Here is a 71,467-nt window from a genome sequence, read left to right as displayed (position 1 = left end):
CACAGCAGAGTGAAGATATTTCACCTCTGAGAGGCAATTCCTATGCTCTTTGGAGCAGAGCTCCTTCACTTTCCAAAGAAAATAAGTACAAGAATTCAATTTAAAGTCCTATTAAAAGCACAGTTTGATGAGAATTTTCACACTGCAATGTTTCCCTCTCTCTGGTCATACCAGTGATAAAATCAAACTGAACAATCACAGAGCAAATAAACCCCAAAAAACTCACAAACCATTAGTTAACTTTGATTTGCAAAGTCAAAACCTCCAAAGTTCAATGACAGACTTTGGTTCAAGGGTTATTCAGATACTGGACATATTATATTATATATATATTTAAACACATAAAATGGTTTAGAGACAAAGTACAAACCCAAAGCTTTATGTATCTTTCTATAAAACTTAGTTTAGGACAGTTACTGTTGGGACTGACTTAGTTTTAAACAAGTACAGCCTGAAAAAATGATCAACAAATACATTCCTATAATTCTTTAGGGTGTAAACCAGCTACAGTCTCTGGAAAAAACAAAGGAAAGCAAAAAAAAATGCATAAAACCCCCATAAGCAGTATATTAATGCTACTGTAATATTTAGGGAATGTCATTAACTTCAGATAAAGTCCCTGTAGTTACCCTGTAGGATAAAAGTAAGTCCCTGTAAGTATCCTGTAGGATGAAAAAGTCCCAAATTTTTCTTCAGCTTTTGTTTTGGTTGTTTAGTTGGTTTTTAGAGTATCTGCTACAGGAGTCTCTCCTCAGGAATGGTGCCAGGGGCCACCATCACCAGCAGCAATGGCAGTGCCACCAGAAGCAGCAGCACAAAGTCTTTCCCATTCCAAAAGTGATTTATCACAATTCAGGAATTCCTGCTTGGAATCATTTGAGCCCTACTGCAAAATCTGATCACTGCAGAGAACCTCCCTCCCTGGCACTGTGCTCCAAGGACAAGCCAAATTGCTGTGCCACGTGCCATGGGCAGGACATTTCTCCACAGGCAGTGGCATTTATTGCAATTCCCAAGTACAGAGTGAGTCAGTCCTTGGCTAACCTGAAACATCCCTTCAGAATTCATAGAATATATAGGATATTCTTGAGAGATTTAGAAAATTCCAGTGGAAAAATAAAGGCATCAGAAAAAGTAAATGCACATTAAAGATTCAGGATAGGACATAGGACTTGGTCATGAATATTTTGTATTTGCTCTGCCCTCTCTTAGTATCTGCTCTTTTTAAGGCACCCAACAGCTGAGTGTTGCACGTCCACACCTCTAAATAATGCCTAAAAATAACCCCACACTTCAGATCAACACTCTTAACATTCAAAAATATCAGGACTGAGGCACCATCCACCCTATAGATATAGAGCATTCCTACAGCTCTGCTCTTTGAGCCTTTTCCTCTCATTTTCCCACAAAAATTATCCACCTGACACCATCCTGAAAAACACCATAATACTGACTCATTTAGCAGAGAAAATGCCACCACAGGGAAGTGTTTCCAAATGCTTCCACGGGGATCCAAAATAACCTACAAATGTCACCCCAGCAGCCTCCTGGGGAACTCTGTGTGCAGCAAAGTCAATGTTCTCATAGAAATCCCCCAAACTGCCCCAACAACCTGAACAAAAATGAGATAATGACAGAATTTTACAATTGGGAAACCACAAGGATCAAGGAAAAGACATTTTAAAGAAGTTGTAGAAAGCATAATTGTCAGTGACTGCCAATCATAGAAATACAGAATGCCCTGGGTTGGAAGGGACCTTCACATTCTTGATCTCAAAGAAAAATATAATACTAATAAAGTATTTCCAAATAATTTGTAATTTTACATGAATAATCTTCTTGGCACCAATTACATTAGAACTAAACTAATTTGTCTTTAAAATCAAAAGCCTTAAAGACTGGTCAGTTAACTTGTGAGTAAGGTCAATCAGAGAATTACTGAATTGATGGCAAACCCATTTTCTCTGTACCATTACTCATTTTATTCTGAAACAGTCCCATGGAGTACTTGTCTCAAAATACTTGAATCCACTTAATAGATGTAATTTTCTGAGATCAGATTTTGCTCTTCATTTAAGTCTGCTGACTAGAACTGAGCATAATGTGGTGTTTCAACATTGGCTTCCAAGGGAGCAGAACTGTGCCTCCATTCCATTCCCACTCCAGTGTTCCAAGCACATTCCAATTTTTCCACTGCTCAATCAAATCAGAAATATTTCAAGAACAGGGAAAAAAAAAAATAAATATGTATTTCCACTCACACCAGAATTAAAAAATAGGAATTTTTATACAAAGAGTTGTTGTGAGCTACATCCTGGATCAATCTGCATTTCTTCCATGGAGAAAAACTGTGTTGTACTGTGTACAACATAAATACATAATTGTGTACACATAAATACATACATACATAAATTCACTGAGAAACTCAGCTACAGACTGAAAACCAAGCCTTGGAAAAACTCAGAGAATAGGAATTTGCAGCACACCACAGCCTGATTTCCGAGTATCCATAAATCCACGTTGTAAAAGCAAGTGCCTTTGGAAGAAGGGCGATCCTGGAACAAGTTCACTCCGGAGTGGCTGGAGCACTGCCAGGAGTCACACCCGTGGCTGAATAATGTTCTGAGCAATGAACTCCCACACTTAAGGCCAAACTCTACTGGCTGTTCTTCACGTGAACACTCCTGTTAAAGCTAAACCCGAGCCATCACATCTTTTTCGCGTGAAGTGGGTACTTGAAGCAAGTGGAAGCAGCGCAGAGCTCATCAAGTGCTGCTGGCACACCCAAGCGCCTCAGAAGAACAGCCTCACATTTTGGAGAGACCTTCCCCTCCTGGTGCTCTCAAAGTTCTCAGGGAGAACACATGTTGGAAAAACCCACACATTTCGAGCTTAAAACCAAATCAGAATGTGCTGCCACACCCAAAGGTGGTTTTGTCTGGAAAGGTCTCTGACAAAATCTGGAGCTGCCACAGCTTAAATCAAGTTCACTGAATCTCCTAAGAAATTAGATTCTCACTCTCCAATAACACTCTAACCAGAGCAGTAGGCAACAGGCTTTTCAAAATTCAGATTATTACTCATACCATAACATTTAACATCTTTCTGTCACTGTTGATACACTCAAGAGATCAATGAAGCCATTTCCAAACAAATTTTGTAACCTAGGGTACAATGTGATGGTGACATCAATGACAACATCCAGAAAATACAGAAAGCACCAAAAATTGAGCACCAGGATCATCCTTTCCATTTCCCTGTGTGCAGTTGTTGGCTGTGACTGGGGCTTACCTGGCCTTGCTGTTCTTTTCCACCTGTAGGAAGAATTTCAATGGTCAGTGAGGGAATAAACCAAACACCTCCTGAAGGTTTTACTACCACAGGCTGGTGGCACCAGGTACTTGTACAACCATGAAATCAAGCTAAAAACATATTTATTTCACACAGCATCCCACCAAGCAGCTCTAATGCAACTGCAGATCATTTGACTTTGAGTCCTTTCCAGTAACATTAATGCTACCTACGCTACTGCTGATAAAGACAGAATTATCATTAATACTCCCTATTAATTAGGAGGAGCCTGGGCTGGAGCATGCAAAGTGCCACCCAGTACAGGTCAGAGATGATGGATCCACTTTCGGTTCCTGCAGTGGAAAGGAATGCTGCTACCCACTCAGCCTCAGCTCAACACAATGAAAAAGCAAAATGAAAGTCATCAAAACACCCTTTAGACGTCACACTTAAGACATTGTCAACACCTACAGAGCAAATCATCCCCAAATTATCTCAGTACACAAGGGAAAGGAAGTTTCCTATGCAAGGAAAGAAAAATAACTCAATGTAAGCCAAAAATTATCTCTTTTAATACAAAATTCCATTCTCATAGAACAAATTTATTTCCACTGAATAAATAGATCTGCTCACTGTCCACGGGCGAGATTACTGCCTATAGTAAGGATGAAATTCTCTTGCCTTTCTGCAGTTTGATTAAAATATAAACATTAATTGCAACCGGCTTTACTCTATTTGGATACAAGTATGAACACTTGGGGCTTTGAGGACATTGCCAAATGTATACAGCACCACTCTCACTGGGGGTTGTACTATAACCTGATTTATACAGCTCCACGCATCACTTGCATGTAGGCTTATCAATGTAATTATTACAATTATGATAAGAAGGATCTGCCCTTTGCACTTGCATGTTTAATACTCTTAGCACGTTCATGCTCTTCCACTATCTATTAAAAACCCAGCAAAACAAACAAATGAGCAAACCCCAACGGGTCAGAGCTGAAGGCAGCAGTGAGGAAACACAATCTCAACTCAAAAATGGGAATTCCAACGTGTCATGTTTTTACTGATGGCATGGAGGGCGATGCCAGATTTACAGAGGTTCGGAGCTGTCCCTCCATCTCCAGACACACGCAGCTGCCACCAAGGCTGGGGGAACGACCCTCCAAGAGAAAAAGCTCACCGATCCTGGCTGGAGCTGCAAATAGCGCCATTGTTGGGAGAACATTTATGGGTTTATCTCTGTTAAAACAGAGGGGTGAAGCCGAGCTGCTCCCCGAGGAAGGAGGGCAGGTGCTGGGGAGGGCGACCTTGGGAGTGCCAGCCTTTGCCAGGAGGTGACAGAGCCCGCTCCCCTCGGGACAGCAGCGCTCCGAGCAGCCCCTCTGGAGCTCCGCTGGGGGAATAACCTCAATTCACCTGCACAAAGCACCCTGACAAATGGACACATCGGGTATTTCTGGACCAGCCCCACCGTCTGAAGGAGCTCAGGGCAGCGCCGAGGGCACGCAGGGGCCCGGCTCTGAGGGCTGCCCTTGGCGGCCCCACCCCGGGTACACTCGGCGGGGCGGACGGGGGCACGGAGCGGCGCCGGGAGCGGCTGCAGGCCGGGATCGTACCCAGGATCGAGTCCAGGATCGGGTCCGGGATCGATCCCGAGATCAATCGGGATCAATCCCGGGATCAATCCCGGGATCGGGCCCGGGATCGGGATCGGGATCGGGCCCGGCCGCTCCGGCCCCGCCGCCGCCTCAGCGCTGGGGCTGTGGCGCCACCTGGCGGCCGCGCGGGGCCGCGCTCCGAGCCCGGCCTGGGAGCCGCGGGGACACAACAGCGGCGGGGACAGCGCGGGGACAGGGGGACAATGCGGGGACAGGGGGACACCGCCGGGACAACGGGACACCGCCGGCGACAAGACACCAACGCGGACAAGATACCAACCGGGACCCGCCCGGGCAGGGAAATCCCAGGGTCTTTGGTCTGGCTCCGGGCGCAGTGGGAGAAGGGCGGCGCGGCCGCGGGGATGCTTTGCTTTGCTTTCCCCGATCGCATCCCCCCATTCCAAACTGGAAATGCGGTTTAAATCCCCGCTCCGGAGCTCTCTGAGTGCTCACCCCGCTGCCAGCACCGGCAACATCCCCGCGATGCCTCCCAGTGCCTCCGGCAGGCCGGGAACCAGCGCTCCGGAGGGATGCGCTCCCAAATTTCCCGATATTTTGAACTGTCAGGACAGTGCGGCAGGGATGCAGATCGCAAATCGGATTTGTGACGGTCTCGGGTGGTATCTTGGCAAGAGACGCTGTACAGGGTTTGGTTTTTTTTTTTTCTCTGTTAACATCACAGTGCATCGAACTGTTATTAATAAAATAGCGTTCAAGGTTATGGGGGGAAGGAAATCTCTGTGGGGGAAGCTGAAGTTTCAGGTTCAAGCTTTGTATTCCTATATATATATATATATTTGGGGATGTATATATATATATATATATATCTATATCTGCATTTTTTTTCAAAACGTTTTATTAGGAAAGCTATACCAGACGCATCACTGTACAATGATTAAACATTACCTTTACAATTTATATTCACTTGAAATTACAGAATAAATATATGCACATTGTTGTACCTTTGTGTGTGTGTGCGTGTGTGCGTGTATGGGTGCATGAGAGAGAAAACATTAAAAGTGCTTCCTACAAAGCTGTTAGTGAGAGGTGCCCATTAGCTTTTGCTTTTTTTTTCCTTTTTTTTTTTTTTTTTTTTCTTTTTCTCTGTATATTTTTGCATGGCGCTTTTATTAGGAAAGTGCGGATGTCCTCCAAAAAACCATGGCGTCATGACGAAGTGTCACTGAGCATCCCCTAGGTGTGTGCGCCACGTGGTGACATCCTTTGGGCTGCTCGGCTCCGGGTGCCTCCCCCCGGCCCCCGGGATTCCCCCCGCGACCCCCGAGCCCCCCGGGAGGGGCTGGGCTGGCGGGGGGTGCGCGGAGGGTGAGGGTGAGGAGTGTGCGTGCGAGGGAGGGAGAGAGACAAGAGTGAGACATTCGAGCAAGACCCTCCCCTCCCTTCCCTCTTGCAGTTTCCAGGCATGCAGCAAACTGCGCTCGTTTGCTTCTTTGCATTATTTTTTTTTTTTTTTTTCTCTTTTAAATAAATGTACAGAATCTGTGCCATGATGGGCAAGAGGAAAGCAAGCCAGAAAATGCCATCTTCCCTCCCCCTCCCCTCCAAGGGAAAATATCAAGGAAGTTTACTGACAACGGAAAAAAAAAAACAACAGAAAAGAAAATAAAAAAAGAGGAAAAAAAGCAAAAAACAAAAACAGCCAACGAACAAAACAAACAACAAGAATAAAGAAAATAAAAGGGGAAAGAAAAAAGAGAGAAAGAGACACACATAGAATTTACTTAATCAGGATCAATACAAAGATCCCCCATAATAATAATAATAATATAATAATAATAATATAATAATATAATAATAATAATATACCTTTAGACATGGCACAGTCAAAGTCTCAGTTTCAGTATAAAAAATAATGATTGATTAACATCTGCTGGCAAAAGTCTGCGAAGGCACTTCGTCGATTACTGATCTGAGAAGGGCCCTGCCCCGCAGCGCGCACATCTGGCGGGGCAGAGCGCACAGCTGGATCCTCTGCTCGCGGGCGGCGGGGCCGGGCGGGCGGCGGGGCGGCGGTCAGAACCGGTACGTGGTCTTCTCCAGGACTTCGAGGTAATCCGGCTTGGTTTGGAGTTTGGCCCTTAACTCGAGGTATTCGCTTGTGGGGGTTTGGTGGTCCGGGAAGCCCTTGCCGGCCGCGAAGAGCAGGGTCTCCTTCAGCCTGGCGTCCTGCTGCAGGTCCGGGTATTGCATGCCGGGGGGGTGGACGTGCAGTTCCTTCAGCTTGGGCACGGTGCCGTACAGGCAGTCCACGAAGCCCACGGCGCAGGGCGGCGGGCGGTCGCGGTCCCGCGGGGCTCCCCCCGCCGCCGCCGCCGCCCCGAGCGCGCCCGCCGCCAGCCCTCCGCCCGCGGGGTGCTGGGGGTGCACGGCCACGATGGTGTTGAGCTGCGAGCTGGACACGGCCAGGCTCCACTCCTGCTCCTTCTCCAGCAAGGTGCGGTAGCTGCTGCCCGGCTCCGGGGCGGCGGCGGGGGCGGCGGGGTGAGCGAAGCCGCGCTCGCCGCCGCCCCGCAGCAGCTCGGCCGCCTCGCCGCCGCCGCCCGCCGCCTCCTCCTCCTCCCGCGGCTTGTAGATGGGGTTGTTGCACATCTGGGTCACCGGGTGCGGGATGTAGTCGTAGACGTGGCCCGCCGGGGGCGCCTTCTCCGGGGACCGCTCCCCGGGGCCCCCCCCGCCGCCGCCGCCCCCTCCGCCGCCGCCGCCGCCCTCGGGGAAGAGGCGCGGGCAGCGCAGCGGCACCGAGCCCAGGTCCGCCGCCTCCGCCCGCGGGCCGCGGAACGGCAGCTTCCGCCGCCGGCGGCGCAGCACGAAGGCGAAGAGCCCGGCGGCCACCAGCACGGCGGAGAAGAAGAGGACGAGGAGGCTGAGGATGAGCACGGAGAGCGGCACGGCCGCGGCCGCGGCGGCCGGGGGCAGCTCGTAGGCGGCCGCGCCGGTGGCGGCGGGCGGCGGCGGGGGGGCCCCGGGGGGCGAGGCGGCGGCGGCGGCGGCGGGGCGCAGGGCGGCGGGGCACAGCGCGGCCAGCTCCAGCGAGCGCAGGTCGCGGCGGGCCAGCGGCTCCGGGCTGGCGCACAGCACCTCGCCCACCACGCTGACGGAGCTGAGCGCCTCCAGCCACTGCTTCAGCGGCACCAGCTCGCAGGTGCAGTCCCAGGGGTTGAGCTTCAGGTCGATCTGCACGATGGCGTGCAGGTGCTCCAGCACCCCGGCCACCGGCAGCGCCAGGAAGTGGTTGTTGCGCAGGTTGAGGCGCGCCAGGGAGGTGCCGGCGAAGGCGTCGGTGGGCAGCGTGCGGAGCAGGTTGTCGTTGAGGAAGAGGAGCTTCAGGTTGGGCATGAGGCTGAAGGCCGCCGGCTGGATTTCCCTGATCAGGTTGTACTCGAAGTACAGGTAATGCAAACTCTGCAGGCCCCGGAACATGCCCGGGGTGAGCCGCTCGATGTCGTTCCCGTTCAGGTACAGGCTCTTGAGGTTCGGCAGGTTGATGAACGCCCCGTCCTGCACGTAGGAGATCCTGTTGTTCCCCAGGTGTAAGAGATCCAAGGAGGAAAAATTCCAGAAATCGGAGCGGTAGATCTTCTGGATCAAATTCCCGCTCAGGTACAGCTTCTTGGCGTTCAAGGGCCTGGGCAGGAGCTCGGAGATGTTGTGGAACCCCCGCTCCTTGCAGTTGACGGTCAGGCCCAGGTCGTTGATGTGCAAACTGCAAGAGCAGCCGGTGGGGCAGATGATGGGGATGGGGGGCCGGGTCTGGTAGGCAGCCACGGGCGGTTGGTTGGGCCCGGGGTACAGGCCACGGGGGGTCGGGGGAGGCCGGGGCGCCCGGGGCTGCTTGGTGGGCTTGGGCTGCTTGTTGGACGTTTTGTACTCAACAGAGGAAGCGGTGAAATGGAAGGAGGACAGCATGGAGGAAGGCTTCGTAGGCCACGCGTTCTCCTTGCTGGAGGACAGCTGAGGGATGCCCAGGCTGGCTTCCACCTCAGAGTCGGACAGCATGGGGCAGAGCTTGCTTCTTTTGATTTCCCGCAGGTCCTTCCCGTGGAAGTGGAAGGGCGTCTCGCAGGTGATGTCCCCCACCAGAGCAGTGTAGGGGATGCGCTCCAGCCAGCTCTTGAGCTGCACGATCTCGCACGTACAGTTCCACGGGTTCTCCTCCAGCTGGATCTCCATCAGGCTCCTGCCAATGTGGTCCAACATCCCGCGGTACGACAGGACTTTGAGGCGGTTCCCCCGCAAGTCCAAGTGGGTTAAGGACACGGACTTAAATAAATTGGTGGGAAGCATGGGGATAAGATTGTCATTTAGGATAAGGACCCTCAATTTACTTAGGTTTCGAAATGCCCCGCTTTCAATCCGTTTAATGACATTGTAATCTGCCTGCAGATATTCCAGACTTTCCAAACCCAGGAAAGTGTCGTTCCTGAAAATGTCCAATTTGTTTTCGTGCAAATACAACCTCTTCAGAACTCGGAGCCCGTTAAAAGCCCCCGTCTGAATGTCCTGCAGTGCATTGTTCCCAAGGTTAATAGATACAGCATTGTTCAAGTGAAGAAAACTGTTGGTGTACAATTTCCTCATGGAATTCCTCTGCAGATAAAGTTTAAAAGGTCTCGACCACGACTCTGTTATCTGACTAATATTTATAAATCCCTTGTTGTCACAATGTATATGGAAAAGGCTGTCCTTCACTTCACAGTAACATGGATCAAAGCAGGGCTCATCCAGTTCCTCCGAGTCCTCTATCAAGGGAATAGGTGTAGTCCATGCTAGAGCAATTGTGCTTAGAAGAATTATCCACAACATCCTTCCTTTATGAAGCGTCTCTGCCGTGGAAGGTTTCATCATTTGTTGATGTTTACAAAACTGCAACGGGAAGAGAAACACAGATTTCAGTATTTCTGCCCCGTCCCTCTCCTCTTCCTAAGCCCCTACCTGCTGGACTCATGTCGGGCTCCTGGAAAGTTCAGCAATTGTTGGGCAGACGTTCCCAACCAACTCCAGGGGTGTCGGCTGGGCGAGCCTTGCCCTGATTTATACTCGAGAGATGTTAGACGGCTCCATCACGCGATAGCAGCCTGCCTTGCTCCCCTCCCCGTGGTAAATGCCACCTATAAAGGGGACAGCACATGCAGCCCCACACAGCACCACGAGCACACCGAACGTGTTGCGTCTCTCCACGTTTCCCAGGCGTCGGAACCGCCCGGATCTCATCCCCGGCTGCGATTTCAGCCCAGGAGCCATCACAGCCTGCCTCCACTCCGGGGTGGGGGGGAAACACACCAAGTGTGGGCAGATTTCTCCGGTGTCGCACCACATCCTTCATCCATGCAAACTCCCAAAGTTATTGAACCTCCACCCTCGAATCTCCCTCCCTGCCGGCTCGATCCGTTCCACACGCGAGTTCCAGGGAATGTGCGGCGTTTGCTGATGTCCCTGGCAGAACGGTTCCCCTCAGAAATCCCCACAGTGTCTTTACCGGAGCAAATGGTTAACGACCCTGACTGGGAAGGAAATCTTCCCCTCGCAAATGCACCGGTGAATTAATGCAACTGGTATATTATCAGATAAATACACACCACATATTAGTCATTTTAGCTGATTAAAGCATTTAGAGATGATTAATCTTTCTAAAGCACATGCCCATGCGATCAGCAGATCTAAAGGGAAGTGACAGCTGAAGAGGCACCTAGGATTGAAACGCTCAGCCTGCCTTGGATTAGGGCATTTTGTGCCCCCTGGACCAAGCAGGAGACCCGGTTAAAAAGCTGAAAGTGGAAGAAAAAAAATACCTTGACACTTACCAGCCGATAAATTCTCTATCCTACTACACACGATTCCGAATGAAGACACCATTCTTCTCCAATCAGATGAAAATAATACTGCCCTAATGAGATGCAGCTCCTTCAACATATGGTTTCACCCTTCCTTTCACCAGATATTTTAAATGTATGGGCACAGGGAAACGCTAAGGATGGGAATAATAGCGGTGGTGATGCAGCCTTCCTTGAATCCCTGAAATGCCCATTAGAATGATTCGGAGCGATCATTGCTTTTAGTCTCAATCTCCCAATAAAAAGGTCCTTTTTGCCTTCCTCGTGTAAGAACTAGAAAAAATTGCCCCCCATCCGCAAACTTAAGAGCAGAAAGATGCATTTAGGGGAGAGAAATGCCGGAGGAACAGGAATCCTTAGGATCAACTTGCAAATGAAACCCTCCCCTGTGGGAAAGAGGAGATGGTTGAAAGCACGAAAAGAGAAATACCCTCTGCAATTAAAACCAGCATCTAATTGGGGAGAAGGGAGAGAGACGAGAGCTATATTGCAGTATCAATCTCTCTGTCTCTTTTGCAAAATATTAGCCACTTAAGTTCTTTCTCTTCTGCAAGGGCTGTAATAAAAATAAAAAAATAAATAAAGAGGATTATTATATCTTCTTTTTGGAAGAGGGGGGTGTCTTTGACCCTAGGCGGAAACAAAAGGATCCAGAAAGGTTGTACTTACCGGTTTGCAGGAGAGATTTTAGCACATCTTTAGCAAAAAAAAAAAAAAAAAAAAAAAAAATTATAAAAAAAAAGGCAAAAGAAAGGAAGGGGGTAAAAAAAAGAAGGCTCGAGTTTAAAGATTGCTGGTTTCTCTCTGCCTCTCCCTCTCTGTGGCTCTCTCTCCCTCTCTCTCTACTCCTGCTGAAGCTGAGGCAAAAGGAAAAAAAAAAAAAAAAAAAAAAGGAGGAAAAAAAAAAGAAAAAAAAAAAAAAAAAGAAGCAAGCCTGAAACGTGCTGAGAATGCAATGAGCCCCTCAATGATCTTCTTTAGGATGCAGAGCTGCTGTTTGGCACACTCAATGGAGGAGGGAGGAGAGGGGCTGCTGCAGGCTCCAGCGCCGCCGCCGCCTTCTCCGGGCAGCAGCGGCAGCGCGGAGCGGGCGCTGGGGCGCGGCGGGCGCGGGTGCGCGGCGTGCGCGGGGTGCGGGGCGGTGCGGGGCGGTGTGTGCGTGTGTGTGTGTGTGTGTGTGTGTGTGTGTGTGTGCACTGTGTGTGCACTGTGTGTGTCTGTGTGTGTCCGTGTGTGTGCGCGCTGCCGCTCCTGCCCTGGATCAGGCTCCTCCACGTCATGAAAATCAGCTTCAAGAAGGGGAACAAACGGAGGGGGCGCGCTCGGCTCCAGGTCGGGGGCGCGCATTTGGGAAGCCCTGACTACACATTTTTTTTTTTTTTTCCCTTTGCCTTTTTTTTTTTTTTTTCCTTCTTTTTTTTTTTTTTTTAAAGAGGGAAGGAGGGGGCTGGTTGGCGGAGAGGAAGGGAAGTGGGAAACGAGCAGATGGGGGAGGAAAAAACCTGAGAAGAATCAGAGAGGAAAAAAGCCGCCGGGATGGGGCAGAATTTGCACCCACCCCGCCCTCCCCTAAATAAAAAAAAAAAAAAAAAAAAAAAAGAAAGAAAGAAAAAAAGGAGGGAAAAAAAGGGAACAAAAAGCCCAAGTCTGGAGGAAATCAAAGCTGCTCTGACTGCGAGTGCCAGCCGAGGGCTGCGGCGAGGAGCAGCCCGGGGGTCCCGCACCCACCGCCTCCTCCGCTCGGTGTGCCCGCCCGTCCCGCGGCCGCTCCCGCCCCGAGCCTCGCCGGGATCCCGCAGCTTCCCGCAGAGCCCGACACCTCGGGGAGAACAGCCGGCACCTCCCGCATCCTCCCGGCGTGTGCGCGGAGGCGGAGGGGCCGCGGCCGCCGTGGCCCGGAGCCGCCGCAGGTAACGGGATCCGCGGAGGGGCCGCGGCGGGAGGGCTGCGGGGAAAGTTGCTGGGTGAGATGCGCCGGGGGGCTCCGGGGGCTGCGGGCTCTGCCTGCCCCGGGGCTCGGCCAGCCGGGAGGGAAGGGCTGCGGGCAGGGCAGGAGCGGAGCCCCGCGCCGCTTCGCGCATCCCCGCTGTCCGCACCCGCGCATCCCTGCGCGCATCTCCGCGGAACTCCCGGGGCGTCCCGCACCCCCCGCTCGGCGCCGAGCCCGGACCCCCCTCCCGCACCCTGCGGGGGCTCGGCCGGGCTTCACTTAACTGGAACCGCGGCTCGCTAGCAGAAAGTTGCGGGGCAGGGGCGCGGGCGGGAGGTGCCGGGGGCTCCGCGGGGTCCCGCCGCCCTGGGGCCGCTCTGCGCGGCCGGGGGCGCAGCCTCCGCGCCCGCGGACACGCACCATCTTCCCCCGGCTGCCGAGCTCTCCTCCGCCGGTGCAATATGGACGCACCGCTCCCTCCTAATTAAATTGCTGCATCATTCATTTTCTGACGCGGGAGCGACATGGGGTACGGCAGGCTCCGTGCACTGACACCCCCCGTTCGGAACGGGGGGGAGGCGGGGAAAAAGGGAGAAACGGGGGAATCACAACAGTTTGTTCTCGCAACAAGCTCGCACGGCGGCTTTGGCAGCGACTCGGGAAAGAGAGCTAAACCCCGCTGGGTTTGGGGGGCAGCCCCCCCGTCCCCACGGATGCCGCCCGTGGGGCAGGGTCGGGGTGCGCGGGGGGAGCCCTGACCTTGCAACTTTCCCAAATGCCCCCGAATATCGCTCGTTTTCCTTGCCGGGGCTCCTGCCGTCGGGTCGTGCAGGGGGAGGGAGGAGGGGATGCCCTGGAATGCGGAGCGGGAGCGCTGCGGGGATGGGCGGACATCCCGGCGGGTCCCCCCGCAGGCAGGGACACCCCTGTGCCCCCTGCCCCGCTGTGACACGGGACTGCCCCGCGGGATGCCCCGGGGGAGGAGGAGGAGGAGGAGGATGGCCCCGTACCTCCCTTTCCATCCTTAATGCCCCCGCGGTTTCCCAGAGGGCTGAGGAGACTCAGATGGACAGAGAGGCTGCTCTCCCGGGGTTTGGCCGGGTCGTGTCCCCTTGTCCCCTCAGCCAGGAGGCAGAAGTCACCGCGGGCCATCCCATCCCCTGCATCTCCCTCCAGCCCCAGCAGCTCCCGGCCCTTGTGTCCCTGCTCCGCACGCTGGGGACAGGAGCGCTGTGAGTGCGACTGGCAGCAGCTCCAGCGAAGGGTACGGCTGATGTAACCAAGATTAGGACGTCACTCGGTTATTAATGGTAATTATTATTATTGGCAAGCGAGCTATCTCCTTGCCGAAGCCCATCCCGGAGCTGTGGGGATGCTGTCAGCAGGGTGGGAGCTGGCAGGTTCCCTTCGGCTGCCTCTCGCCAGCCTCAGTTGTCATCACTGAAACGCACCTTTCCCCCCTGACAGCCTTGAGAGGATAAGGGAGGGAGAGCCAACTTAGAGGTGGATACTTGGGTAGTTATTGTACCTTGCAGAAATAACCTTACAAGGTTCTGTTTCCACCAGAGGAGAGCGTTCCCCCGCTGCAGGCGCTGCCCAGCAGGCACCGAGTGCTCCAGGCAGCCTGCAGTGGGAACCATCCCCTTCCCTGCCTTTCCCAGCACAAGTGGCAATGCTGGAGAGAAAAGAGGGGGTTTTCTCCTAAAACTCGCCCTGACTGTCCAGAAAGAAATACTCCAAGCTTTAACAGTCTCTCTGTCTCCAGCAATCCATGGCAAGGGCAGAAGCAATAAATAGTGTAAGGGCGAGGGAAACTCTGCTGTAATTATTCCAAATGGGAGCTGCTTCCCGGCTCGCTGTGCTCTGTTAAGGTCGGGAGCAGTTCGGAGGTGCTGGGTCCGGGTGTTGGGAGGGTTTGGACACAGCTCCAGCTGCATTTCTGCCCAAAAGCCCTGGGAATTCAGGGATGCCGGCTCTGGGGGCAGGAGAAGCTGTGGGAAGCCCAGGGTGGCAGGGGGAGCAGGGAGCCCCGGCGGGATGTGCTGCTCCTTGATCCCTGATGGGATCTCCTGGCCGGAGGAGCTGCCAGCCCTGTGCTCCAGGGAGAGATGCTCCAGGAGCAGGGCAAGCCCAGGGCTCAGAAGGAATATCCCGTGGCTCTCCCTGCCCTGGGAGCCTCCTCAGTGGAACCTGGAAATGCTGGGATTTCGGGAAGGCCAGGGCGCTGGGCTGTGCAGAACACAGAGCTGAACTCTGAGCACGCAGAGTGGCCCTGGGCAGAAACACTCCCAGCTGTCTGCTCATGCCATTAGTCTGGGCTCAAAGCTCAGCTTAACCTCCTTCCCTGCTCTGATCACCCCTCTCCTTGTCCCCATGAGATTTCTATATTCCGTGTCTTTGTATTCAATATCGAGCTTCCCCTCCCCCTTTTATTTTTAGGGAGACTTTCAAATCTTATTGGGATTCTACATTAGAAATTATTTAAGAAGAAGAAGAAGAAATGTCAGTGTTTTTGAAAATGTTGATAGAGGAAAATCAGAATTGAGAGTCTTCTCTGTGCAGCAGTTAGTGAAGCAGTTTATGAGGCTTCACTTCTCTTATTCCCTCTCTGTTCCCTAATTAATTTATCAAACACAGACAGAGAAACATAATAATCAGCTGGAATTTACCTCTAGCCCTTCTCTGGAAGAGACTATTTCTGTTAAACCTCTGCCACATTGTCCCAGTGGTGTTGTAGGGAGCTCTTACTGTTGTATCAACAGCTCAGCCTCTCTACAGAGGGTCCCACATTGGGTTCAGGGGCTTGTCCTGTCCCCCTCGAGCCACTGCCGAGGTTTCCCTGCCTGCTGGAGGGTCCTGTTTGTGCTGGGAGAGCTCAGCCCAAGGCTCAGGTGCTGCTGAGGTCCCTTCATCCCATTCTGGCTGCTCTGATGAAGGCTGGATCCTGTTTTCCATACACTGCTGGCATTTGCCACGCCATATATACAGTACAGGATTATTGGAGCTCCATGGGCACTGCTGAGAGCACACGGAATGGAGGAAGTGTAAGAATTTTAAACTGGGCTTTTCCAGCTGCAATCCTTCAGGCTGGAGAAGCTTATGCCAAGATGATGCTCCTGGCCACAATTTTTTCTTAGCCCCCTCATTATCAGTTATTTATTGAATTTTTTTTTTTAGGACAGTTGAGCTATTTTTGGATGAAGTTAAGAAACAAAAACACACCAAATTCTATTAACATGGATTATTTCTAATATAAAACTGTCCTCAGCTACTTGAAACTCAGTGGGACACTGGAGCAGCACAGAAAGCCCAGCCATGCCCTCAGTAGCAAGTTATTTGTAATTGGTTTACACTCATGGGATTTTTTTTTTTCCAGTAGAGAAATTTTGCCCAGCATTTGATGATATGTGTAAATATTAAAAGGAAAGGAGGGAAGAATTAATAGACAGCATTAAAACAGAACAGCAAATACCAGCAAATTGTGAGTGCAGCATTTTTAATGGATAGCTATTAAAAATAAAAGAGAAAAGTAGGCAAAATAAAAGGGAGGTTTTATTAGACAAAATTGACAGTTGTTACCCTCACTGATTCCTGACATTTCAAGATTAGTTTTTTATCTAATGTTTCAACAGCCTTGATTATTTCCTTCTAGTGAACCACACTCAGCTGTAGCTTTTTTTCTCCTTCTAAGCCCTCAATTTTTTTTTTTCTAAATATGCTGATATTTATTATAGCTAGTGTCAAAAAAAAAAAAAAACAAACCCAACTCCACACTCCACTTATATACAAGCTTCTCCTTGGCCTTTCCTGGGATGATTCACAGCCCTGGGTTGGCATGCACAGCTTCCTCTGGCAGCAGCTGGAATTTCATGCACGGATCCAAGGCAAAATAACGCCCTCAGGGTGATGTGTTCCCAGCCAAGCCGAGAGCTGTGAGCCACCCTCCAGCCCTGAGAGGGTTCCTCCAGCCCTGAGAGGGTTCCTCCAGCCCTGAGAGGGTTCCTCCAGCCCTGAGAGGGTTCCTCCAGCCCTGACAGGGTTCCTCCAGCCCTGAGAGGGTTCCTCCAGCCCTGACAGTGTTCCTCCAGCCCTGAGAGGTCTTCTCCAGCCCTAAGAGGGTTCCTCCAGCCCTGACAGGGTTCCTCCAGCCATGAGAGGGTTCCTCCAGCCCTGAGAGGGTTCCTCCAGCCCTGAGAGAGTTCCTCCAGCCCTGACAGTGTTCCTCCAGCCCTGAGAGAGTTCCTTCAGCCCTGACAGTGTTCCTCCAGCCCTGAGAGTGTTCCTCCAGCCCTGACAGGCTTCCTCCAGCCCTGACAGGCTTCCTCCAGCCATGAGAGGGTTCCTCCAGCCCTGACAGGCTTCCTCCAGCCCTGAGAGTGTTCCCCCAGCCCTGAGAGTGTTCCCCCAGCCCTGAGAGGTCTCCTCCAGCCCTGAGAGGTCTCCTCCAGCCCTTCCCATCCTTCCCAGAGGCAGTTCTGCAGCCGCACCCCGGAATCACGGAACCACTTAGTTTGGAAAAGATCTCCAAGATCATGGAGCCCAGCCATTAACCCAGCACTCAACCATGTCCCTAATGCACATCAAGACATTTTAAATCCAGTTCCAGGGGTGGTGATGCCATGGCTTCCCTGGGCAGCCCCTTCTAGTGCTCTACAACCCTTTTGGTGAAGAAATTTTCCATAATGCCTGGTCTAAACCTCTCCTGGCACAACTAAAAGCTGTTTCTTCTTGTTCTGTCACCTGGCATGTGGGAGAAGAGTCTGTCCACACCCTCCTTTCCTCCATCACAACAACGTGCTGCATCCTTTTTAACCCTTTTTATTCAGTTGAGAGACTTCTTGTCACCTGGCAGCCCAAGTGGAGGTTTCAATGTCCTAAGTGAGGCTGAACAAGGAGCACACAAAGGAAGAACATGGACTTGGAAGTGTGTTTTCTGAATCTCTCCATCCATTGAGCCTGGTGGCAGGACACACCTTCAGATGGCAAATTCATTGCTCCCATTGGAAAAACCTCAGATCATGCAAAAATACTGCTTGGATTCTTGTTGTGGAATAATGGCTGTGGTTTGTTTTGACACTTCCACACTCTGCATGTGGACATTCTCTATTGCAATTTCTCCTTTGGTTTTCTTTCCTTTTCACCTTGTGGGCTAATCTTCCATACATCCCAATTCCTGGATTTTGCCTTGGTACACAAAAATGGAGATTAGCTTCCTGTATGTGCTGTAAGCAACAGCCTGGATTTTCAGGGCATCTGGATTTAGAGTTGCCAGAATTAGAAACATGAGGCAGACGAGATCATGCTAGGGCAATTCCCCAGGACTGGGCCATAAAGCCAATCAATTTAAAATGTAATAGAAAGCACCGAGTTCTGGGTGAAGGAAGGCACTTACTGCTCATTTGGAAAGAAAAGCTCATATTCGAAATTGCTTTTCAGATCTGACTTGAGCCCACTTTTAGTGATGTCAATGGTGCCACTTCCGTTCAGTCCAGTGGTGCCAGGAGTTTCTGTTTGCTGCTGCTGCTTCTCCACTTCCCTCTCTCTTCCTCTTCCTCAGACCCCTGGCAGCAGCACTCTTAGCGTGGCTCAGAGGAGGCTCCAGGATGATCCCAGGGATGGAGCAGCTCTGCTGGCAGGAAAGGCTGGCACAGCTGGGATTGTTCACCTGGCCAGGAGAAGCTTTGGGATGAGCTCAGGGTGGCCTTGCCAGGGCCTGGAAGAGCTGCAGGAAACCTGGAGAGAGACAATTCCTAAGGGATGCAGGGACAGGACACAGGGAATGGGTTCCCACTGACACAGAGTAGGGTTAGATGGGATATTGGGCAGGAATTGTTCCCTGGCAGGGTGGGCAGGGCTGGGGCTGCCCCTGGATCCCTGGAAGTGCCCAAGGCCAGGTTGGACACTGGGATTGGAGTCACCAGGAACAGTGGGAGGTGTCCCTGCCATGGCAGGGGTAGAATGGGATGATCTTTAAGGTTGTTCCAAGCTAAACCATCCTGAGATTCCCTGATTTCTCTTTGAGTTAGGACATGGAGACAGAGCTGATTGTTCAGAGGCAGTGAGATAAAGTCATTTTAATGTCACAGAAAAAGGAGTTCACCACTCGTGGAGGGGATGGTGACAGTGATGTCTGCTCTGCTCTTGCAAGTCTTGCCCCAGTTTTGTTTTTGCTCCCCATGACAGAAGTTTTGCAGCAGCCCCAAGCTGGGAACCAGAGGTGATCTTTCATCAGGAATGGGCTCAGCTGGGGAATTCCAGATGAGCTGAATCACTCCCATTCCACTTATCCCTAATGGAAGCTGTGGACTAATGCACCTCTGTAAAAATGGCCAAAGAGATTCAGGGCCTGAGCTTGTGGGTCTCTCCTGACACCAAATATTGCAATTCTTGGGTTTCCAGTGCGTGGTGCATTAACTCATTAGCAGGCACTTAAGGTATAATTTTTCTTATGCTAAAATTATGAAATGGTGAGAGCCAGAACGAGCTGAGGTACCTGAGTGTCCTCCTCAGCCTCCAGCTCTCAGTGACCTCCGGAAGAGAACTGCCCTCCCTCTTTCCACCAGCCAGGAATCCTTCTGGAAATTGCCATCAGAAATCAAATATCGTGGCTGCTTTACATGCAGGAGCTCCCTGTTTCCTTCTCTGGTATAATTTTGTTGAAGAGGAAAATTGCTGGTTTTCTTTTTCAAACTCCGAGGATTTTTGGCAATTTTGCAAAAAGACCAAATTTCGTTCACCAGGAACTTTGGGATCTGCCATTTTTGGTCACTGCATCCAGGGAATCATTACATGTGGATGTCTGAGAAGTCAGACCTATCCAGGAAAGACTAAATTAGGATAATTCTGAATGGAAGAATGGAAGGAACATGGCATTACTTTTGAATTATCCAAAAGTATGTTGAAACATAAAGGGAACACTTTGCTCTCTACAAATAACATCAGAGAAAGAACAAGAAATTTGTCTTAATTTGGAACTAGAAAGATTGATATCAAATATTAGAAAGATGTTTGTGATGGAGAGGATGGCAGAGGCTGGCTAAGGAGGTCACAACCCCACAATCCTGTGGCTGTTCTTGTTGAGGGACAAATTGTTTGTGACCGTCTACTACACTCCTTAAAATAATTATATATTGTCAGTAAACGCAGGAAGAAAATCCAGTAAAACACAGGTTTGGAACCAGATTCCAATAGAAACAATGACATAAATATAATGTGAAAGAATTGAAGGTTTCTAGATAGACGTGGCTAAGTCATGTTCTGGACATTTTATATCCAGGCCCTGAATTTGTGGAATTGGTTAAAATCATCATCTTAGAAGTATACACATGGATATAGGGATACACAAACACCCACATGCCTGCACACCTGCATTCTTGGATGATTTTTGCACATCTTCAATTTTGCAAGGTTCTTGTGTTTAGGGATTTTATTTTCCTTTCATTTTCTGTCTTTCTGCACCATCCATCCATCTCTGGCTGGTGGGATAGCTGGGAAATACCAGCTCCTTGGGAAGCCACCTTCCAGAAACCAGAACTTTGGGGAAAAAAAATCTCAGGTAAGCAGATTTCCAACAAGCCCTGAGCACTGGGGGTTCCTGAATGGGGATAAAAATCTTAGGCACGGGGGAAATTTTGGAATGTAAAACCCGTAACAATTTCCTCCCCTCTTCTGTGGTATCAAATGTTTGTAGTTCCAGGGAGTGTGAGCCAGGCTGCCTTTTAGCTGTTGATTTAACTGGGCTTAAAATCCAATGAATAAATTGTCCATAGTTCATCAGCTGGTGAGGTGCTCAGTGCCTACACACCAAATAATAAGCTCCACATCCCACTGTGAGCAGTTTATGGCCAGAAGACTGCGGGAACACCGCGGTGGAACTGTCAAAATAAAACATGTAATGGGCTCATAAATGAAATGAAAGGATGTTGGTTTAAAATCAAGCCCATAAATACGTGTCATACCTGTCCTCTGGGTGGTCAGCAGCAATCAGGCTGCTAAATTCTGAGCATATTTTTGAGCTGGTGCTGTCTGATTTGTCCTTCCCTCCTTGCTGGGTGATATCGAGGGGTGAAGTGAAATGGTGCCACTGCAAAGGGTGCAGCCGAGGTGATGTTAATGTTTCAAGCTAAACAGCCAACAAATCCAGGATAATTCAAGGCTAATTGTGTTTTATTGTGTTAACTCTTTTAAGAAAAAAAACAAACCCAAAAATCAATGAAAATAGGATTATAGAAGCTGTTTTCACCTCCCAGCGAGCTTCTGCACTTTCCCACAGAGGTTACTCTGAAGGTGGAAATATTCTAACACTATTATTATTATTATTATTATTATTATTATTATTATAATTATTATTATTATTATTATTATTTTAAACATTAATTCAATTAATAATTAAATAATAGTAATAGTAATAGTAATAGTAATAGTAATAGCAATAGTAATAATAATAATAATAATAATAATAATAATAATAATAATAATAATAATAATAATAATAATAGTATTTTACACCATGGAAGTGCCAAGGATTCTCTCTATGCAGGGCACTAGAGAAACAAAAACTTTACACAGAAAAGCTTCCAACCAGTGACCAGAATGTGTGAATCCACCTGTGATTGTCCCTTTTCATATCTACAGCTCCATGCCAGGGCCTAATAAATTCAGCTCAATTCTTAGTGCACTTCTCCCAAAGGTTACCAGTTTTAATGGGCCATTATCATTATTTTTCTGAAGAAGCCATAGAGGCATATCCAATATCTGATGCTTGATATTTGCCCCAAATAATCCCCTAACTGATTTTAGGGTTGTACCCCATCTGCTAAACCAGCTCCTTGCTTCAGCAGCTTCTTCAGGACTTTAGGTGGGATTTAGTGCAAAATCTTTTTTCTTGCTTATTTAATATTTGAAGATAGCTTTGTTAAGTTGTGGAATTGCGCTGTTTAAAATGTAATCTTTTATTTTGCCATTTAAACACTAGGGGTTTTTTTTTGGGAGAATCCATTCCTGATGGAGCCATTTGGGGCCAGCCTTGCTTAAAGGCCATTGAAGAGTCCCTCAAACTTGAACAGTTTTCCAGTTCCCCCTGGAACTCCCTGCCAGGGCTCCATTCCCACCTCTCCTGGCTCTTCTACATCCTGAAAACCCTGTAGATGTTAAAGCTTTCAGGTCATCAAAGGAACACCAGGATTTCCCAGGTAGAGACAGATTCCTTTATTTTTTTTTTTTAAATATACAACTAAAATACCTTGTACTGCTGAGCTGGATCAAAATAAAGCAGCAGAATGGCCAAACTGCTGCAAACCTGTGAGAAGGGAGGCACTGTCTGGTTTTTTTGGTGTGCAATGCAGATGCAAACAGCACCATTTCTTTCCCTCCATTTGCATATCTGTAAATGACTGCAAGGCAGGGTAGAAGGAGGCCAGCTGGATTCAATTGCAGAGAAAGGTAAAAATCTTTTCCTCCTGATTTTCATTTTGCAGTTTTGAGCAGGGCCACGTTCTGAATTTCTTTCCAGACTTTAGAAAAACGAGTGGAGTTCTCACCGGCGCATCCCAAGCGGAGCGGCGCACGGGAATCGCAATCATGGAAAGAAATTCTATTTTTACACTAATAATTAACGTTTTGTCTCGTGCAGCCTTCCCAGGGAGCCACAGCAAGCACATTGGAGGGCATTAGAGCTGCTTAGGGAGATTTCAGGGGACACTAATCTGCAGGACTTTTGCTGACAACCCAAAGGCAGTGTCACATGAGAACCACATCAGGGCAAACCCACCCCGAGCCCATCTGCAGCAACCCTGAGCACAGAGCTCCCTGGCCTGGGCTACCTCAGGATGCTGGATTTACTCAGGTTACAGAGGCATTTTTGATGTGTCAGAATTATTTCTAATTTTTTGAGAGGGAATTGAGGTTCCAGGTTAGTGACAGAGCTGCCTCCCAGCCCAGGATGGGATGCAAACCTCTTGCTCAGTGTGATTTTCACCTACTTAATAATAATAATGATAACAACAACAATCATCATCACCACCACCAAGAACAACAACTACAACAACAATAATTACAATAACAACTGTATTACCTTTCACTGGCTCCTCATAAGCCTTGATCATTATTTTATGCATCTTATTAAGCTTTTTTTTTTTTATCCTTTGCTTCACACTTCAAGTTGCAGCAGCTCCTGGCAGCTCCATAATTTCTGCCATCCATGCACACACAGAAAGGCAAGGGTGGTCAAACTGGGACACAAACCTAGAGTAGGTGGACAGTAAATAATTATTAATTCTTTCCAGCTATTTGTACCTTATAGAGGTCTCCAGTTTGTTGACACTCTGAATTACTGGCCTTTGCTGGAGAACACAATCCTAGGAGTTACTCATAGATAGACCTTTTGTACTTGGTGCAACATGAAATTGAGCCAAACCTTCGCTCTGCCTGCATTCCCTCATTTCTCACAAGCCTTTAGCACAGCAGAGGATTTCCCAGGTACCCAGGTGCTGCTCAAATGCCCTAAAGTTGGAGGGGGATAAAGGCAGAGCCAAGCAAGTAGAGCAGAGGATTCTCTGGGTTAGGATGACAGACAGGTTAAGATGACAGACTTTGTTCCCCCTCCTACTTAGTCAGCTATATTTATTTTTTTTCAGTGGATTTTCTCCCTTTCGGAGTCTCTCTGTACCCTGCAGTGTCAGGGAAATGTGTTAACAGAGCTCTTCCACCCAGGGAAGGGCATGTCTTCAGTTTGTGCACAGGGAGGGGAGCAGAGAGGGATATTTGGGGTTTACAGACAGAGCCAGGAATTGGAGGGAGAGTTGGAAAGTCTCGACTGTCTGGCAGCCGTCCTTGGGATGGAGACTCCTTCCACTCCCAGCCCGTGGCACAGGCGCTCCCAGCAGCAAAAGCCTTAATGCCTGGCACTTTGGGAATAGTGAGGGCTTTGGACTCCTCATCCAGTCCCAGGGAAGTGTGCTGGTGGTTATTTCAGTCCCAACCTCGTCTCACATTAGCACCTGGCGGCGTGGGGATGATCAGTCCCGGGAAGGGAGGCGGGAGGTGTGTGCGTTTCCATCCTGTCTGCAGGAAATCATAGCAGGTTCTGGAGTCACTGTGATTCTCACAGGACTGGGGAAGGTTCCCACCTCCTCCAGCCTCTCTTGTGTAACCCTGAGGACTGGATTAGAGCCCTGGCTGCTTGGCTTGGAAGGTGGTTTCAGTCTAAGGCTCCTGGGAGTCCATTCGTTCTCACCAAAACACCATTTGTTCCCGCGCTCTCCCTTGCAGGTAAACCTGGCTCTGACACAAAGTAGTCCCTCAAAGAATCCTTGGCTAATTTTAGCAATCCAAGGGTAACTTGCCCCATTTATTGCAGGTGGAAGGAGCGAAAAAACCTTTCTGCACCAAGGCCTTTTTTCTGTTTGTGCAAGTGAGGCGAGAGCCTGACTTTAACAGAACAGATAAAAATAAACCCAGCCATGGACAAAGCCAATTATGTTCTCCATTGCCTAGGGATGGGCAGCCTAATTTGCAGCTGACAGCGATTTGATGGACTGAACCATCCTTTCTCTGATCCAGCATTTGAAGTAATTTTTATTGTAAACCAATCATTACCATGCAGGACTCTCCGTACCGCCGGTGTCACCGTGACAGATTCCCACAGCAGCGCTGGTGCTGCTCCTGGGATTTTTCCTCCCATCCCTCTCTTCCCTGATGTGTTCTGGGAAGCTCTGGCCATGGCCCACCCTGGCCCTGTCCCCAGCAGGGGCTCTGGGCACAGCAGCTGATGGGTGGTGCAGAGGGACAGTGCCAAACACATCCCCAGCACTGGGGGACACGTTTCCAATCTCCTCGCTGTCATTTTGGCAGGGCTGCTAAATTTAGTCCTCCACTTGGGAATATGCAGACAGCACATTAGGCTGGCGGTTTAGCAGCACACAATTTCTCCATCTTCATCCGCAATGGCCTCTGATTTTGCTCTCTTATGTGGTTTATAGGTCATAAAATGATTTCCCCCTCCCTGAGGACATTGTACTAGTTTGTGTCTGACATCTGTGCAATCCAGTAAGTCCTAAGCTGTCGTGTAGCATCCTTCTGTTCCCTGAATGGCCACACGGGCACAGCTCCTGCCCAGAGTTGTTGGACAGAACACCACTTCATTAGAACCAGCTGGAACTTGTTTCCACCAGAGCTTCTGCAATTTCTCTTTGCAGCAGCCAGAGTTGTTGGAATTTACTCATCTGCACCAGAAAAACTCCATGCTGGGCCATGGAAGCTGTGGGGTGAGGAGGTACAGGGAGTTTGGAGAGGATATGTGGAGGGTGAAGATCTGCTGCTTTTGCAGAGGTGGTGTGATCATCATCCCCTTTCGAGGTCCACAAGAGCTCACTACAGACCCAGGAGGCTTCATCTACATTTCTCCCTATTTTTAGCTGTGAAATCTGCAATTTCTTTCCTTCCACCGTAGTATTCAGTAAAGACTGATTAACAAACGATAGACACCCGCTGTTGCTAACAGGAGCAATAAAACCCTGTAATTTTCATGAGACAGGTCACCAAGACTTTCCTCTAATCCTGCAGAGTTTCAGCAACACCTCCACTCCTGCAAAGTCCTGAGGTAAAAGAGGGTTATTGGGGCTGTGTCGTGGAGCACTGAGATGCTGAGACAGGCCAGGGTCAGGGTAATTTGTGCACCTCAGCTTCTGCTCCTTCCACTCACATGTGCCAAGGTGTGCTGAAGAGCTGTGAGGCACAAACTCTGTATTTTTCACTCCTATGCTTTGTGCCTTATAATTTACACTGATTACATGTTTGTATTGACCAAACATAGATATATCGATTTCATTAGCTCAAAAAAAAATCAAAGGGGGAGGGAGAAATGTATTTAATCATTTCAGAATAATTTGAAGGTGTTTGTTCCAGAAGCAAATCTAAGCAGGGTGTGTCCTGGCAGGGAGATTTCTGGAAACATCAAGGCACAGGGATGCTCTGCCACAGAGGGGACCAAGGTCCTGCAAGCTCGAGTTCTACCCCTGCAGGGACTCAGGTGTGGCTCCTGCCCTGGGTTTTGGGGTGGGATTTGGTCATGCAGGTGCTGGAGAGGTGCAGGATCCACACTGAGCATGGAGAAGGGCTTGGAGTGGGGCTGGCAGATCCCACGGTGTCGCTCTTTTGGGAATGAGAGGAGAACGACACAGACTCTCCTGTGTGTTGGACAGGAGAGCAAAGTTTACTATTCTTGATCTTCTTTTATAGACATGTTCGAGAAAGCCCAAGAGGTAAAACTCTCATTGCTCACTAAAGGAACACATCACCATCACTGGTTAATTGGAACATCTCCCCTTGACTGTTTCCCTAAACACCTGCAAAGATTGTTGTCCTTTACCAAGGACTGTTTGGATTCTTTCTCATGCATTCTCAGGCCAGAAGGAGAAGCCTGTGACTTGGTTTCACACAGGCTCTGTTCCCTTCTTTTTGCATTTAGCATCCCCACCATGGTGTGGGCCTGCACGGTCCCAAGGGAAGGGCAGAGAGGCTGGAACACACAGGAGACAGGGCTGGGATGGCTCTGGAGCCACCCCCGGAGATTCTGGGGTCCCTGCACGGATCTGGGCTGAGAACGGAGCCCTCATCCAGCGGGGAGCGCTGAGAGCAGCCCTGTTTCCTGAGCACTGCTGTGAAAGGAAACAGATTGCCTCGGGCAAGACCTTTAGAGGGTCTTACACTTGTGTTGGTGCTTTCAGAGTGCCGGTTCTCGCTGTGGAACGCTGGATCTCCGGGATGGAGCTGGGCAGGACGCGCTGTGGTCCAGGCGCACCTGCCAGGGCTGCCCAGGCTCATCCTCACCCAGGGAAATTCGGGGAGCCAGCAGGATCAGCGAGCATCCCAATATTGCTGCTTTGTGTCACGGAGCCCCACAATGGCCTGGCTTGGAAGGGACCTTAAAGCCCATCGAATTCCACCCCCCAGGCACAAGAAATAATTCCATTGCCGGGTACTGGCGCAGCTCCGTGCAGAGGAGGCTCCAAATCCCAGGAAATATCACAGGATCATAGAACAAGGTCAGAAAATGGTTTGGATTGGGAAGCACCATCCCATCACCCACCTTTCACCATCCCAGGCTGCTCCAAGCCCTGTCCCCCTGGCCTTGGGCATTTCCAGGGCTGGGGCAGCCGCAGCCGTACCCCGCTGCCCTCACCCAGCTGTTTGCAGCAGTTAAATACATTTCTATCAAATGTAGGTTATGGTCAAAGGTTGCTAAAATTGAGGCTAAAATGGAGGTTTCAGAGCTCTTGTTCAAACCCACAGGGTTTGGAGTTTTTGTGCACGTTTCCCAGTGATTTCCACAGGCCTGGTCCTCCCACCTCTTTAAAATAAGCTTTAAGACTATTCATCTTGCAGCACTCTATGTTTAGACACTTATTTTTAAGATCTTTTATTTCATTTTTAATGTATTCCCTCTTTCTGGAAATCAAAAAAAAAAAAAAAACCTTGCTAGGAAAATAATTTAAATTTCCCTTTTTTCCCCCCACATTTTTGCATGTTGATTACTCACAGGTATCTCTAATTCTTCTGCAAGTTCTCTGAGTCATGAATCCTTCCCCAACAACCACTGCCATGCTCAGCCTTCCCACCCAGCACAGGCCCCAGAACAGAACATTGAAAAAGGAATTTTTCAATCAAATTCTAGTTTCAAATGAATTCTCAAACGCTAATTTATCTTTTCATTAGATAAACACTTGATAAACACAATAAGCAGAAGTCTAGTGGCAGCAAATTCCTGCAAATAGTCACTCATTCTAGTTCATTTCTTTGCTACATGATAAAACAATGTGTTGATTTTTAAGTATCTCCAAGAAGTTTGAGCTCATTTTTATTGGTGGAAAAATTGGTCAATTATTGTTATTATACGATCAGTTTGCCCCAAAGTTTGTCTTTTGTATAGATTTTAATATATCTATATAGCTTAAACCACTTTTCTGAAAGGGGAAAATAATATTTTAACTCATTTGGGGGATTATAAAAGGAGTCATTTTCTTGAAACTGGTCCTTAATACAGATAATAGCTCTTGGCTTCACCTCAAGATGCTTAACAAGCCCATCATTAATTGTGGCTAATGAAAAATTAATTAAACTTTTTATAATCTAATACCAGATGACAAATCATTGTAAATCATGCCCTTAGTGATTCATGTCACTAAAGCCAATAAAGGAGTTTGAAAGTTCATATACATATATATATATATATATATATATAAAACAGTAAACAAATTTTAAACAAGGAATTGTGCTGGTTGTCAATAGTTATTGTTATCAGCAGCTTTTAAAACTTCTTCTTAAGATTCTCAGAATTCTCAATAAGGTATGACCCTGCATGTAATTTTTGGAAGATTTAATAAGAAACCTTAACATTTCACATGATCAGAGATTCCTGGTATCTGCACCAGCCTGGAAGGGAATCAGCAAAACTGGGGAGATTTAGAAGGAGGAGGGCAGAATTATTACAAAGTCTGGCAGGACATCATTTAAATAAAAAAAAATAAAATAAAAAAATGCCTATTGCACTGGATTTGAAACTCTTATAATAAAAACAGGGAACTATTTTTTTCTTTCTGTTTGGAATTTTCCCGAGTGACTCACTGAAGCAACAGCAGCAAGATCAATTAATTGTGTCTGCAAACCAGTTTAAAGGGGGCCCCACGCCTCGGATGTGCAGAATTAACGGGGAGAACGCTGAGCACGCCAGGAACCTTCCACAGGCCAGGCCAGAATCCCTCTGGAAAATCCAGTGGGTATTTCCAGGGTACCAGGACTAGCTCACAACCCCCAAAACCTGACTCACATCAGCTGTAGCTGCTGAGGGTCGACACAACCCTGACCATTCTCAGAACATTGCAGTGTGGAACTGGGGCAGCCCAGTGAGGTGAGTGAGGAGCAGCCCTGGGGATGCTCCAGGAGCAGGATGGAGCTGTGCAGGGGCAGTGGGGCAGGGCAGGGGCAGGGCAGGACCTCCTGCCCAGCTCCGGGCCCCATCCATCAGCTCCCAGCGCTTCCCTTGGCAGGGAAGGAACCTTCCACGTGGAACCTTTTGTCAGGATGAGAGGAGAGACTTTCCTTTGAAGTAACTCACTCTGTTCTCCCTGTCCTTTATTCAGCTGCTCTTCCAGGGCTGCCCAGCCCTCAGCTGCTCCTCCTCAGGGCCACGGGACCGACCTCTGTCTCTGACATCCCTTTATTCCCTTCCCCTCCCTTTAGGCTCTCCCTGGGCTGTGTCCAGCTCCAGTTCCCCTCCTGGCTCACCTTGTGAGCATCCCCTATGGATCTATACATACCCCTGGGCAAGGCAGAGCTCAGCAGCACATCCACATCCCGTGCAATCGCCCTCCCCGTGTCCCCTCTGTCCTGCTTTTGGGCTGCAGCTGTGCCTGGGGACAAAAGCCCTTCCTGCTGGACTTATTAAAGCCCCCAAAGTTGTTGATGTGCTCCAATAATTACTGCAGCCCAACACAAACAGATTTTCTGCCTCTCCCTCTCTCTTGCAAAAGCCCAAATTGATTTATTTTCAAACTCAAGCATCAGTTTGCCAAGTGCAGGAATGTGTAATGCAGCAATTATGGGCATTCCCCAAAAGCTGCTTTCATGTATTTATGAAGAAAGCTCCCATGGGTAACACTTCATCTCAAATATTTGACTTGGAAATGCTTTTATTTTCTCCAAGTTCTTTTCAGATTTCTCTTCTGAAAGCTGATGTGATATTTTTCATCTCATGTAACATTGCTTTGAAAGGCCACATTTTCTAGCCACGGTTTTGCCATGCAGGACTTTTAGGCAGCGAACAAACTTTTATGGTAACATGAAATTATTTTACAAAACAGATCACAGCACCACTTTTCTTTTTTTTTTTTCCTCCAAATACCACACTTAAACTGGTTTTTTTTTGGTGGTTTGTTTTTTTTTTTTTGGATCATCTGTAATTCAGGCTTACTGAAAATTTCCATCACAAAGTTCCTGGTGCAGAATATGGTAGCGGGGCTAGAATCCAGAATTTGCTTCCAGCATGTGAAATGTGCAATTATTAAAAGGAAATATTTAAATATTAAACTCCCACTATGCTCTTGGGATCACAGTGCCAATAAGAGGCTTCAGAAAAATTAATTGTTTCATCAAGTAGAAGCACCTGAGGAGGGTCCATGGCCAGGGTGGTCTGCCAGGGCTTCCCAGGGTGCAGAGCTGCCTTCAGGAGGGAGCTGGGGATGATATTTATAAGGAATGAAGGGTGGGATCTGCTTTAGCATCAAAATATTGAGCTTGAAATTAATAATCATCCAGTTATGACAGCAGTAAATGGCAGTGGCACTCAGTTGAAGGGAGTGGCAGTGGGAAATAGGTGTGTCCTGCACGAGAGAGCTGCACCAGGGGATGCCCAGGGCTCTCACTGCAAGGTTTGACCTCAGGGGTGGGTTTACCTCAAGAATTAGGTAAGGAAAGAAAGGCTATCCCTGTGCTCACTGTGCCAGAGAAGGTGTCAGTGCTGCCTGGCTGTGGCTCTGAGAAGATAAAAAAGAAGATTTCTTTGTGACCCCCTGCTATCTTTAATACTCCTTCAAGCGCTTGGGACAATCCTGAGGATGCCCCTGATACAAAATGAAAATAAAAATGGAATTTCTCTCCTTTCAGAGCCTTTCCTCAGAGCCAGAGCTGCTCGGTGCTGGCTGGGGCTGTAATTCATGAGCATTTCCAGCAGGAGCCAGATGTAGGAACTCTCATTTTCTATGGCAGAGTCCTTCTGGAGCCAGCATTACCAAGCCATGATTAGATCAGATGACACCAGGGGAAGTTTCAAATGGAGCAAAAGCCAGAGCAGGGATGCTGCAGAGCTGGAATGTTCTGTCCTCAGTGAAGGGCCTTCATTCCCAGGGATCCTGTGAAAGGCAGCAGCTCTCTGATGAAGCTCAATAATTTGGATTTTAATCCCTAACAGCAGCCACTGTCTGGGTGCTTGATCACAGTGTGATCTTTTCCTGTCAGCCCTTTGCTCTGCAGCAGGATCTGGGGGATTGCATTCCCCAGGCTGAAACAGAGATATTTGTATTTACTGAAACGATGCCCCTTTGTATTTATCTCTGCATTTTTCCCTTTTATTCTCTTTCCAAGGCAGGATTTCCATTGACTAACACCATGGGAAATTTAGGATGAGCCAGAGCCAGTTAAAAGCAGAGCTGTGAATTCATCTGCTTCAGTTCCAGTGCTCTTTTATGGAAATCAGGACTCTAACCAGGAACCTTTTGTTGCCACTTCGTGAGAGTTGGTGTGGCAGGATAAATTGAGTCATTAATTGCAAGCCCACCAGTGGGATCTTGAAATATGGATATGATGTGTGGGGATGCATGGGAAGCTGAAGGAATGGGATGTGCAGAGGCTGCCACAGTGAAAAAAAATATTGAATATGAAAGGTGAGAACAGAGGAATTGAAAAGCAAAAGGTGATTTTAAAGAAAACACAACTATCATCTGCAAAAAAAGGGGGAACAGCGATGAGAATTAAATGCTGGATATTCCATATTATTCCAAACATTAGTTACAGAAAAGTGCCATAAATTAAATTTCATGGCATCCTATAAAACGTGTGGATTTTATGGGTTTCCCATCCCTAACTCCTGGCATTTAACACAAGCCCCAACAGGTGGAGAGGCAGGAAAAGGAGATCTGGGGAGGGATGTTGTTAAAGGTATGTTAGATAGATTCAGATGCTGTTAAAGGGGTCTTGCCCCTTGGAAGCTTAGATCCTCAAATTCTCCTTATTAATTTGGATTTATTGAACACTTTCAAATTGTGATGAAGTAATACAAATGGAAGGAATTCATGAAAATTTGTGGCAGGAATACTGAAAACACTGACTTTTCCAGCAGTGCAGAGGAGGAGAAATCACTGCTGGATCTTGTGCAGCTCTAGCAGCCACTCTGATGGTGATGTAACCTTAAAAAAGCACTGAATTGGGCTGTCAAATAACCTGAGCAGCAACGTGTGTAGATATATATAAATATATCTGAAGTGTTACATAAAAGAGGAATTTTAATATGTTACAAAAACTGGTAACATGATGGCAAGAAATCTGTTAATTAGCATGTCTGCCGTACATCTTTTTGAACAGTCACCTTAAGAAGAACTGAGGACAGTGTAAGCAACGATGTGATACAAAATAATTAGCTTGTTTTCAGGGCTTAAATAGTCATTACTTTCCTGTGAAGTCCCTAATTAAGCTAATCCTAGTTTATAATACATTAGCAACAACTATTTATGTAGAAGCTACTTCTTAGGGGGCTAAAAATAACATTCAAGTTTCGAAAGGCTCCAAATGATCTGCAAAATTGTAGAGCTCGGGACAGGAACAATACAGACTGAAAAAAAATTATGTAAGAGCTTGATTTATTCCTCGCTGCCCACATGAAATTCGCTCACCTGAAGGCTGCAGATACAACTGTTTAAAGGCTTTCATGAAACAATTTTCTCCTTTCTACTCTCAAAGCCCATGACAGGCTGCTACCACGATTTTCTCAGGAGGTCCTGTTGCAGCACTGCCCAATTATTTCCTAAAAAGTGTAAAGATTTTTCTCCCTGACTCACAGTGTAAGAGATGAAGGAATGATTTTCAGTTTGATGTTCCACTTCAGTCAAAGGAAAAGAACTGATAACATGAAGTTGACACAAAACAAAGCACAAAAGTCAGTGCTGTTGGACAAAATGGGCTTTGACCTTGGTCCACACACGAAAAAAAGGAGCTCTGAAAAGGTAGAAAAAGATACAAAAAGAGGAAGATCCATATCTTGCAGCTGCCACTTTTTCCCAAGTGGACAGAGTTATTGCTTTCCTTGACTTTTTGCCTTGCTCCATCATCTCCCTGTGGTCAGTTGGAGACAATGTTTAGGTACAAAGCCCTCAAGCCATGCAGGAATGAGCTCTGATGAAATTATCTGAGGTGGGAAAATCCAGCCTGGTGTGGAAAACCAAGGTCTCCCCTCCCAGCCAAAAGGAATCATTTACTGGGAAAAATTAAACAGCCAAGGAATCCTACAAAAGATCCAAATGAAGCAGGAAACCTGGATCTCCCCATGGCTTGGATTTACAGGGAAGGAATTTCACTTTCCATTTAAAGACAGAGCTGAGCTCCTCACGTAAATAATTTGTAGAAGCTTCTTTATCAGCTTGGGCTCAAAACGTGAGCGAGGTAACCACGGTGAGAAAGTGCATGAGATCCACCTGAAGTGCCACGAACCACGGGCTTCCCTCCAGCTGCCATCCCACTGAAACCTGTGCTGGCTGCATCACATCGTGGAATATTCTCTCTGTTCCCCCTGTACAGGATCAATAATTGATCCACTTTTCTTACATGGGCTGTTGAATGTGTTGTAAGAGGCAAAATGTACACAGTGTGTGTAGGGGAGGGAGATTTCCTGTGAGAGATGTGTACAGAGCTGTAAAGCCCAGGAACAGAGGTAAGGCAGAGTGCAGGGATGTGTCTCCCTCAGGTGTGACAAGCAACTGCTTTTCATGCCCACTTTTAATTTTTTTTCTGCATGAGAGACGCAAAAAACCACTCCATAAACAATTTGCTGAGGCAAATATCAGCGAGTCCTTGATTTCAACCCATACAAAACAGAGAAAGAATTCACCACGATGCAACAAAGTCCTGCAAAAATGTGATCTTGTGTTCAGAGCAGAGGCAACATGTACACAAATTACCCCATTTTTTGTTTTGTTTGCCTCTGAATTGAGAGTTGAAACTCCTGATTCTGTCCCCAAGTGAGATTTTGGTAGCACAGCTCAAGCCTCCATTCTCACCCTGCTGAAGGCTAGGGCAGGCCTTTTAAATTCAGAAATCCTTCATGCACACATGTACCAGGCTCAGGCTGATTTTTTTATGAGCACATTTAAGTTGGAAAAGATTAAGTAGAATTAAACATGGATGCCTTTTTAACAGAGCTCTCTCCCAGAAGAGATCCCTTTCTTCAGCACTCACTCCAAAGACTCCTTCAGCACTGTTAGATTTGACTGCAAATGACAGGCTGTACACAGGAAGCAGACATTTATGTCCCTATCATCACTTATTAACTGTTGTTATTGTCGCTGACAACGTCGTGATAATAATAGGGATCCTCTCAACAGCTGGCTTGGAGATGTAGGAGTTTATGACATTCAGAAGTGTCTCAGCAGAAGTGACAGGTGAAGGCATGCTCAGAAGCAATTTATCCTGGGAAGAGAATATAAAAGCCATTCGAGCTGGCTGAGACCTTGGGGGGTCTTCACTAACCCTCAGGATTTGTTGTAGAGGTTGAAAAGCAGCAACGTTTTCTTTTAATAAGGTATCACCTGTAAATCACTCCCCAGTGCCAGCATGCTGCAGCTCATCCAGGAAAATCACTGGCAGGGAATGATGGTGTTGCACTAAACACGGTGGGGCAGCTGTGGAGGAGTGGAAAAAAGCAGGAAAAGCAGCTGTCAACTGATTCAGCATGGAGGGGATGTGCTGAGAGGTTGATTTCCTTCAGCTCTGGTAAGGTGTGGGATTCTTGTGAGCGGGGTTTGGCTGCCGAAAGGCTCAGGCCTGGAGAGTGGGCAATGCCTTCAGCTTCCCAGATTTTTGTTTTGTGGGGACCTGAGACTTTCAGGCAGCACCTCACCTGCAGTGCAAAGAACTGGATCCTGTGTCCTCATCCACGTGCACTTCTCCAAGCTCTGGTCCACCACCAGCCAAAGCCCCGGGATCCCTCACCACCTGCAGCTCAGGTTTCCATGGGATTCTCAAAGGGATTTCTGTGATCACCCAAAACTTATGGATGTCGGCTAAAACCCTCCTGGATCCAGTAAATCTACATCCAAAGGACTTCAAAAGAAGGATTTAGAAGTACAGATCCCCAGCTTGACAGAAGACCAGCTCCACATGAGTGACAGACAGACAGACAGACAGACAGAGCAGCCTGAGCTGCCCTAAGTCGTGCCCGTGCCCTGGTGGGCTGGAAGAGACCTCAGCAAGGCTTGGAATGCCAGGATGTGGCCAAAGGAATATTGTGTTGGGAGGTTTGCAGCTCGGCCTTCAGCAAAAGAGGTGCTTGGACAAGTCTCTCAGTCACATTCTGGATTCATGGGGTGGTGCTGTGCAGAGCCAGGAGCTGCATCTGGTGATCCTTGTGTGCCCCTCGCAATCCAGGGAATTCTGAGGTACCCAATGCCCTGATTATCATCTCTGGCCTCCAAGGCTGCCACTGTCCCTGCCCCACCAGCTGCAGGAAATCTTCCCTGCTGCCCAAGGAAATAAATCTTTACACCTTCTCCAGCCACAAACAAATAATTCTGAGTGATCAAAATCAAATGGCTTAGGCAATGTGTTATCTGAAGCTGGAAGAGGCAGATTTCAGCTGTGACAAACCAAAGGCAGGGGGAGCATTATTAGCCAGGCTGTGTCTCCCAGGATTAGAGGTAGGAGATCTAATATATAGAAGGACCCAAGGGTGGGATTATCCTGGGCTAATACACCCTTTAGGTTTTGAAACTGCAGCCAAAGCAATCAAACCTGTTACCATAGCATTCGTTTTAATGCACAGATAAATTTGTAGCTCTTGTTTATATAGCTCATCCTCTGGAGGCACTAATATGATTCCCTTTAAAACTCAAGTTAATGAGAAAATAATGGACATTGTGGATATAATAAACATTTTTCCCACTGTCGCTGTCATCATCTTTTATACAGTCAGACTGATCTTTGAAAGTATAAGTTGGATTTATTTTATGTACCACAAAACCTTTAAAAATCTTTCTTTAAACTGAGCTTTCTGGTTCCAGCCTAAAGCCAGAAACACTCACTGTCTAAACATATTTATAAATCAGTGTATCACCGGTAAATCTTACCTTATCCCTAATAGGAAATTTAAAATTGTAACTCTTGAAACTTCACCTTGGCAACACACATTCTTATTTTATTGGCTTTCCTGGACAGAAAACGCTGATGAGATGGAGAATGTGGCCAGGGAATAGGGATTGCATCTCCCTGGCTGGGGGCACTGAGCCGTGTAACGAAGCCATGTGTGTTTACTTTCCTTTGGATACAGCACTGCAGCAAATCTTCAGCCTTTTTCAAAGTTTTTTCAAGTTTCTTTTTAGCACAGAAGTTGCCCTTCAATCCTTTTGGACCAGCTGAGGAGCTCCATCCTCATGGAATGTCCTCCAGTGCAAGGACATCAGCAGGTCTGATATGAGCTGGTACCAAGCTGGTACAAAGCTCAGTAATTCACTTTGTCTGGGAAGGATGGGTGGTCTGTACATAATTTACATTATCTGGCATTTGTTATTCATACCTATAAACAAACACCTGTGTGGATTGGGCCTGCAGACATTTCAAACTTCCTAAGATTTAATAACAACAGCAGTAATGTAATTTACTGGGACTGATGCTTTATCCTTGGCCTCACTTGAAGATTGTGGGAGTTTTGGTCTGAGCAGGAAGACTTGGAGGCTGCTGCTGGCTGTGCCTCTGCTGAGGGTATCTCCCTTGGAAAATTCATATTGTTACTCCGTAGCTTTTGTCTCTGCTGCACCTGGATTTTCTTAATCTCACCTGGATTTGAGACTGTCCCTGCCCTCCTTCAGTCCAGAAGTGTGGCCATGCCAAATCACACCTGCCGTTCCCTGCAGCTCTGTGTTGCTCCTGTCCTGGGGACCCTTTGGTCTGTCTGGAGAGGCAGAAGGATGAGAGAGAAGAGAGGAATGTAATAATAAGAACAATCTTGTGGGGTCACGACCAAGTTAAATTTCATCTCCCTGGGATTCTCCAGAGGCTGGTGCCTGCTTCATGAAGAAGAGCTGTGTTTTCATTCTCCCCCTGGACATGCAGGCTGAGGTGCTGAGGTATCCCAGGATTTTTGAAGCCTCGTTTCCACACAGCCCAATGTCAAGGCTTGCAATCCTGCTGTTAAAATGGAAATGTAATTATTGACTCGGAAAAACGCTGCGCTGGGAGGTCACTAATGAAGTCAGCCCCAAACGAGGGAATTGGAGAGGGCTGCATTGTTAGAGCCACTAAGAAATATCACCTCAGTTGTCAGCAGTGGCAGGAGGAGGAGTGCAAGGCTTTGGCTCGGGGTTTGTGGCTGAGCACAGCCACACAAAGTGGCAGGGCTGAATTCAGATTTCGGGAATCCAGGACACAGGCTGATCCTGTCAAAAGCCAGGACTGGGCATTTAATAAAGGCCAGACTTAATTCTGCTGTTCCTTGGGCTCTGGACAACTCACCAGAGTGGGAGATTCCTCCTCCAGCTCGCCCACCTCTGGGACACCAAACCTCTCCTCATCCCTGTTTTCCTCTCTGCTGACACAGTTGGAGTCAGACCCAGCTGGTCCCACTGGGATCTGAGCAGGAAAACCAGTCCAGTTTTCCTCCTGACAGATTTACTTTAAATAAGTTTATATTTCTAATTGCTCTGGGACATGAAACATGTATGGAAAGATCTCAAGGGATTGGATTAAGTAGCTTTAATTATGACTGGCCTCTATGGAAAAGCATTTCTTGAGTATGTATTAAGAAATTTACTCTTGGTTTTTTAACCCCACTTGGTGTGTGGGAATTTTCTATATCTGAAAAAGAGAAAATAATTTAAATTTAATGATGGTGCCTCATTAATTCTGCACACCTGCTGTGATCTACCATGTACAAATGATATCACAGGTACCAGAGTGTAGGAATTAGGGATCTGATCTATAATTCTTGCAAACAGCCCAGGCTGTTGGAAAGGCCAGGGATTCAGTGAGCTTGGTTTAGGATGCCCTCACACCTCTGGGCAGATGTAAAATTGTTCCCCACGCTGTGTTTCCAATGTTAGAGACACCAAACAGCCCCATTTCTGCTCCTTTCCCTGGGGACTATTTCAGTTCAGCTGATCTTAATGCTGGGAATAAATTCTCAATTTTTGATCCCATTTCCCCTCTAATGCCATTTATCCAACTTGTAGCCCCCAAAAGGATCCTTCCCCTCCTCGGGGTGTTTGCCCCAGGGAATTTTAGACTGTTCTTGATGTTGTCTTGTAATTATAGCTGAGCTGATCTCCATGTGTTCCATATGTGCCAGCAAACAGGGAAAACATCCTGAATCAATCCATTCAACGCTGAATCATTTTCCTGAGCTCTCACCAGCTCTGTTTCACTGCATTTGGTGTTTGATTTGTAAAACAGAAATCCCCAACTGCTGCTGCAGGATGGATATTCCACTGAACAGAGAGGAAAGGATTATGTAATAATAGAAACAACAATAATAATGATAAATGAAAATAAGAACAATATCATAATCATCATCTCATTTTTTAATCTTAACAGGGAAATATTCCATTTTATTTTGAGGTTTGCTTGAATGAATTTTAGCTGGAGTTGGGGTTGTCAGAGCCTGAGCCTAAGTCCAGTGAAGACTTCCAGCTTATTTTAATGCATATGATCAGATTGGGATTTGAAACCTCAGGTCTTCAGTTTTCAAGATCCTGACTGACGCAGATCAATGGATTTTATTCCAGAAACTCAGCTGGGGCAGTTAATGCCCATTAAGGTGGAGACAGTGGGGTCCAGGCAAGTGTCAAAATGTTCTTCTGAATTGGATATTATTAAAAACCTCAAATTTGTGGATTGATACAAATGTCTGGAAGCACAGAATTTTAACTATTTGATTAGACAAGCCAATGAGATAAGGAGGGGAGATAAATTAGTGCATAATTTGCCATTTATTGAATGACTACTGCAATATTTTTCACTCTTTCCAGTCAAGTGGGTGTTTATTTCCTGCATAATTTGTTTAAGACCCACTTCCCTTTCCAGTAAAATGAATTCCCCTCCAATCTGGGACCATAATTCCCAGGTCTGTGCTGCAGTTGGGTGTTTTTGGGAAGGCTGTGGGTGCAACTTTGGGGGATTGTGGCAAAACTGGAATGGGGGAGTAGGAATTGGACTTTTTATTTTATTTTGGGAGATGATAAGATTTTAAGTGCCTTGTGTCTTCTAATTGTCTTTCACTACCCTTTGGAGCTGCAACCAACTGGTTGAGAAAAGCAGCACTAAAAAAATCAAATTTTGACTTCTGAGAATTAAATTCTCAAGGCTTTCCTCGAGGATAGGGCATTTTTGCATTTTTTACTTCAGAAAAATATTGCTGGAGGAACAAAACAATCACATCAGTGATTTGGTCACTCAGGATAAATCATGATTGTTCTGTTCATTTTGATCCAGAACGCTCCTTCCTTACAGTTGTAGAAATGTCCATTCATCCATGGCTTAATTATCTCAGATCACTTTCAGAGCTTTGCAGAATATATGATTTTATATGAATAAATTATTTTCTCAAGAATCCAGTGGCATTAGAATCTATCCCCCAGTAGGAAATTGTCATTTTAAGTGCAGAGATACAAATAACAATCCTTTTTATTTTTCCTTTCTCTTTTAAAGATAACTTATCTAATACTACAATGCCAATATTAAATAAATCTGGGGATGCAACAAGGGGCTACATAAATAATTCACTTTAGCTATTAATGAAATTCCTGTTCTAATACTCATGGATTTATTGCACACCAACCATACACACATCAAATCTACCCAGAATTTTCCTGCTGAAGACAAACAAAGCAAAAGGGTTTTAAAGGAAGAATTGAAATAATGTGGAAGCACACAGCTGACTTTTATAAATACATGAGCAAATACATGTTGATTGCTACTCCATGCTGATAAATGCAGCCTATTGAAAACTGGGAGAAGAGAAAATGTCTGCTAAATATTACAGCCTGGCTGAATACTAACCAGGAAAGAGATTTCAACTTCATTGTTGGGAATTCCCCAAAGCTTTTGCTTTTGCTGGTGCTTCAATAGGCAGCTGTGGCACACACAGGACAAACAGAACTCTGTGCAAAAACCTAAACCCTCCCAAAGGAGCTGGAATTGCAGAGTGACAGATCCCTGGGATAAAGATATTCCTGGGGTAAAAAAACTGATAGGATTGGTGTTGGATTGCTGGTGGAATTGCTCTTGTTAGAACAAGCTGATTTAAATGTGTAAAAATATCTGGAAAGCTTTTCTAGGGGTTTTTCCTTTTCATTTTAGTCCCTTTGTTTAGTGAGAAGTAAAAACCTCTTTTTAAGTGTTCTTATGTGTGAAATGGAGCGAGCCAAATAAATCTTCCCCTCGAGGAGGAAATCCACCACTTCAAAAGGGACACCTTCCACTATCCCAGGTTGCTCCAACCTGGCCTTGGGCACTGCCAGGGATCCAGGGGCAGCCCCAGCTGCTCTGGGAATTCCTCCTCACAGGGAGGAATTCCTTCCCAATATCCCTTAACCTGCCCTCTGTCAATAGGAAACCATTGCCCCTTGTCCTGTCCCTCCAGGCCCTTGCCCAAAATCTCTTGTGGAACCCTTTTAGGCACAGTTTTATAAATATATCATCTATATTGAGTTTCTTTTTTGGGAATACACATGACAGCATCACAAACATGCTATAATGTCATTTAGCTGCATGGATTTTTTAAAAAAATTGTATATTGAGATTAACAAATACAAACTGAATGAGTGTTTGAATTAAGTGAGAAAAAGTTCCTTTTGTGAAAACCAGACTCCCTCTTTTCAAGTTTCTGGGCTGTCAGCCCCAAAAATGAGAATAGTACCTACCAGCACACTAAAAATGAGGGAGCAGCAGTGTGGAAATTAGTGTATTCTAATGGGAAAATTATAAGAAATGCAGCTGTTCTTGCTCTCCCTACTGATCCCAACCTTCAGATTCCTCTGAATTGAATTGTAAAATAATGATTCCCGTTTCTGGTTTCTCCCAAGATACACAGTTAATCCCTGATATAAAAATACATAAAGGATACATATCTTTAGAAAGAACTATTATTAAAATAGGGAAGGCCTCAAACCAAAGTGTTTCCATCATTTCCAGCTCATATTTGAACCCAGATCTAAATTCTCTGCCTGGGTTGGTCTCTTCTAATCCTTTTGTTTATAACCTGATTTTCAGGGGGAAAATCAGACTATGGTTTTAACAGGAACATTTGGCTGGTGCAGCGAGCACACATACTGAAATAATCTGAAACAGCCTGTCTGCTTTAGCTTTTTTAAGCTCCTGATTATTTTTTTTTCCTGATGATTTCAAATGGCAGCGTAGTAAGAGCAGCAGCCAGGCCCAGGAGAGGCCCACCCCTGTTCCCAGCAGCGGTGCCAGGCTGTGAAACAGAACTAAAACCAAGAGAGCTTGGTTTTTAGAGTTAGAGCTGCTAACCAAGAGAGGAAATGTTAATAACACTTAAGTGGAGGCAGCCAGCTCCCCAGGAGCGCCTTGGCTTTCAGGAGGTCACTAGAGGCAGGGCAGAGCGTGTATCGCACAGCTCTGGCTGCCCCAGCCCGCCAGCGCGGCCCTGGTGGCGGTGACAGCCGCGGTGACAGCCGCGGTGACGTGGGTGACATCGTCCTCCCTCGTCTGGGGAGCATTGGCTGTGTGCATGGGCCAGCTCGGGCTCTGCACCCCCTGCTCTGCACGGCTGTCTTTGTGTCTGTTCTGGTTACCAGGGACCAGTTGTGACCCAATTGCAGATGGCAGCTGGTGCCATCCAGTGTCTCTGTCCTCTGGTGCCCTGAAGACATGCAAATGAGAAAGAAATGCAAGGGACAGCTCCTTTGTGTAAAAACCACTATGTTATGCATAATATATAACCACCTTTTCTTCCAAACTGCTCTTGGTTTGTTTTTCCTAACGTGCCCTCTTTCTCTCCTGCATCTCCTGCCACCAGGTCAGAAATAAAACTAAAGGGACAAAACAAAAAAATAAAGATCGTCAACAAAGAATTATTCTGGGACTTTCCAGAGAAACCAGGATATTTATGGATTTACTCTATTCCCTGTGATAACAAATTTCTGAGATGGTAATACACTGTCAAATATTTTTCAAGGTTAACAGTTTAGGGACACAATTATGTTGCAAGTTGTCTGCAAGATTAATTAAGGGTATTTCAGAGATATGGGAGAAAAATTGTTCCAGCAGCTATTAGAGGGTGAGTAATCCCAACTCGAAGAGTAGTTCCCCTTCAGTTCAGTCCTCCTCAGAGAAAATATTCCCATGTTTAAGGCATACACAGAAGCAGATAAAATGTGCATGTTTTGGCTGAGAAGAACAGTGATGGGGAAGCAATTCTAGACACAACCCACACAGTCTCACAACCAGAGCTGGGATGGCCCCACAAAGGTTATTTTTAAATATTTTTAAATAAATATTTCCCTGGGCCAGAAAATACCAAAAGATCTCCCACAGGCAAGGAAGGTGAGGGTGAGAGCCAGGCTCAGCAGAGCTCCCCTCAGCACCACTAACCACTGGGAGGGCAGTGGGGACCTTATTATCCATCACTGATAGAAAAAATCATTGGGCCAGTTAATAAAGCATCAGGGACTGTTTGTGAAAATAATTGCAAGGTCCAGAGAACTGTGAATACGAGAGATCTCAAATAAAAGAGAAAAAAACCCGTCAGCAGCCCAGGACTTTAATCAAAGCACTGCAACCAATGCACATATCTACCCATCTATCTATAATCTGATATTATTTTTAATCCCTTTTTTAAATCCCAGTCACTAATGAGGGATAATGCTGGATTGAGGAGGGCCAAAGAGATTTATTGATACCAACTCAGAGCCGTGGCTGTAAATCAGGACAGTGAAGAAGTATTCCACTGCTGGCTTATGTTCTCTTCCTGCAAAAGGACAGGGATGAATGAACAAGTGTCTGAATGAATGACTGAATAGATGAATGAATGAAAGAATGAATGCATCATCAAATAAATACATTAAAATACATTGCCAGCTCGCAGAGCTCGCATGGCGCGGGAGCTCTTCGGGGCCTTTGTATAAAGAGAGGCAACGGCAGCCTTGATTTATTATAAATTAAAATCTGCTTTGCCCAATCCCTCTGAGTGTTTAATTTTTACTGAAGGTCAAAAGGTGCTTTGCGTTTGGAGAAAATGCATCCCAGTGTAGCTCCTGTTTCCAACGAGGAGCACGGAGCTGCCGCTGCCTGCCGGGGCTGCCCGCGCTCCGGGAGCGACCCCGGGGGCCACCAAAGGGTGACACAGCAGCACAGTCCCCGTGGGAGGACACCTTTGCTACCATAATCAGCCTTTTTCTCCCTCCTTGCAGGGCTCAAGGCCCTGTCCTCCTTGCTGACCCAAAGCCCAGCCCCCATTTCATGCAATCATGGAATTATGGAATCAGGGAATTTTTTACATTAGCAAAGACCCCTCAAGAAATCCAACCAGTCCATCAGCACTGCCAAGGCCACCACTGAACCCTGTCCCAAAGAGCCACTTCTACACATCTTTTAAATCCTTCCAGGGATGGTTATTCCACCAGTGCTGGGCCTGGAAAACCCTTTTGCTGAAGAGATTATCCTCAATAACCCCTCACCTCTGGTGCAATTTGCCGTACCAAAGGGTAAGATTTGTGATCCCTCTCTGAAATTTAACTCTAGGCTTGCCTGCCACGCAGCAAGGTGACATCCTGTCCTGGGCACGGGGTGGGAAGGAGAGGTGCAATCCTGACAGGGACCCCGTGGCAGTTGTGGCTTTTCCATCCCAAGTGCCAGGTACTCAAAGAGCATTCCAAATCCCTCTGCCAGCTCCAGCGTGCACAAACCACCTCTGGAGCTTCATGGGACCAGTTTTGTCCCCTTTGAGAAGGCTAGGTTGATCCAAATTTAATTATTTTGGATTTTTTTTTTTCTGAAATCCATCTCTGTTTTGAACTTTGCACTTGTGTTTGATTCCCTTTCCCTCTTCTCTAACGAGGTCCTGGAGGATGAAGCTCTTCTAGCTTGAGATGAAGGTCCTCCAAATGAGAAGTACAGAGCCATGGCAGCCAATTTAATTAGCTCTCATACATTCACATGCAGATGGAAGGATTTTTGGTAGGAGAGAATTTGTTCAAGATGAATAAATTACTTCAGTTTTCAGATAACTAAACCAGCAGTTTTATTCCCCACTGTTAATATTTCTGTCAGTCAGGTCAAGGATAATGAAGCAAAATTCTAGAAAGGGTAACCCAAAGCTTTTTTTTTTTAATTGCAAATTTTCCCATTCATAAAACCTACATCTGCAAGTACAAAATCAACAGTTAAATATTTGCCTTTTCTGTGTCCATATTTCTCCAAGGAGAGAAGATTTTTACCCAGATTTCACTTATAACATTCTGCTGAAGTTTCTGAAGGAAGAACAAGTCTTCTAAACTTTGTTCCTGTTATTTTATATTACCTGTGGGTAAATATGTTCTTTGCTGTTAATAGAGTCAGTGTTTTCCTTCCATAATAAGAACTTTTTCCATGTGTCTCCATCATGGTTTAGAGTAGTTCCTTTTCTCCCAGTTTTCCCAAGTTTATTTTTAGTTTTTATTGAAAAGAAAAACCATGAAAACCCACCCCTGTAAGGGAACATGGCTTATGGAATAAAAGAAAATGACCCAAGTATCATGGAAGAGATTAGAGATTTACAAAGAGCAAAGTACAATGTAGCAGGACCCATGTTCTCTGTTTTATGAAACCACTTCCAGCAGATGAAATAACTGCTAGAAGCAGGTGTTTATTCCAAAAGCTGCAGCAATGTTGCTCTGTCATGTCACATGAAATCATCCCTGCTGCATCATGCTATGTTACACCACATCGTGGACGTATGGCGGGGAACCCAGCGCGAGTAACAGGATGTGACAGACAGCATTTAGCAAAAATGTTCACTTATTTGACTCAGATCCTCGCCATCAGCTCGAATCAGGGAGCGTGGTCCCAAATGAGGCTGACAGATGATGTGAATTCACCGAGGAACAGCATCCAGTGGAAATCTGAAAGTTTCTTGTTCTGTACCTGGTCCTCGTCCTGTCGATGGCTTTGCTGTGCCCAGCTCCTCTTTCTCAGCATTTCCTCCCCTGCTGTGAGTAGTGAGACTGGTTGGTTGTCATTTATTTTGACATAACTCGTGACTTTCACATGAGGGATTAATCACATACTTGGTACGGAAGTGCTGTCAACTGACAGCTGATGGAATTGCTGTAAACAGTTTTTATCTGAGCAGAATTGTGAACTATGGGAGAAGGTGTTTGGACTCTGTGTTTAGAGAGGGACTGTTCTAGGGAACAAGTGGCTCATCTGTGAGGAGACCTATTTTGCAGTGTGACAAAGTCTTTTTGATGCACTTGAAAATATGGAGATTTTGTTATTGCTCTTGAAGGAACTGTTTTATGGTAATACTTCTAAAAAAAGGTTAATACTTCTAAAAAAAGGTTTAAGAAAAAAGTGCATGTTCATGGAGACAAAAAATCAAGTAGAAGCCAGGTGACTGAGGTGCAGAACTTGCCATAGATGGATTTTTATAAATATCAGTCCTGACTTAGATGGCAATTTTAAATCCATAGGGCAGGACTTGGACAGCTACAGGTGTGTTTGGTCACAATTTGTCCTGGCAGAAATTAGGATGAGAGATCCTCATTCCAGGTATTAAACAGGGTTTCAGGGGTGATGGAGAAGGTAGTCCAGGAAAATAAGGCTGCTGAAGTGTGAACAGATTTACACACGGACTTGAAGCTTCTTCTCCTTATGAGGAACAAGACAACCAATAGTTTGCAGGGTTCTGAAAAGAAACCTATTGATGAAAGAAATTTTGTATTGTGTCAGCAACTCACAGAATCCACAGTCCTTTGTCCTCCTACCCTTCACAGAGGGAATTTTCAAGACTCTTCTCATTTGGGCATTTGTGGTTTGGTCTCCCATCAGCAGCTCACAGCCTTTGTCCAGATGCATTTTATGGGAAGGGCAGTAAATGCCAGCAGTGATGCTGATGATGGAAGGTGCACCTGGGGAATAATTTCATGGTTGAAACATCCACAGCCTCCTGCGTGGTGGTCTCAGCACTCTGCCCTGAGGAGGAAAAAGAGCTATTATAGGATTATGGAATATCCTGAGTTGGAAAGGACTCACAAGGATCATCCAGTTCAGCTCCTGGCCCTGCACTGGCTCAACAATCCCACCCTGTCCAAGCATTCCTGGAGCTCCTGCATCCTCAGGCCCATTCCCTGGGAGCCTGGGCAGTGCCAGCACCCTCTGGGGGAAGAACCTTTCCTGCTATCCAACCTATGGATCATGCAGCCTACGCAGAGTCAATACGGAAAATTCAACCTGTGCAAAGAAGAGGAGGAAAGGAACAACACTGGCTGCCTGTTTCCTTTGGTATGTGCCATCTTAGCTGATACTAGAAGCATGTATTATGTTTGAGGAATTAATTCCTCATGGCTCTTGGGAAATTTGGGAAGCAGGCCTGCTTTGCATGCCCCCCAAACGCTCCGGGGTGAGCCTCCTGCCCACACTCGCTCCGTGAGCTGCTGCTGGTGTTTGTGCTGATGCTGTTCACCCTTCCCAGGAAGCCTCAGGAGCCTCCTGGCCTGGGGCAGTCTCTTCTGGAGCTGTGGGGATGGCTGGGATGGTGCCCCAGCAATCTCAGCCCCTGTAGCCGTGTCCATGAGACGGGTGGGGGCCGGGGGCCCGCAGGGATGCGCAGCAGAGCCCCAGGAGGGGAAGTCCTGGCTTGGTGAGATTCCCTGGAAAGTGGCATGGGATGGCAGGGTGGGAGGCTTTCCCAGCAGCCCAGGGGAGCTGGGATGAATAAATCCTTATCCAGAGGGGAAGCACCAGCTCTGGGTGAAACAAACCCAATGCCCAAAGGGCCCATGGGCACCCTGGGGAGCTGCTGAGCATCGAGGAATTCCCCTGGCTCTGCAGCATGGACACATCCCTGCTGCTCTGTCTGGAGGTGAGCCTTCACCAGACATGCCATGAAGTGCCAGAATAGCCAAATTAATGCTGCTTCTTGCTGCTGGTCACACCAGCCTCTCCAGCAGTTTTTAAGGAGAGGTTTCTACCCATCTCCCAAAGGCTCTGTGCTATTGGAATCTGCCTGACACTGGAATTTTGTGTTCCAGGTGTTTGTGGAAGAAATCCTTTGAGCAAGCATGCTATTTATTCACATCTTACCTGATGAAAAATAATAAAAGAGTGATTATACAATTAATACTGGATGTTGCTTAACAATTGTAAGAGGTTTACTTAATAATTTTCTGATGCTTTTTTCCCCCTAATTTAGGAATAAAACAGACATAATTGAGCGTGCTATTCTGAAGCTCCAAATTACACTGTGAAGAGAATTGAAGGAAACACATTTCTTTGATTTGAATATTTTTCTCATTAACAGGACATTCAGAATAAAGCAGAAATATTTGATGCACAGAGCCTGTGGCGGTATCAAGTTAACACTGCCGTGCTCCCGCATTTTACCTCATGTTTACTAATCACTCCTAAAAGAAAGGTCACATCTTTCATCACAAAATGGAAACTTTTTGACAGCAAACAATTGGATTTTCAGCACTCCATTTGAAGTGGATTTCAGTGTGGAGAGTGAGAGCCCAAGGCAGTGGGATGAGGTAACTGAGCAGAGCTGTGCTCTCGGGGTGTCAGTAACCACAAACTCTGAGTAAGGGCTCTCTCAGCTGTATCAAGGTATCATGCTGTTCTAAAACAGGGGTATCTGAGCTGAAATTGTTTGGAGAACAGAACAAATAAGACTTGGGTAGGTGTTGGAGGGCAGTTCTGGCTCAGACAACAATGCCAGGGTTGAGACACTGCTGCATGTCTGGGTCAGGATGCTGCAGGACAAGTCAGCCTGAAGGGTAGGAGAGCCACACTTACCTGCAGAGTGTTAAACCACATTCCTCCTCTGAAGAGTCTTCTCTGTTTTATCTCCTCTGTGCCTCTACCATGGCCTTCTAGCTCTGTTCTTCTGGCTGGTTTTTTTTTTAAGAGCTGTGTTTTGACAAAGAGAATTTACTTAGCAGCTGGAAAAAAAAAAACAACGAACTTTTTTCCCAGGTAGAAAGTACAGCTTGGTAGTTTCTCAAGCAAAATACTCCCCATGTAGTTTCTTCTGTTTCTCTCTCCTTCCCATTCCTTCTGCTCCAAGCAGAGGAGCAGCCCTGAAGTTCTTTTTGGCTGGGTGAGGGAATTTCTGCCCCCCTGGGAGCAGTTCCCACCCATCCCTGGGTGCAGAAAGGAGCTGGACAAGGGGCTGTGTGTGGATATGACCAGAGCACAGTGCTCAGAACTCCTCTTCACCCTCCCCTAGGCTCTGCTGTGAGCTACCCTTGAGACAGTGAAGTGAAATCAGAGGAGTGACCAGGAAATATCACTGGCTCCGTTCCTCCTTCCCCTCCACTGGTTGCACAGAATCAGCCGCCTCCGAGGGTTCTCCCAGGCGATGACACCGGGAGGGCACAGCCTTACCCTGGCCAGGCTTTACACCTGGTTCCTGGAGAAATCACTGGTATGAAAAGATGCACAGGTTGCCTGCAGCTCCAGCACATATTGCGTGGCATGGCACACACATAAGTGAGATTAATTTGAGTTCTGGGCATCGTCAGCGCAATAAAAACTGTGATTTTTTTTAGTTCAGACCTACAGGCCATTGCAGAGAAGAGTAATCATAAGACAGAAACGAGTTTCCTAGTTAAAAATTAATTCCCTAGACTAAAAATATAATCAAACGATGTCTACAGTATTTTATGAAGAGCTTGGAGGATAATAAAATTTAAAGCAGTGCAACATTTGCATTTTGTTCATTTCTATCCATATTTTTCTGTAGACTGCCTTTCTGCATGCTTGTTAATCATATGCACTGCTACAGTCCTGGCATTTTAAGATCACTGTTCACATCAAGATTGAAAGGAAACTAATTACAATCACATTTCAGGGTGGTTGTTCAAAGCTCGTTCGGCGCCGGCTACAGCATGGGAGCCTTGACCTTTATTTGTAAGCATGAAAATAAGGTAAAGATGAAAGATTGGTTTTCCTGCAGCTCATACTCAGGGATCAGGAGGCCTCCAGAGGGGTGTGGGAAGCCTCTCTCCTCTCCTCTCCTTCTCTCCCATGCTGGCAGCAGAGGCCAGTAGTGCTATGCAGAAGCTCTGCTCCACTGCAGCGAGAGGTGAAGGAAAGCTCCACGGTATTTTTCAGCTCTCCCCCCAGCTGGAAGAACATGGAAAGAACCAGCAGCCCCGAGGAGCCTTTCTGACCCCCCGTGCAGAGCTTTGCAGGGATTTGTTTGCAGTGCCTGGTGCTGCACTCTGTGCTTGGCTCGAGGTGTTGGCACGTGCCAGCCCCAAGCAGTGCCACGGTCTCTTCTGGCACTCATTGCGTGGCTTAACCACACTCACAGTACTCAGGTGGGTGCACTGGGGCAGGAAAAGGTCCCTCAAACCTTAGGGAGTGCAGGTAATCCTAACACAATCCCAGGTTGCTCTCAGTGGGAATGCATTGAGAGAGTGCTGGATGGCAGATTTATCCAGCAGGTTTCACCTTCTGTGTCCCTGGATTTTCCAGACTGCTGTTTTAATAAATTTGTGCTGTGCTGAGAACGAGCTGAGGGTTGGTTACACGAATGGGTTTCACCCAGGAGCTGCTGATGGGGGGCTGTCCCCAAATGCTCCTTTCGGAGTCACTGCCCAGTGTTCAAAGCTGAGCCACGGCGAGTGCTGACCCCCAAAGGATCTCCTGGGCTTCTGCCCATCCTGGATTATCACAGCTCCCTGGAAAAGAAAAAGTTCACCAGCCCTGAAGAGAAACAATCCCATTCTCCTCCCACAGTGTGTTTACCCTGCACAATCACCCTGTGTCCAGGCAATCTCTGCTGGAGCCCTGACGTCCAGTGGGTTTTTTGGCAGGATCTGCCAGGTAATTTGTATCTCCTGGTTGGAAAAGCTCTATTTGGGGCAACAAGCAATGAGAGAAGGGAAACTCTTCTCACACCCAGCTCCCAGCCCCCCTCAGCCTGCTGCAGGCACAGAACCACCTGGACCATGCCAGGACACAGACCTTGCATGCTGCTGGGACCCCGGATGCCACTCAAACCAAGAAGGGAAGATGATTTTGCAGCACTTTTTCTGGTCTATTCTCCTTCTCTCTACATTCTTCAAAGCACAAATTTACCCAGGCAAATATTTACGGAAACTGAAGGAAAAAATAGACTGGTGCTATAGACACTGCAGCAGTGAACTTCTAATTACAATCCACAAAGTATTTATGAATAAATTTATCTATTATTTGTCTAGTTCGAGCACTGCGTACACTTTGCCTTGTACCATTACATGCTGAAGGAAACAATATGCAGCATGAAAATGAAAACAATTTGACTTAATTATTTACACCATTACCGCCACTTTGAATTAGGCCTTCCATTTCTTCGGGATTTTGTAAAATTTAACCGGTAATTACGCTTGCTTAATTAATTTTATTTATCTACTACTACAATGAGATCAAAACAAAAAACCTACCAGAATGCAAAGTACAGGCTGTGCACCCTAATTGTAAATGTTGCTTTTAAGCCTTTATGATAAAAATGTAGTATTTTGTACCATTTCATTTCAAGCGTATCTGGCCATGCTCCAGTACTATTTAAGCGTAAACAGGAAAAGCCTTGGAGGACGAGTAATCACACTTAAATGACACAAAGATCATTATAATGATGTTCCAAAAACATGGCAAAATTAGATATTGCAGAACTGTTTTCTTCTCTGAAGTGTTCCACCAGATGGTGAAGAGTGCTGAAACCGTAAATCCGAGAGAGGGGAGGAAAAACATCCCCGCACTTCCCTCACGCTCCCATCCCAGCTTGTCTCAAGTGGCACCTCACACCTTGGCTCTGTCAAACCTCTGAGCTGGAGATGACACCGAGGTGTTTGAGTGCTGAATCACAGCCTGGGAAAGCCCTGCTTTGTTCCATTAAAGTTGTCAATCGGATTTATTTGGAGCCGAGGACGAAGGAGCGCGTCAGCAGAAGTTATGGTGGTAATTTGTGAAACTCTTAATGAGATATTTTCAGAGCTCATAAAGAGGAAGAGCCATGTCATTGAATTACTGCAGAACGAGTGCATTTTGATACAGGAAAAGAGTTGGGCTTTTGTCAGAAATGGCACTGCATCAGTGGGGATGTGTCAGGGACTATTTAAAGGGGTCTAACAAGGGTTGTATAAATGGGGTTTATATAAATGGGGGGATGTCTGTGTGTGTTGCTGCTCTGCAAAATGGCCACAAATGAGGTAAGTCTGCACCTTTATCACTATTTGTATTTCTTTCCAAAGTTACTTTCCGCAGGACCTGCTACGTCTTCAGATGTCATTAGATTTTTGTTATTTTTTGTTATTAAGAAATATCTGGAAAATTGGAATTACTCATTAAAGGAACATCTAATTTTGTTACTTAAATATTGGTCAGGGGGTTCTACTTTTAGGAAGTACCTCAAGTACCTCCATCCAACCATTCATGCCCTCTGGAACTTCTATTTTAATATATTGTGGGGAATCCATAAATGAGCAAGGTGAAGGATTGGGGAGCTGTGGTTTCTGCTGACCCATTCCCAGTCCTAGCTCCCTCTGGAAATCCTGTCATGTCCTGGGAGACAGCGAAGTCACAGTGGGCTGTGCTCTGGGGAAGGTTTGGGCTGGGATGCACTAAATGAAGGAGAAGAGGGTGTAAAAGTACTGCTGAACCTTCCACCTCCCTGTTTGGTGTAAATGTCTTTCCAAGCCTTCCACCTTCCTGAAACATTCAGTTTCTTAACATTTCCTCAGGAACACACATGACAAATCCAGATCCACAGGAAAACTTGTCCTTTTTCGCTGAAAGATCCTGAAATGGAAGGTGACTTCATTCCCGACTGGCAGTCATTCTAATTCCATGCTGAGCAAAGGAACAGTCTCTCATTCACTGTTACAAATATTTTTGAACTGAATGTTCACAGTGTCCGAAGAATGGCCCACATGCTGCATTTGCTGCACTTCCATTATTCAGAGTTAGCAATAAAAATCATGCAAAATTCTCCCCCCTTCCCATCCACCCCCACTCAATGGACGTTTGGAAATGGGCCTAGTGGATGGGAGAGGGTGAATACAATATCAGCAATCCGGTTTATCCGTTTGCATCCAGCTCCTCTGCTGAAGTGAGGAGCCTGTGCATGGCTGGCTTTCAATGGCCTGTGTTAAATAAAGGGCTGATTTCACCCCCTTGCCTTGAGGACAGAGGACAATTTGCCACTCTAGGTGACATTAAATGTCATCCCAACCATCCTGCTCAGGTGGCATCGCATGGAAAGTATCCCATAATCTTAAAAATTATCTCTGAACCAGTGGGAGCTTGGACAGACCCCACGTTGTTCCCAAGCTAAATAACTTGTGAGAATGGGCTCTCAGGCAAACTGTACCTCAGTTTTCCCTCTGCAAAACAGCGACACAAGGATTTTGGGAAAGCATTATTGTATTTTCACTCGACACGGATTATTCTCTTTTTAGAAGGGCTCTTCTAACAACGCCAAATCTTTCAAAAAACTTGATTTACCAACAAAACCACTTTACAATAATTAGTAACCTCTCTGCCTTGAGGAAGGCAAAGGTTTTATTCTGCTGTCTGAGCTTAATTATGTTTTCAGAGCCGTGTCATGGAGGCTCAGATGAAATTCTTGCTTTGTGTGCAAGAAAGTCACACCACATTTGCATTTGTTTGACAGAAGCCCTGATCTCATCCAATATGGAGTGCTCGAATTTGGCAATGCTCCCGTTGGACATCTATTTTATATTCTGCCTAAATTCCAGGCAAAATATCATTCCTTGCAGTTAATGCTGATACCTTTGAGGGAGGGAATAAAGCCTGGTCCGTCCAAATGAAATCCCCTGTCGGACAGAGCTCTGTCTCCACCAGCCAGCAGAGGCTGCTCTGATGTTAATGATTCATTATTAAATCATTCATTATTTTCAGTAATAAGACACATGGAGGAAACCGAACCCAAATATTGAAATGATGAAATGATCTATGAGCCAGAAGGTGCTATTTGGGAGCAGGCAGGGAAGCAGCAGTCCCTAATCCATATCTTCTGGACAACCTGCTGCCCGCTGGATTTTTCAACTGGATGTGACCAGGTGGGTTCCAGGAACAGCAGAGCACATCCTGCTTCTGACGAGATGGTAAGGACTGGGATTACTCTCCTAGCATATAAATTCTGTCACTCTGGCCCTTAAAAACCCAGGGTTTGTTCAACGAGGAGAGCTGTGGATTTTAATTGGATACTTGAAATAAACAGATTGTCTGCCCTTACTTAGCAAACGGGATTTTTTTTTTATTTCCCAGTTATTAATTTCCTTAAATGTAAAGTGACATCTAAAATGAAAACAGTTTATTGCTTGCCAGGAGCAAAGCCAGCCTAATTTAAGAAATCCAGAATTAAAGCTTTTGAAGCATATCGGGGCATGTTTATAAAACAATTATCATTGCAAACCTTCTCTCTGCTCAATGCAGCCTCTTCAGGCCACCTCCAAAGCCTGAAACTTCATTAGCAGTCATCCCCACCCCGAAATGTTTCATCAATTGCATAAAATCAGGTCATCCTTTGATTGCAGCTTCCCTCTGTCGACCCAGGAGTTGAATCCCAAACCAAACCCACCTGGAACGCATTCGATGCCCAAAAAAAAATTAACTCAGTGTTTAAAATTAAGTAGTATGCTGGTTATTAATAACTGACAGCAGACAAAGGAGTGCAGTGACCTCTCCAACAGAGCATTTAAATCTTTGCACAACATGCTCTGCTTGTGCTAGGCTGGTTTCACAAACAACAGCTGTGGAGTTCGTTAACATATGAATCCCCTTGAGGTAATTTGGAGGAGCCAAATGTGCTAAACTAAACACCTCATTAAAGCAGTACTTTAAAAAACAAAACAAAACAAAATAAAATAAAAAAAAAAAACAACAACAAAAAAAACCCCAACCCCAACCAAACCCCAAACTAATTTCACATTCCACTTCCACACGTGGAGATTCCATTATGTGGGATTCATTCGGCTGCGAGGCTGGAAATAGTGAGGGTTAAAATCGGTGAGACGGGTTTTTCACTGCTAAGATGCACTTGAGACTAAAGTGCCTTTGAAGTGTGCCTGTCACAAAGAAGCAATTAACTGAGGACAGTAATGTTTTCTTTTCCTCCCTGTTACTGAGCACGGGATGCAAGTCTGTACTCAAATATGCAGGACCTCATTTCTCTTGAGTCTGGGGAGAGAATGGACATAACCAAAGGGACTCTCATTTGGCTTGGGCAAGGCAGAATCACACCAAGGGCTCCTGGGTGTCCCCCAGGAAGGCCTTGCAAGAGATTTCCAGAGAAATCCTCCATGAAAACACTGCTGCAAGTCCAGCTGACCACACTCATGAGCTACAGTCCCAAGAGAGTGGGAGAAACACGTCCTGCCCTTGTTCTTGCAGGCTCCAGAGGGCTCAGGTGCCCTGACCAAAATTTACACCAAGAACAGCTTCTTTCAGTCCTTTTTTATTTCTCCACCATGCTACTGGGATAATTCTGCTGGTAAAAAGGTTCACAAGCTCCTTGGAGCTGCTCCTCCTGGAAAACAGCATCTCCTGCCCAGGTAACGCTGCCCAGTGAAGCACTGGAGCTTGAATATCTCCTGTAATGTGCCTGTTCAAAAAACACACAGAAATCCAGGCCTCTCCTCAGAAAATCACCTTTCTTTGTCTCCAGCTGAATTTGCTGGTGACTGGAAGGAGGGATGTGGTGGACAAACGTTTCACGGTCCACAGTGAATTTTACAATATTAAAAAACAATATAAAGATTGATCCCCAAAACTTCCTGCCCCCAAAAAGATATAAATTAGTCATCCATCTTTTTTACCACTGGTTTTCTATCTGCATCGAGATACTTATTAAGAGATGTTCCTAGAATTTATTAATTCCCAAATGGGTGTGAAAGTTTTATTTTAAAAATGTAGATGTATTTTTAGGTTTTGATAATGATCTAAAAGACAACTGGGAATTTTTTTGGGAGTTAGAGTCTTATGAAGCAACAGCTCATTTTCCTTCAGGAGATTGTGGTTTAAGGTTCTCCTGAATGACCTCTAGTTATAAGATGCTATAGAGCTCTTAAGTATTTTGGTTTTTTCCTCAAAAAAACCCTTCATTTTAATACTCCATCCACTTCTATTTTATGTTTCCTTTATCAGGAAAACATCAACCTAATTAGCAATGATAATTTGGGACTTCCACAAGAAATCATTCACATGGATAAAAACAACAGAAGTTGGGTAACATTGAGGCACTTCTGCATGCTCCATAGTTTTTATTTTCCTTTTTAAAGCCTTTATTCCTGAAACTTGGGCAAGGAACTTGGTTTTAGGGTGCTGAAAAAAAAAAATAAAAAAATCTCATGACTGCAATCTTATTTTTGTTCGCTTTAAAGCATAGCTTTATAACATGTTGGAATTTCCTCAAGGTTTTGTAAATACTCATCTGAATTCCTCCCAGGTATTAGTATGTCATCCAAAAACCAGAAAATACTATTTATTCTCTGCAGGATTCAATCCATTCGTCTTTGAAATCCTGCAGGTAACTGGCTCCCCCCAGGGTAATCTTTCCTACTTCAATAGGCACAAATGTGTGAGTTCAGTCAGAATTAGTGTGTTTTTAAAATTCTGATTCCTACAGTGCTGCCAGGTTTGGACAAGCACAGTTTGGAAAAGTCTATTCCCTCTGCCAGTTTCTGAGGTAAATCCTGTGGTTTGGGGATTTTAATGGGCACACAGAGTGCAGCACCTGCCCTGACTTCCACATGTACCATCAGTCCCACTCTTCCAACGCCTGTTATTGCTTTTCCACGGTGTCTTTGCCTGTGTTCTGCACAATTATACCTCTAACAAGTGGAAATATTCCTGACACTTTTCCTTCTGCACAGTTTTTGGCTTGGTAAATCCAACTTTTGCTCCTCCCATTGGCCATTATTGTGCTGCTTCTCAGCCTGGCTCCAAGTTTTGTCTGATTTTTGTAACTTAACAGCTTTAGTAGTGAAGGTCCCAAGAACCTCTGGTGGCCCTGCCCTTCCTGGGATTTGTGCATCCCATTTTCTGAGACAAATGCTGTGTGATAACCTTTGGGATGATCCAAGCCATGCCTTCAGCATCCTCAGTCCCTCCCAGCCTGAGGACATGGTGTGACCAAGACTATGGATTTTTAAACGCTGCCACATTTGATAGGCTTAAACTGAGCTCAACACCTTCACCAGTGGCAGTTCCTTCATCCACCCAACACCCACCAGCTTCTTTCTCAGTTTGGGGAATTATACACAAACAGCAAATTGATTTCTGAGAGTCTTTTTCATAGAATTACCATAACAACAAGGACAGTCATTTAAAGCAAGCCAAAAATGCAGAATTTCTGGGCTGGTTCCTTATTTGCAACCTAAATTGTTCTAAGCAGGGATTTGTGGCAGGCACATGATGTTTTGCAGAGCCTTTATAAGGACTTCAGAATCCATCTTGCTGCCTTTGGAAAACCCAACACCGAGCACTGCAACCTGCAGCATAAATCTTGAAACTGTATTTTTTACTTACCAGTAAAATATTCCTTTGCATAAATGTATTTCAACAGCAGTTGCATAAAATACTGTTCATAATAAGAAGTTTGGAAATCTTCCACTCTTTTCATATATCTGGAAAGTCTCATAAATGGCTTTTTATCTATGAGCTTATTTCTTAAAGTCCATTTTTCAGTGCTGGTTTTTTTCTGAGTTAAAATATAACCATCAAACCCCACAAAACAGACTGAGAAGACAGTGGCAACCTAAGAAAGAGCTGCTCCAAAGCTGAAGTTTTTTAATGGGAAGCTCTCATTTTGGATTCTTGTACAAACCTGAGGATCAACTGCCACACAACTGCAAACTTAAATCATCACCCAGGTGAAGCCAAGAGATTCAGTTTATGTATTTTTTAAAGTGAAACCCTTGCATAAGTTCCTCGTGCCACTTTCTGCCTGCAGTCAGTGCCTCCAAAGAGCAGCTCTCTCTCCTTTGACAAGAGAAAAATTTGGCTCTCAGAGCTGCCCTGCCTTGCTCTGAAAAATGAAATTTCATTTGAGACATTTCCATCAGCTCCTGGTGGTGTTTAACCATCTTTCTCCCACGCTGGAGCGGAGAGCAATAAAGGAGCAGGTCACCACAAAATGGATTAAGTGCAAACTCACATGTGTCACACCAAAGTTCACTGTTGACTGAAAGTAAAATAGATTTAAAAGTCTTTTTGGAGCAGCAAGATTCTAGAGGAATAGATCAAATGACTTACTTTTATATTGCCAAAAAGCTACAGAGACATTTTTTGTCTCTTATGTGTTTTGAAAGGATCTTGTGTGTTTTGAAAGGATCACAATTTTGCCTGAGGGCCAAATGAGATAATAGTAGTAATAATAATAATAATAATAATAACAATAATAATAACAACAGCAACAATAATAATAATAATAATAATGATATTAAACCCAAGCAAGACTATTAGGAAATAATTGAGAATTAATAAACATATTTTAAAAATAAATTCCTGTAACCTTTTACCTTACAGAGTTAGGTTTAATTATAGAAATACTTTCATCTCAAGATGATTAAAATGATGATTTTTTTGATTTTTAGTAGAACTTCCTGCATTGCTCATTGAGTTCCATTTTGTATCTCTGTTATTCACAAAATTAAAAACCTAAAAAAATAATAATTAAGGAAGAAAAAAATATATTCAGTCCATAAAATGAGCAGGGCATGCATGAAAAATAAATAAATATAGAGAGGATTAAATTCTTGCAAGTTGTTCATTGCTGAATTAAGTGATGGACTAAACACAAGCTTTTCTTGCCCTCCCTACTCAAGATTTACTCTACTTATCACCCAATTTTCAAATCCTTAATATACGAAAGCATTTGCCTTTAAGGCAGCAATAATTTAGGACTGCCATGGAAATGAATGTTTTTTTCCATTAGGCAAAATAATTATGCCATATATCCCAACAGTGTCTTCGGCCTCCCATCTTCGTGTGAAGGAAACCATCAGTCAGCTGAGATTGCACTGAAAATCTTCATCAACAGCTGCTGCATCGAAGGAAAATAAAAAAATAAAAAATAAAAAGTGACTTTTTCCATGTTCTGGAAATGAGCAGCTACAGGACAGGCGCCGTGTCACGGTGAGGCCTGCTGCCTTCTGAGGGAGGCATTTGAGCTTGATTTACGTGTTTGGAAGGCAGTACCTGTGCAAATTTAAAGCCTGCAGCTCTGCTCAGCAGAACTAACTCGTATATTTTATTGTGGTTTTTCATGGGGCTGTGGGACTGTAACTGTGAGCACAGTAAATCTTTACAATCTTGGATTCCTCGCGTGCTGCGCCCGAGGCCCGAGGCCCTCGTGAGGTGTTTTACTGCCCCTCACTCATCCAGAACAAACCTCCAGAATTCTGCTCTGGGTGTGCTTCAGAATTCACCCCAAGGTAAGAGTTTAGGGAAAACTAAGGGGATTAATTTATTACCTGACTGGCGTTCTGGAACATTTGAAAAAATCATATTTACCCCATTTTACTGAAGCTTGTACTTGGGTGCTGCCACGTCGGATCACTCCAGCCATCCCCATCACTGCACAAAGTTATCCTGAGCAAACCCTTTGGCCTTTCTGTGATTTAATATCTGTTTATCTCTCTTTGGGAAGCAGGTTTGTCTGTGGGGAAGCTGTTGTAAGGCCATTCCAGCTGATCCCATAGAATAAGTAAGGCTGGAAAAGATCTCCAATATCCAACCATTGACCAAACATCATCACACACACTAAAAAATATTGAGTTTAAGGGCCACATCTACTTGTTTCTTGAACTCTTCCAGGGTTGGTGACTTCCCTGGGGAGCCTGTTCCATGAGCTTAACCACTCTTTCAGTAAATATTTTTTTCCTAATATCCACCTGTACCTTCCTCATGTAACTTGAGGCCATTTCCCCTTGTCCTGTCACTTGTCCCCAGGGAGAAAAGCCTGACCCCCAGCTGGCTACAACCTCCTGTCAGGCTGAGAGCAATAAGAGCCTTCCTTTCACCAGGATAAACTCCAGATGCCCATGGAATTCCAAGGATGGCCTTGGGATCAGCCTGGCTGGCTGCAGACTGTCCCAACATCACTTTGAGATGTGTAGGAATTAATATTCATTGAACATCTCACATGGAGGGTGACACTTGACACTGTTGGTCCAGAGATTTGGGCTCATTCTGCCCTGTTTAGGAACCACCTCATGGGATTATTTATCTTGTAATCATAAGTAGTGAGGGACCTGCTCTCACTCCTCATCAGAAGAGGTCACCTTCAGGGGATCCTTTGGCACATCCCTGGGGACCAGGTGTGTTTTTGGAATGAGAGGTTTGGTGTCAGAAGTGCCAGCAGGAGAATCCCAGGTGTGTGGGAATGCTGGGTGGACTGGCGTGTGTGCAGCTCCCGGTGCGCGTGGTGGCCGCTTGGCAAATAAATGATTGTCCTTCCTTCCCTTCCTTCCATGGAAAATGGAATGTGGAAAATGGAATCACCACAGAGCACTCACGTTTCACCCTCTGACAGCTGGAGTCTTCTCAAATGTTGGGGTGAAAAAAAATAATTTTATATCAAAGCTTGTGTCGAGGGGTGGGTTCCAGTTTGCTGCTGTGCCTGGTGTGACAATAAAGGCTTTTAGCACATAGCAATTGATAAAAACAATTCTGATTTTCTGTTTTAATTTACCAGAAGTTTTCTCAGAAAAACAAACCCCATTTTTTACAGACTGTTTATCCTATTGGTGGGGGAGGGCTCTCAAATATAGATCCCAAACTCCAGGTCCTGTAAGGGATCCCAGTTTGAGGATAAACTGTGGGAAAGCACCACTAGAGGTCACTCAACATTAATTGTTACCTAATTAGCACATTTTGACCCTACATTTTAGGTCATTCTACCAGTTTCATACTTAAAGCATTGTCAGCTTTGACTCCTCAGCTAATTCTGCCAAAACTCAGACAAGCTGGAGACAGAAAATTTCCCTTCATCTCTTCCCTCATATGACTCCTCCCAAGGCTCCCAAATCAGCTTTGCCATAGACTCTGCGGGCAGCAAATCATTCTTTCCTCAGCTTTGAGCTTAATAAAGCTGGCAGTGATGGACCTCTGGAAGTGCTGGGTTTAGAAGCACTCAGCCCTGGCTGTGTTATCTCAAATAGCTGCTCACCCATTTCGAAAATTAAACCAAAATGAATTTTACAAGTGAGGGGAATATATGGGAAAATAATGTCTTCAGTGTTTTCAGGTCCTTCCCCAACCACATTGTAGCCCTGTTCCTCTTTAACCACTGATAAACAGAGGAAAAAGTAGATCTTTGTAACAATTGACTAACTAAAAAAGAGGTAAAACTAAGTTTAAGTTTGATTAATGAGTATCTGCTGAAATATCTCTGCATGTGTTTAATCAAAGCAGCTGTTCTATTTGCAGGGATTTTTCCATGATCTCAGAAAACGGTGTTAGCAATTTGTTTGCCCAAGACAACAAGGAAAGGGAGAGCTAATTAGTGTGTTCTGCAAGGTGAAGATCACCCAGTGCTGGTGCCATGCCCATGTCCCCTGGTGGATGCTATCAAACACACTCAGGGCACTGAATCTTCCCATCTCTCAGCTGAAAATTGTGTTCAACCAAAGTCAGATTTTCACCTCAATCCCAGCTCAGTGCAGGCAAACCCTTGGGCAGCCAAGCTGTCCTAAAGGCTTGCTCTTATCCAAAATGACCAATTCTTATTTAATTTCTCTTTTTGGGCTGCTGTTGATCCTCTCCCTCTCTTCCCCCTTCCACTCAGCTGAATTGGCAAAGGCTGGATTAGCCATTTATCCTTATGTATGAGCATGACAACTGTAAGGAATATTGCAGTTTCCTGAAAAATCATTCAGCAGTTCCTGAAAAATCATTTAGTAACCTCTCAAGATGAGCACATGTGCAGCTGGAGGAGAAAACATTAACCACCATTAGCCATCACCCCTGTGAGTGAGAAATTTATCAGAGGTTCTGGTTTTCTAGTTACTATATCAAGGTGATAAATAAATAGGTTATCAGCATCCAAAAAGTCACGTGGCTTCTCTCTCCACTTTGTAGAGAGATTAATCTTGCAGAAGTATAAAGCAGAATTAGCCAAAAAACAGCAAGCTTATACTCTGGACTAATAGAATTTAGATTTCATCATAATTTTTTTAAACAGTGAACCATCCTCTAAGCTTCTACCCAAGAAACTTGTAGGGCCTGTTGTGATAGACAAGAGGTGACGATTTTAAACTAGAAGAGGGTAGATTCAGATTAGATTTAAGAAAGATGAGGGTGGTAAAACTTGGTTACAGGCTGCCCAAAGAGATACCTCACCCCTGGAAATACAAGGCTGGATGGGGCTTGGCGCTGGTGCAGTTGAGGATATTCCATGGCAGGGGGTGGCACTGGATGACCTTGAAAGGCTCCTTCCAACCCAAACCATCCTATGATTCTGTGATTTGATTTCAAGGTCTTTCATGATCTGAGGCATCCTCCATCTGCTCCCACTTCGTGTGTCCTACTGGCATCACCTTTCTGATATTGATGGAATTCCTGTCTGGAATCATTCAATCACATCTGCCCATTTATTGCTGAGTTCTTTGGTGATGCTTGGCTCCCCCTGAGGAAGATCTTAGTTGGACATGCCCCCTTTCCTTACTTTCTGCTGCATCCACAATGATTCAATTTGTGTTTGAATTTAAAGTCTCTGTATCAGCCCTGTAATTCCTGTGTCCTAAAAAGGGCTGGATAAAGAAGATTAAGGGCTGTGTAACAGAAATCCAGCTAAAAAGACAAGTTTATCCAAGCCTTTTCTTTGGAAGATCTCTGCTACTGGAGATCTTACTCCAAAATGGGTTAAAGAGTTATTTAACAGATTCACCCTCTCAGAAATATCTGCTGAACTGTCATCATGCAACAAAACTTGGTTTTTAAAGCCAAAACTCTAATCCTGACATGGAGAAACGGAGGAACAGGTTCGTTTTTTTCCAAAATATTGAGTCTAATTAAGGAAAAAGTCCTCACTGATGAAAAGTTAATACAAAAGGCTGAAGAGTCTCAGTGGAGAAAATCAAAGTCAAGTGGGCTTAGTCAGAGAAACTGTCAGTCCTTTTCAAGGGAAATGACAGCTTTTGACATACAAATTCTTGCACAACTCCAGGAGTCTTGAATTCCAGCTCCCTGAAGGGATCAGTTCCCCCAGCTGGGTCACCACAGGGTGATTTTTGCCAATTATCCTCTTGTTCCTTGATCAATCTATTTTTCTGCCCATTGTTATACCAGCACCTATTATAAAATATTCTCATTTGGGGCAAATAACCTCTTGTTCCTTTCCTTTACAGCTCCCCAAAAGATCATTAAAAGCACAGCAAAGTTCCTTGCAAGATTTCTACCCAGCTGACACAACAATTTGCAAAGTCTTCTCCTTTCCCTCCCCCACAAATCTGCTTTTTTTTCTTATCCCTCATCATAAAAAAAAATCTCATTTCCAAATTACAACACCTAAAACCCAGTCACATGAGGCTCCTCTCAAGCTCCTGCACAATTTTGACAAAAATATTAGAAAATAAGGAAAAACAATTTTTTTTTTTCTGGTTGAAAATATGCACAGATGTTCTTTACCCAATATATGGATTAGATAATGCAGTTGTCAGTGACACACTTTTTTATCAGACTTTTAAAAGCATTTAATGCTGAAGAATAAACACAGTTTTCCCAATCAATGTTAAAATCTCCATCGAGGATCAAATACACATAGTGGGGTTTGTGTGATGTGATTTTTGCAATAATCCAATAAAAGCTCAAAATAAGCACTGAAAAAGAAGGGAAATCAACCAATTCTGATGTATGAATGAAATCATAAAACACAGCTCACTGTAGGCATTATAACTGAGTGCATGGAGTTGATGAGCAGCTGAACTCATCTGCCATAAGTTTTTTATTTCAAACTAATCCATAAACTGCTTTTTCAATTCTCTAAAAGCGCATAAAATACCAACAATTCCTTTAGAGTGTCCCCATCAATCAAATAAAGAAAATCATAGGTTGGCAAATGACCACCCATAGCTGTGATACTAAAAATATCCTGGTTATCAATCTAAAACTGGTTTTGCAATGATGTTGGCCAGGATATTTTGCCTCATTACTTCAGGGTTCTCATTCTGTTGTTTATTGTCCTGTCATCTTATATTTATATCATTTGGCCTTCATCTTCCACAGCAATTAAAAATGGCAATTCTTTAACCCTGGTTTTGCTGTTTTTTCTGGTGCTTTCCACACATTTCCATCCCTGGATTGGAATTTATTGTCACCACCAGTCTCTGAGCAATGACCTCCCCCATTAAAAAAAAAATCTTTAAATACTTGATTTACTCCATTCTTTGTTTTAGTTATTTTACCATGATGTGGCTCCACAGACAAAGTTTGGCACACACAGTCACCCCCTCAGCAGAGACACCCTGGAAATGCCTGGTTTCTGAATGTGGATTCCTTTTGTCACTGGAACCGGTGTTAAATCCTGGAATCTCTGCAGCTTGGGAACTGTCCCAGACAGGGCACACAGGAGAGACTGGCATCACACATTGGACTCAAACTCTCTACATTCAGTGACAAAATCTTGGATATGGGAAGAGGGGCTCAGCCAATATTATCTGGTAATGTGAAGATAACCACAGCTAAAAAGGGCTTCATGTGTCCAGAAAAGGAGCTGTTAGACTGGATTATATTGGATTGGGACAGGAAGGATTAGTGGAGAGGAGGCCTGACAGTGAATTCATTACAATCTGCAGCAGATATTTTAAAGTGCTGCTCTGCTGCTTGCATTCATCCAAAGAACTTCCCCAAGAATTATTAGGGGTAGTTTGGAGCTCAGTTTTTAGGACTGGCTTTTTTCAGGGGTCCAAAGGTGGTTTTTAAGCTGTGGAGAAGTTATCAAGAATTCAGCACGTGCTGTGTGAGGGTCACCTCCCTCACAAGAGTAACCTCTAGAAGCACTCCCATTGAACAATGTTCCCATGAGGAGGTACTTTTTTATTTACCAGGAAAAGGTTCTTCCCCCCAGAGGGTGCTGGGCACTGAGCCACCAGGGAATGGTCACTGCCCCGAGGCTCCAGGAGTGTTTGGGCCACGCTCTCAGGGATGCCCAGGGTAGGGCTGTTGGAGTGTCTGTGCAGAGCCAGGAGTTGGACCTGATGATCCTTGTGGAGCCTTTCCACCTCAGGATATTCCATAATTCCATGATTTTTGAATGGCAGTGCTGGGAGGCACAGAGAGGTGCAGGTGTGCCACAGGGAAGCTCTTTCCCTTTCTCCTATTCCTTGCCAGGTGTCATGCTTAAACATTGGCCCAGCCCTGTCACCCAGCCTGGAGGTCTGAAATAACAATCTGCTCCTCTCCTGGCTAACTGCAGCTGGAGCAGAGATATTTCACAAGAGAATAATGATGATGATCTGCTTTCCCTGCATCCCTCTTTGTCTCCATTTTGATTTCTACAGTGTCTCATCTACTCTGCTGAGCTGCCAGTCACCTCCTGGGGACACTGTCCCTCCCTGAGAGCTCCTGGGACTGTCTGACTGCCCCTCAGCTCCTGAGGCTGGGACATTCCACCTGGACTCTGGACACTGTGACTGCTCAGAAAGTGCCTTTCAGCTCTGGATCTCCTCATGTCCCCCCTGGAAGCTGGATCTGAGCTCGGAGGGGCTCCCTGCTAACGAGGGAGCTCCATTCTCTGATCTTCTCCTTGCTTGGCTCTGGTGGCTGAATTGCCTCTGGCTCACCTCAATCAGCTCCATTTATTCCAGCGTTTTGAGTAGCTGCATATGAAAGCCTCGCTGATGGAGATATCACATGGCTTTGCTTTGCCTACAGACAATGATTTCATCTTAATAAAGTCAGATTTTGGCTCTGCCTGCTGCACAGTCGAGTGAGCTCTCCTACAAGCCCCACAATGCTGCAGCTTTGTGAGGGGAAAAAATACTGGACAGAATCATTTATCTTTTCTCTCAATAATCCTGAAAATGAGCCATGACTGACAAGTGGGAGCAAGGAGGATTTGAATCACTTGAATTTCTTTTTCCAGGGTATTTTTTATTGAAACTGTGGATGCCATTATCACTGCAGGAAGAGTTATGAGAGCATTTAAAGGGTTAAGACCTTCATATGCCTGAGGACACTTTTAAACCCTGGTTTTCTGTACTGCTCAGTCCTATCAGGTTTCTTTCTCCCTCTGGTCAAAATAGTAACTTATATAATTGCCTAATTCATATGAATTTGCAAGGCAACAAATGAAATGACAAAGCTCCTCGGAAACACCAGCATTACACAAAAATACACATAAATCAAATAAGCACCTTCAACACCTGAAGTGACACGTAGCCACATCGAATTCCTGCTCTGCCAACTGCTCAGCCCACGAAGCAGAGCAAAAAATGCAGAGCACAAGGCAAAAACGTGCCAGGCAGCCTCTTTGGGAGGCTGTGCATGCCACTGGCAGGGGCTGCTTCACATTAGTGCCCCTCAATTCTTTGACTGATTCATTCCTCGGGTGTAACAGCTGCCCACAGGTTGTACCTGCATGGGTGAATCGAGTGTGACACAAAGCCAGAACATTGTGGTGCGTTGCTTCTTGTACTAATAAATATTTCAGCAGAAAGCCTAAGTGCTCGTTCTGCAGCACCTGATCCTTCTCTGCTGCAAGAGGCAGAAAAAGCAACGGGCAGATTGCTGCCCATAATGGAAAACTTAAAAAAAAAAAAAATAATAAAAAAATGTTGGTAAGCTTGTGGTAATGGATCACATATTTTAAATTGATTTTTGTTTCTTAGGAGGATTTGAAGCGCTTGGATTTCTTTTTTTTCAGGGTATTTTATATTGAAACCGTGGATGCCACGGTCACTGTGGAAAGGGCGATGAGAGCATTAAAGGGTTAAGACCTTCACATGCCTGAGGACACTTATAAGCCCTAAAATTCCACCTAAACCCTAAAACTCCTTTGTTGTTTTTTCCTTTTTATTTTATTTTTAACAGCCAATCCATCTGCATAGGTCAGCCCTGAATGGGCCACACTTCAAGGCTCTTTCCTTCATGGATTTTTTTCCATGGAAGAAGAAGAAAAAAGAAGAAAAACATCCCAGCCACTCAGAGTTGGAGTATCCTTCTCCTCTCTTCCCCCTTTCAGTGTCAAGTGAGAGATTTACCCACCTCCCACCCCAGTGATACCAGACAGCAAAATATCCTGGCTCCAAACAGCATTCCCCAGGCTCTCAGTCAGCTCCAGGATTCTGGGATAAGAAATTCCAGCTTTACCAGGAACCCTGCAAATAATATTTGTGCAGCTCCCAGGACAAACAAACACGGGCAGGAAGCATTTACTAACCCAGGCTGTGTTAATTGCTTCTGGGAGTGTCTGCAGATGATTCTACCTGAAAATATTTGAGGGTTTTTAATGAAAACTCATAGATTGTGGCACTCAGACAACAAGGCAAACATTTCCTTCATTTCCTCGCTGGATTTTGAAATTAGAAAGGAAAAGAGCCACATCTGTGCTCAGGAGTCCTTTTCCAAGCTCCCCATCCAGCTCTGTTGGCTTCCATGGCTGGACAGTATGGATTGAGTAGATCCTAAATTTGGGATTTACTCCTAGAACCTCAAATGTTCCACCTCATGGGTTATTTATTGCTTGGAAATCAGGAATTTGTGAGTAAAAAAAAAAGGTGAGGGAGGAGAATTAACTCAATATTTCCTTCAAGGATCACCCTCCATCCTCAGCTCTCCAGTGAGATTTGGCTTGTGGGGACATTTTCCTCTGAGTTATGATAAACCTTGTGCTGTAAAAGTTGCTTGACTTGCTGAGAATATTGTTTCTATCAGAAGAATCTCTCAGAGAATAAAATTCCAAAGTAGAGTTTTATGTGGCAATACCTTTAGTGATTAAAAAAATGGACAGCAAAATAAAGGAAAACAATGATTTTTCACTGGTTTTACTCATAGTTATTTTATATGCCAGGAAATTTTCACTGTTTCAGTGGGAACTGGAGTTATCCTCAGCCTAACTTCAAGTTTTATTTCTGTTATGGTGAAATACCCAGTTATTTTTCTCAGTTGGTGAAAGCAAATTAACAAATGTAAATAAACTTTTGTATTTCTGGATGCTGGTGTGGAGTTACCTTGGGGAAAACTGGAAAATGCTGCTATCAAGATTCTGTGGAGGAAAAAAAAAATAAAAATCATAGTTTTGTGGTTTATGATTTATGAATCCATTCTGTTTCACTGTAAACTAAGAGGGAATTTTCACTGGAATCCTAGAAATAGATTGGAAACAAGATGGAAAGGAGTCAAAGTGACTCTTTGAGAAGTGTGATCATTATTTGGGGTAATAAATGTGCAGAAGAAGGCAATGAAACATGGCATGGAAACATATTCTAAATGTATATTCTAAATAAATGTCAATTCCTTTTAACAGAATCCACAACTAACTTTCTAAATATCTTTGTCACTGTTCCCATTAGGTTTTATTTAGCTAATTTAAGTTCACCCCTGAAAATTTCCCCTATATTTTTGGTGGGAATTAACAAAAATCTTGTCAATACTGTATTTCTTGTACACTGGGGTTCATCCTGGGATGTCTGGGGCTCTGATTTGTGGGACAAATCAGAAAATATTCTGATCCAGCCTCAATCAATGTGGAAATCTCTTTTTTTCTGCATCCTGGCCCAGGACTTTAAATGTGGAATTTCATGGGTGAATATTGGATTGAATTTGATGAATCTATGAAGTGGATTTTTGCCACTGAAGGATTTCGTTGTGGAGGGTGATTTAAGGGCTTTGAATGTTGTTCTCACCCTCGGTGTTAGGAAATTCATCCGTCCATGCTCCCAAAATCCCTTCCAGCTGTTTCAAAAGAGCATTTATTAACATCTGCAGCAAGGCTGGTTTTGCTCCACAGGAGATATCAGAAGAAATCCCATGGAATCTGTGAGAACATGTGTGGATCTCAGCACTGCAGCTGAATTTTTTTAGGAGAAACTGTAAAAAAAATGCTGGTAGCACAAATTTTCTTCCTCATTCCTCAAGTATCTCCATCTGAAGAAATCAAAATAAATATAAAAGAGCTCAGCAGCGAGCCTGTGACTGACACAGTTTGAATGTGGGTTAATAAGACCAAAAAGAAAAAAATAAAAATAAAAGGCAAAATAATTGTTATGCCTCACAACACACCCTCAGAGTCAACAGTCCGTGAGGAAGTAATTTGTGTCGACACATCAACATTGCAAATCGTCAACGTCCTCTTTAAAAAAAACAATATTTCTTCTAAATTTCCTTCAGATGGGAATGACTGATCCCCAAGAAAATGCAAAAGGACCTTGAAACGAAGGGCTGCTGCAGTGGTTTGCAGGGACACGCTCCTCCCAAGTTTCCAGCACAATTATATGCTTATTACTTCGGAAGAGTTCGAAAACAAGCAAGCTGCAGCTTTTAATGAAGCTTTCATAGCAGTGAGAACTATGAAAAAGCATTTAAAGCAGCTCATCTCCTCCTCTATTCAGGCTCTCTTTCATTTCCAGAGGCAGTTGCGAGGAGAAATTGGATGCCATCCAGTTTGGGTTTATAAGGAAGCAGAAAAGGAGATAATGGCGGAAGTTTGTGCTTTCTTCCCCCATGTAAATTTGATCATCTTCAACGTTTGATCAGATTTTGAGGAACACAAGACAAAAAAAAAAGAAAAAAACCCAGCAGATATTTCCAATCATGCATTTTAAAAACCTCAAAAGAGCTTTGCAGAGCCTCCCTGCATCCAGAGCTGCTTCAGACTTTTCTTTTTATTATTTTGGGGGAAGATGTAGAACATAACCAGTTACTTAGCCCTGGCATCTGATTATAAAATCCTGACTCAGAGCATCTCCAAGTCCTTCTTACAATGCACAGACATACATCCAGCCCTTTGTACTGTCAGGCTGCCTCCCTAACAAGCCAGAAATATGTATGAGTGGAGAAGACATTCCAGGATCAGAGGAGCAGTCACTTAACAATATGTCATGGAGAGTGATCCCTTTGTCAGCCCACAAAATCTAAATGTGACCCCAAAGGAGGCATCTTTTATCTGGGGGGATGCAATTTTCTTGCCCTTTCATGGCAGATTTTTATTACCAGCATTATTCACAATTCCCTAATTAGAGAGGGTAACTTTGGAACACCGGTTCTCTCTCTTCAGTTTGGGTGCACACAGGTGTATTTGTGCAATAAGGTGGAATAATATTGCTTTTCCTTTCTGTTTTTCTGTCCAGAGTTCAGTGGGCCGCAATATTTTTTTCTCTGAGTCTGCTCTGATGCTGTGATCTCACATTTGCATTCGGAAAGATGAGGCTGAGCAGTCTGTTCATTTGTTTTTCAGTTTAAAAGAGCTCATTTGAAACTTTGCAACCAAAGCTTATTTCAGCTTTTATTTCTAAAAGCGCACTTGACCCTTTCAGTGCAAAAAGTAACACGAGTTGACATTGAAAACTGTCCAAATTCAAGCACCTGAATTCAGGATCTCACCTTCCCTTTGGTGCTCCTGGCTTTGTGTGCCAACATGGAACACAAATTCCCAGTGTGGGAAAAATAAAGCCATTGCTTTATGGGTGAATAAAACTTGACCAGGGGAATTTACAAGGGATATTGGTTTAGCTTTGTCTGTTTGCTTTCATATGGATTGCTGTTGACAGCAGAGTATAAAGCCTGAACTTGAAAAGAACAAAATATGGGATATTTCTGGGTTCCCAACAAGTTTCTGGGCAATTGTGAAGAAATCTCATCACACAGCAAGGTATTGACACCAGAGAGTACAAACTGCCCCAAATCTTCTTTTCCCAGACTCTGGAGTGTCCCAACTCTCTGGCATTTTGAGGGAAGTTGTGAATCAATTCCCTGCCCAGGATTTCACTTGACAGACCCAGCACAGCCCTAAATGTCAGCTGTGGGGAAGTGATTCCTGTATTTGTTTGTTTGTTTTTTCTGTCCATCTTTCCCTGCCCAGAAGCCAGTGAGAGGATTTTACAGCAGGGCTGCTGAAGTTCTCCAGCTACAACCCAGCTGTAAAACACACAGCAGAGTTTTCTCCTTTTTACTTCTTGGCTATGAGTTTTGGTCCTGTCAGTTAAACCCACCTCAGAGAAGGAGAAAAAAAGAGAGAAATGACTGCTCAGTGAATCTCAGAAGAATTATGGAGTTGTACAGCCCCAGAAGGATTTTAGGCAGTTTTATATCGCCCGCCTCAGCTCACATTTATTTTGTCTGTCTCAGTGTCTGAGCTATGTGCTGGGGAGAGAAAACTTCCTCTGCTGACTGATGGGTCTGAGCAATCTGGTGTGGATCTGGCTGGATGAAACAGAAAAGAGAGTTCTTTGCTGCACAGAAGACCAAAATCTATATTGTATTGTATATTTCTTTCATTATGCCATGATAAATTATAGCATATAATACATTATATACATATTATATATATCTATATAATATGTATAATACATTTAATGTAAACAAGTACTAGAGAGTGTTAAAAATAGTTTTTGCATAGAGAAAAACAAAGAGTCAGTAAAGAATTAGTTATTTTTTAACAGTTAAACACTTCCATATAAACTTAGTTATGCCCAACTGCTTGAACTCAAAGGAGGAATATCTGCAGTAATCTGGAAATTTGTGCTGCAAATGTTAACTCTCTTCTAGATAAAAACATAAACATATCCTAAATCAGAGTAATTATCCAATTGTGCTGGGTTTTGACAACGTGAGACACTCAAAAAGTCTCCCAAGAACCTGGAGATTCTCTGAGCAAAGGGTTCTACCAGTGAAGATTTATCCACAGTTTCACCTGGTAAGAGTTTTCATCTTGTTTTGAGCAGTGTAATTTGCCCTCCTCAGCACGCTGCCTTGCATTCATATATGTAGAGAAGAACTGGATTGATTATCTTCAGGCTTCCTGCCACTAAACTCAGCAAATTAGCTGCTCATGATTCCAGCAAATGACTGCTCTTTTTTTTTTTATCCTGGTGCTCCGGGAGAAATTGAACTGCAAAGCTTTGGCTGGAAAGCCAAGAACTTGTTCAGAAACTCCCCAAAGTAGAAAAAGCTGGAGAGCTGCTGTTACAATTGATCAAGAGGGACAGGAAAACATGGGATGGTTCTGGTGTCCCAGAGAATCCAAGGGAATGGAGCTCTGCTTCTCTTGGTGTGAGATTGGGTGCTGTGTGTCGCACTCAGAGAATCGTGGATGGTTTGGGTTGGAAGGGACCTTAAATCCCATGATGGGGACTCTGGCACTGCCCTGAGCAGCTGTCCCAGGGCTGGACAGCCCTTTTCAGGAATAATTTTTCCAAATATCCACCCTGAGCCTCCCCTGGCCCAGCCTGAGGCTGTTCCCTCTCCTCCTGTCCCTGTTCCCTGGGAGCAGAGCCCGACTCCCCCGGCTGTCCTCTCCTGGCAGGGAGTTGTGCAGAGCCAGAAATTCCCCCTGATCCCCCTTTGCTCCAGGCTGAGCCCCTTTCCCAGCTCCTTCAGTTCTCCAACCCCTTCCCAGCTCCAGTCCCAGCCCTGGACATGCTCCAGCCCCTCTTGTGAGGGGCCCAAAGTGACCCCAGGAGCAGGAATGTGAGCCCAGCAGCTCTCCCTGCCCTGCTCCTGCTGGACACAGCCCTGCAGGCACAAGCAGGGTTCCTTTCCTTCTGTGACCACAAACCAGGGGCAAACCCAGCCTCTGGAAATCAGGGGCTTGAACC

The 71,467-nt window shown here is 45.4% G+C and overlaps 1 protein-coding gene and 2 long non-coding RNA genes across 11 annotated transcripts in view; 1 reads left to right on the top strand and 2 right to left on the bottom strand.

The window, feature by feature from the left end:
- Nucleotides 1–13,473, bottom strand: part of SLITRK3 (SLIT and NTRK like family member 3) — a 16,250-nt gene extending 2,777 nt beyond the window's left edge. For 2 of the 8 annotated variants that reach the window (XM_086843393.1, XM_086843397.1), the window contains exons 1-2: nt 6,783–9,838; nt 3,292–3,314 (exon numbers count right to left, since the gene is read on the bottom strand). In XM_086843393.1, the coding sequence (XP_086699519.1) occupies nt 6,990–9,821 (2,832 nt within the window). In that variant the 5' untranslated portion in view covers nt 9,822–9,838 and the 3' untranslated portion in view covers nt 3,292–3,314; nt 6,783–6,989. Of the gene's footprint in view, nt 3,315–6,782; nt 9,840–10,777; nt 10,869–11,476; nt 12,508–13,021 lie in introns of those variants that run through there. The other 6 variants (XM_086843391.1, XM_086843392.1, XM_086843396.1 and 3 more) reach the window with 5 other exon arrangements.
- Nucleotides 13,474–42,376: 28,903 nt separating this feature from the next.
- LOC147651370 (uncharacterized) lies at nt 42,377–58,704 on the bottom strand. 2 transcript variants are annotated; one of them, XR_015274297.1, is made up of 3 exons: nt 58,227–58,704; nt 47,499–47,612; nt 42,377–45,677 (listed from the first exon to the last, which is right to left on the bottom strand). It is a non-coding gene; the product is annotated as an uncharacterized LOC147651370 (long non-coding RNA). The 2 variants fall into 2 exon arrangements; XR_015274296.1 differs by lacking the exon at nt 58,227–58,704 and having other exon boundaries at nt 47,499–49,132.
- Nucleotides 57,823–66,964, top strand: LOC147651369 (uncharacterized). Its single transcript, XR_015274298.1, has 2 exons — nt 57,823–58,147; nt 64,214–66,964. It is a non-coding gene; the product is annotated as an uncharacterized LOC147651369 (long non-coding RNA).
- Nucleotides 66,965–71,467: the final 4,503 nt, after the last annotated feature.

The sequence above is a fragment of the Cyanistes caeruleus genome, chromosome 10 (assembly GCF_971803275.1).
Source record: "Cyanistes caeruleus chromosome 10, bCyaCae1.hap1.1, whole genome shotgun sequence".
Lineage (NCBI taxonomy): Eukaryota > Metazoa > Chordata > Aves > Passeriformes > Paridae > Cyanistes > Cyanistes caeruleus.
Note: the sequence above shows the minus strand (reverse complement) of the source record. Positions and strands in the feature narration are given on the sequence as shown.